Source organism: Pleurodeles waltl, chromosome 4_2, assembly GCF_031143425.1.
Source record: "Pleurodeles waltl isolate 20211129_DDA chromosome 4_2, aPleWal1.hap1.20221129, whole genome shotgun sequence".
In the NCBI taxonomy this organism is placed as follows: Eukaryota; Metazoa; Chordata; class Amphibia; order Caudata; family Salamandridae; genus Pleurodeles; species Pleurodeles waltl.
In genome coordinates this window covers 529,817,248-529,889,336 of record NC_090443.1, presented here as the reverse complement: position 1 = coordinate 529,889,336, position 72,089 = coordinate 529,817,248, and positions in this window count along the sequence as shown.

Sequence of the window (72,089 nt, the reverse complement as noted above, 5' to 3'; positions counted from 1 at the left end):
GGGGTGAGTGGATGCATATCTCCACTGGTTTTGGAGGGTGCCTTGTGCCCAGTTCGCTTCATCATGCCAAAGATTGGGTGAGTGGATGCATATCTCCACTGATTCTGGAGGGGGCCTTGTGCCCAGTCTGCTTCATCCTGCCAAGGATTGGGTGAGTGGATGCATATCTCCACTGGTTCTGGAGGGGGCCTTGTGCCCAGTGTGCTTCATCCTGCCAAGGATTGGGTGAGTAGATGCATATCTCCACTGGTTCTGGAGGGGGCTTTGTGCCCAGTGATGCTGCACGTGGGGTGTGGCAGTTCACATTCCCTCACCTGAGTGTCGAGAATGAGATGTCCAGGGAACAGGTAGCATGATACTCCATGGAGGCACAGCCAGACTCCATCCTGCAGCGACTTAGGCTGCAAACTGCTGGTAGTGCCAGTGCTGGTGGTGGTGTTTCAAGTGATGGGTGCATGGTCCAGGCAGTCTTCTGCAGCCTTGGACGGCTGCCCACTGGGGATGCTGCTGATGTCCAATGTAGTGGCACCGGCTGAGCATGTGGTGGTGCATATGGCGGTGCAGGTAGCGGTGTATGCGGCGGAGATGCTGCCGGTGCTGGCCGTGGTGCAGGTGCTGGTAGTAATGGAGGGAGACACCAGACCCTCTCCTGCAGCCTCGGACGGCTGCCCACTGGGGGTGCTGCTGATGTCCGATGTAGTGGCACCTGCTGGGCATGTGGCGGTGCCTATGGTGGTGCAGGTGGCAGTGCCTGCGGCAGTGTCTGCGGCGGAGATGCTACTGGTGCTGGTTCTGGTAGTAGTGGAGGGAGACACCAGGCCGTCTCCAGCAGCCTTGGACGACTGCCCACTGGGGATGATGCTGCTGACTGTTGTTGTGGCAGCGGTGGTGCAGATGGCGGTGCAGGTGGCAGTGCTTGCAGCGGTGTTCTCCGGGGTACAGGTTGCTGGCCTGTCAGGACTAATGGTGGTCACCAGTCCCTCACCTGGAGGCTCAGAGCCCTGAAGTCCCTTGCCTTTGTTTTTTTTTCCCTTCCCTACCTTGGCAGACGCTGCAGGGCCCTTGGCACAGTCCTCTTGTTTTTTGGATGAGGCCTTGCTGGGTGGGTCGTGCGTCTTGTCCATGCTGCATGCTGGCCCCTTCTTCACTGTGGCGGAATTGGTGGGTCCTTTGCATTGTTCGGTGGCACACTGCCAGCCCTGGCGGGTGACCCCTGTGATCCCCTGGGACTTGCAGGTGCCACAGCGGACGCCGAGTTGCTGGCTGAGGTGCTGGGCTGGGATCTTGACACCCTGGCCCTAGGGGAAGGACGGGGGGTGGAGGCATAGGGAAGAGCTCAATGTTAGCTAGGAAAAGCTTTTTAGACACACTGGGATGGGAAGATGTAGGGGGTTTGGGAGTGGAGGAAGAGGTAGTGGTTGTAGGAGATGTACGTCTGCTGAGTTTGGGTGAAGGTGCATGGGCTGGATGCTGTTGTGAAGTGGATGTCTGTTGAGTGGGTGTGTGCCTGCGTTTGTGTACTTTGGGAGGAGGACTCACAGACACACTCGGAGAGGACACAGGGCACATGTGCATGGTTGTGAGGGTTGTGACTGCTCGTGAGGGGTGTGTTGTGATGGGCGTGCTGGTGATGGAGGCAGTGGCTGATGAGGTAGTGCATGCAGGTGTGAGTGGAGATGCTACTGGGAGGGAGGTGGACGAAGAGGAGGAGGGGTCACAGTAGAGGAAGTGAATGTTGGTATGTTTGCATGGATATGGTGCTTGTGTGAGTGCCTGTGTGATATGTTTTCCTGAGCCACTTTTGCGTGTTGATTTGTGTGCATGCTGGTCTGAAGGTGTTCTTGGGATAGGGTGAGGTAGAGGGGATTGGGTCTGGGTAGTGGAAGTTGGAGGGGGGAGGCTGGACACAGGGACAATGGCTGCCATCAGTGCTGAGACCAGAGCCTGAAATGCTCTCTGTTGGGCTGCCACGCCAGAATGAATGCCTTCCAGGTATGCATTTGTTTGTTGCAAATACCTCTTGACACCCTGGATGGCATTCAGAATGGTTGACTGCCTAACAAAGAGGTATCTCAGGAGGTCAATAGCCTCCTCACTAAGGGCAACAGGGCTGACTGGGGCAGGGCCTGAGGTGCCTGGGGCGAAGGAGATGCCCACCCTCCTGGGTGAGCAGACACGGAAAACACGCTGAGGGGCTGCTGGGAGGGTGGTGCTGGTAGGGGGGGTGGCGGCTGTACCTGTTGTTGGTGTGGGCACCGAGGTGTCCGCCACCGCCAGGGAGCTTCCATCAGAGGAGGAATCGCTGTCACTGGGCTCCCCTCCTGTCACCGTCATGGAGCTCCCCTCGCCCTCCGTCCCACTGGTGCCTTCACCCTCGGTGGATTCAGCCTCCAGGCCCATGTGGGATGCAGCTCCCTCCGTCGCAGGTGCCTCTGCTCCTCTGGCAGATGATGCTAATGCGCACAAGGACAGGGTGACAAAACAAAAAGGGGGGAGAGACAGAGGATACACTGGGTCAATGCCAGCAACACCACTACCGTTGGTGGACACAACACACAGGGAGCCACCCTATGCACTAGGCCATGCCCAACCACTCACTAAGGGAGTCACCAACCCATGGGGTACAATGCCTAACGCCAGAATCTGCACACCTGACACCCACAGGACCCTGCCCAGTAGTATATGGCCACTTGTACCATTGGGGTAGGAGTGCTTCAGAGCCTGCACACAAGGGACCTATCCTGCCATGATCGCCCTGGCATAGGAGCACCCACCACACCGCTCCCATCCCCCACCCTCCGAGCTCCTAAAGCGCGCAGTCAGCTTTCTGAATCTGTACTCACCCCCTTGTGGCTCAAGTGATGCCCTCAAGCGCCCATCCAACTCTTAATAGGCCACCGCCAGGATGCAGAACATCAGGGGGGTCATGGTGCGACGGGCACCCCTTCCACGTTGGGAGGCCAGCCCCAGCAGGGCAGATCCTCCCATCTCTTGTGGCAGTGGGTGCTCCGCCTGTGATAGACGCCCCGGGTCCGCACCTCCTTGGCGATGGATGGCACGCCAAATACCCTTTTTCTGGTGGGCGCTGACCTAAAGGGAAAAGACAGCAGAAAATGTAATTACTCACCCGTCCGGACCATCATACTCATTGGCCACCAGTTCCCACCCATGCCCGGACACACATACACTGACCACCTCTCATGCAGCACTCAGGCCAGGACACCTTAGCACCCCCCAACATGTGGCTTACATCCACACCACTCCAAACAGGCATTGCCCACGCATCATGCTCACAGTGTACTCACCTGTTTGTCTGGAGGACTGTAGAGTAACGTGTACTGGGGAGGACCCCATTCACCAGTTTCTCCAAATCCTCCGCAGTGAAGGCAGGGGCCCTTTCCCCAGACTCTCTAGCCATTGTCGCTTCCAGACTCAGGTCACAGCAGCACTTGCAGTGTAGGTCCTCTCCTGTTGATGGTCAGGTAGCAAGTGAGTGAATAGCTAGAAAATGGCGGTGACGTACGCGGGGGTGCGTACCGTCACCGCCGGTGTACATCGCCATTGGCTCCTGGGACCCATAGGGCCCAATGCTAACCAATGCGGAGTTGCGCGGCGGTCATCGACCGCCTACCGTGACGCAGCACAACGCCAGCGCAGTTACCTCATTTCCCCTTGTCCCTCCTCACAGGTCAGGCAGCTGCGATTTCAGGGGGGTCACATGGCATGGCACCTAGCTGCGTCACAGCACATATTGGCACAGCTACTGACTCTCAAATTCACACACTGCTTCTGTGACAATAATTCAAAAACAGTTGTGCCATCTATGTGGAAAATAACCTTCTGCTCACCGTTCTCCTCCATAGGCTACAACCGCTGAGGCAGATGTTGAGATGGCAGCATCCTCTGGTGTACAGACCCCTGGTGGACCGTTCGACAATGCAGGACAGACACATTATCATCACATACAGACTTGATCATGCCACAGTCCAAGAACTGTGTGCACAATTGGAGCCAGACGTGATGTCAGCTATCCGTCAGCCCACAGGAATACCCCCTCTAGTGCAGGTTCTGTCAGTGCTCCATTTTCTGGCAAGTGGTTCCTTTCAAACTACAGTAGCCATGGCATCAGGGATGTCTCAGCCAATGTTCTCCAACGTGTTGACCAGAGTGTTGTCTGCCCTACTGAAGCACATGCGCAGCTACATCGTTTTCCCCCAGGTGGATGATTTGGCCACAGTGAAAGCTGACTTCTATGCCCTGGGACATATCCCCAGCATCATAGGTGCCATTGATGGTACACATGTGGCATTTGCCCCCCGCAGAAATGAACAGGTCTACAGGAATAGAAAAAGCTATCACTCGGTGAATGTGCAAATGGTATGTTTTGTGGACTAGTACATCTCCCATGTGAATGCCAAATATCCTGGCTCAGTGCATAACACCTATATCTTGAGGATTAGCAGCATCCCTTATGTGATGGGACAACTTCAGAGGCACCGGGTATGGCGAATAGGTGAGCCCAAGGTCCCCATACAGTATAAGTTGGGGTCTGAGTATGGGGTTGTCCCTAAGGGTTAGTGTGTGTCTAACAGTTGTCCCTCGATATTTGTAGGTGACTGGTTACCCCAACCTCTCATGGCTACTGACCCTAGTGAGGAATCCCAGGTCAAGGACAGAGGAACGTTACAATGAGGCACATGGGCGTACGAAGAGGATAACTGAAAGAACCTTTGGCCTCCTAAAGGCCAGGTTCCGGTGCCTCCATCTGAATGGTGGATCCCTGTACTACTCACCCAAGAAGGTGTGCCAGATCATCGTGGCATGCTGTAGGACGCACAATCTGGCCTTGAGACGCCAGGTGCCTTTTCTGCAGGAGGATGAGCCTGGAGATGGTCTTGTGGCAGCAGTGGAGCCTGTGGACAGTGAGGAAGAGAAGGCAGATGAAGAAGATGTGGACAACAGAACAAACATTATACAGCAGTACTTCCAGTGACACACAGGTAAGAGACTGTAACTCTAATTTACATTACAGTAAACCTTTGGACATTGTACATGGCAGCCTCTTACTTTCTGTCTTTGGACACTGACTGTTCCCTTTGGATTCTCTATTTTCACAACTGTGTACCCCATTCTGGCTACTGCTATATGTACTGCTGCCCACCAATGGTCATCCTGTGGTATATTTCACTGAACATAGACGTTGCAATGCTTTGATAATGTTGTAATAATACATCTTTCTAATCATTACACTGACTCCATTATGGTTTCTGTTTAAAGGGTGTTTATTTTCTGTGCAAATTAGTATGGGGGTAAGTGCAAGGGGCTGGGGTGATGGTGGAGGCAAGTCCAGGGTAGAGTCCAGTCTATTGGTATCACAGGTGCATTGTCCAATGGGGCATTGGAAGGAGAGCAATGGCAGTTCAAGGTGAACAGGGTGAAATAGTGGGACACAAGGGTGACAATCAGGAGAGTCTTATTACCTGGCGGGGGTCTTGGCAATGTTCTCTGCCTTCTGCCTGGATCTCAGGGACCGTTTGTGGGTGGTTCTCCTTCTGCAGGGGGTGAGATGCTGGTGGGCTGTAGGTCCTGTGGCTGTGCCTCCTGTCCACTAGCGCCGGCGGAGGTGGAAGGCTGTTCCTCGGTTTGGCTTGTGTCAGGGGCCCTTTGTTGTGCCACTGCCTCCCTCATGGTCTTGCCCATGTCAACCAGCACCCCTGCAATGGTGACCAGGATGGTGTATATTTTTTAGTTAGGTCCTCCCTGATCCCCAGGTACTGTCCCTCCTGCAGCCGCTGGGTCTCCCGTAACTTGCCCAGTACCCGGCCCATGGTCTCCTGGGAATGGTGGTATGCTCCCATGATGTTTGAGAGTGCCTCGTGGAGGGTCGGTTCCCTGGGCTTGTCATCCCCCTGTCGGACAGCAGTCCTCCCTGTTTCCCTGTTGTCCTGTGCGTCTGTCCCCTGAACCGTGTGCCCACTGCCACTGACCCCAGGTCCCTAATCGTGCTGTGTTTGTGGGGATGCCTGGGGTCCCTGTAGTGGTGCACACACTGCTGATTGACGTGTACTGGGAACAGAGGTATGGGACCGCTGGGTGGGTGCTGTGCTGGTGTTTCCTGAGGGGGGAGGCTCTGTGGTTGTCTGGTACTGTGGCAGGGGAACCGACTGTCCAGAGGTCCCTGATGGGCCGAGTTGGTCATCCAGATACAGGCGTTCAGAGCTGCTGCCATTACTGTGGGCCTCTTCTGGGGGGGGGGAGGGGGCTGGATGTAGCTGGCACCTCCTCTCCGGTGACGTTGGGTAGGGGTCCTGTTGGGATGCAAATGAATTGTTAATGTATCTGTGTGTGCCATCTTGTGCAATGGGTGTGTTTCCCTGTACTATTGTGCTTTCCCTGTCGGCTTGGCCTTGTGTGAGTGGTGATTTTGTGGGCTGGGTGAGTCTCTCTGTTGGGCATGGTGGGGTGATGGGTGTCCATGCAGGTCTGTGATGGGGGTCCATGGATTGGTGTAGCATGCAGGGCTTGGTATTGGGATGGGTGAGTTGTGATAGTGTGGTATATTTGAGGTGATGGAGTGATGGGGGTGAGGGTAGGGGTAGGGGTAGGAGTTTGTGATAGCATGCAGGTAGGGTGGGGGATATGATAGTAAAGATTTGACTTACCAGATTCCAGTCCTCCTGCTACTCAAGCGAAGCCCTCAGGATGCATTATTGCCAAGACTTGCTCCTTCCATGTTGTTAGTTGTGGGGGTCCACCGCCAGTCCTCTGTACAGCAATCTGGTGTCTTGAAACCACGGAACGTACCATCCCCCGTAGGCCGTTCCACCTCTTCCTGATGTCATCCCTTGTTCTTGGGTGTTGTCCCACGGCGTTGACCCTGTCCACGATTCTCCGCCATAGCTCCATCTTCCTTGCAATGGAGGTCTGCTGTACCTGTGATCCAAATAGCTGTGGCCCTACCCGGATGATTTCCTCCACCATGACCCTTAGCTCTTCCTCTGAAAACCTGGGGTGTCCTTGGGGTGCCATGGTGTGGTGTGAGTGATATGTGTGAGGTGATGTGTTGGGGTGTATACTGTGATGTGCGTGGATGGTGTATGGCTGATGGTGTTCTGTGCCTCTGATTGAGTGGGTGCTCTTTGCTTGTCTCTCTGAGCTTGGACTCTTTTTTTGTTGTTGTAAGGGGTTGTGGGTAATGTGGGTGTGTATTTTATAGTGGTATGGGTGTGAGGGTGAGGTGTGTGTATATGTGTCAGGTGTGTGTATTTTGAATTGTCCAATATGGTGTGGTTTTGTAAGTGTGTGTGTATTTTGAGCGCAGCAGTGTGTACTGCCAATGGATTACTGCGGTTGAATGACCGCCGCGTTGATTCGTGGGTCGTGATACTGTGTGCGTATTCCTGTTGGCGTAACGGTGTGGGTTTTGCTATCGGCAGTTTATCACTGACCTTTGGGCTGCAGATTTGTGTGGGTGTCTGTACTGTGGCGGGATTCTCTGTGTGGGTCATAATACCCATGGCGGATTACCGCTGCGGTCACGGTATGTTGGCGGCCGTCGGCACGGCAGTAGGCGGCATTTACCACCAGGATTGTAATGAGGGCCTAAGACCACTGGGCTAAGCCAGGAACTGTCAGAGGGCTCAATAACCGCTAAATCCAGCATGTTCTTTTTGACTTGGTCAGACTGTCCACAGATGTTTATTTTGACAGATAAACTGTCTCCTGTGACCATGTCATGGGTACACAGGTGAGTCTGTCCAGCGGTCAAAGAGAAGAGCCCAGCAAACTGCTGTAGAACTTGCCTGCTGTCAGTTTGCTGTTGGGCAGTGAGAGTGTCTGAGTAGACAACTTCATCAACTGACCCATTTTTAGGGTCATTTGAGAGGAGGCCAGGGAAAGGGTCACTCTCTACTTCCTGTTCCTCATAAGTAACCGTCAGCATGGGTTCATCTCCCCTGTCATAATAGAGCTTTACAGTTTACGGTTTATATGGATCAACCTTTTGGGTGTCCTGCTGGTGCCCAGATCTACCAAGTAGGTGACCGCACTCTTTTTCTCTAGGATAGGGTAAGGGTCACTCCATCTGTCCTGGATTGCCCTGTGAGCCACAGGCTCCAGAACACATGCCTTCTGTCCTGGTTTGGCAACCTTTTGGTCATACCACTGCTTCTGGAGCTGTTGGCTGGCCCCAAGGTTTTTGGATGCTGTTCCCATGTACCTAGCCATCCTTGAGCAGAATCCAAGCACATAGTCCACCACATCTTGTTTAGGCTCATGGAGGGGTCTCTCCCAGCCTTCTTTTACAAAGTGCAAGTGGTTCCCTTACAGGATGGCCAAACAGAAGTTCAAAGCAGGGAAATCCTACTCCCTTCTGAGGCACCTCTCTGTAAGCGAAAAGCAAGCATGGCAGGAGGTCAGCCCATCTCCTTTTGATTTTTTCAGGGAGCCCCATGATCATGCCCTTCAATGTCTTGTTGAATCTCTCAACAAGTCCATTGGTTTTTGGATGGAATGTTATGGCAAACTTATAAGTCACCCTACACGCATTCCACATGTGTTTTAGTTATGTTGACATGAAGTTGATACCTTGGTCGGAAACCACCTCCTGAGGAAACCCTACTCTGGTAAAAATACCAGTCAGGGCCTTGGCTACTGCAGGAGCTGTAGTAGACCTGATGGGAATTGCTTCAGGGTATCTGGTAGCATGATCCACTACTACCAGTATGTACTGATTCCCTGAGGCTATGGGTAGCTCAAGTGGACCCACAATGTCCACAGATACCCTTTTAAAGAGATCCCCCACCACAGGAATTGGAATGAGGGGGACCTTTGGGTGGCCACCCGTATTACCACTGGCTTGGCAGGTGCCATAGGAGTTACCAAATTCCTTCACCTTCTGTGATATATTGGGCCAATAGGAATGGCAGACAAGCCTACCCCATGTTTTTGTTTACTCAGCTAGGGGGATGTCATGGGCCAAAGATAGGATAAACTCCCTAAACGTCTGAGGCACTACCACTCTGCTGGTTGCACCAGGTTTGGAATCTCTGGCCTCAGGGTAAAGAAGTCCATCTTCCCAATGGACCCTGTGAGAGCCACTGACATCTCCCTTTTCCTGTGCAGCTGCTTGTTTCCTCAGGCCTTCAAGAGTGAAATGAAATGAAATGAAATGAATGAAATGAAATGAAAGGGGATTTATAAAGCGCGACTGCTGCCCTAAGGCGTCCAAGCGCTAAGTAGAAAAAACCGGTTCACTGAGGGAGTCAATGGGGAATTAGCTCCTGAACATGAAAGTTTTTAATTCCTTGCGGAAGGAAGGGAGGATGGGATTGGATCTAAGGGATAGGGGAAGTGAATTCCATAATTTGGCGGCGTTGAGGGTGAATGCCCTGCCTCCTGCTCTTGACCTCTTAATTCTAGGTACGGTGGCTAGAAATGCGTTGGATGAGCGCAGCATTTTCCCGGGGAGATAGGGAGTGAGAAGAGAATGATTGATCTCTGGGTTTGCTCTGTGAAATGCTTGATGGGATATGCATAGGGCTTTGTATTTTATTCTATCCCTCACCGGGAGCCAATGGAGTGATCGAATTCCCGTATTGGCAGATTCTCTTCTCGGTATCTTAAGTAGCGTACGTGCAGCACAGTTTTGGATTCGCTGTAGTTTTTGCAGCACGAATTCAGGGGATCCCAGATAGAGAGCGTTGTTGAAGTCTATCCGGGACTGGATGAGGCCCTGAATAACCACCTGTTGGGCTTCGAAAGGTAGGAGAGGCAAAATTTTCTTCAGCATCCGGATGATGCCGAAACTAGTTGCTGAAGTTTTAGTGGCCTGGGTGTTCAGAGTGAGTGAGTTGTCAAGCCACACTCCCAGGCTTTTAATATTCTCCTTCGGAGTAGGTGGTGGGCCTAAACTAGGGGGCCATAGCCGGTCGAAGTCAGTGAGGGTGGAGGGGCCGAGGAGCATGACCTCGGTTTTATCCCCGTTTAATTTTAATGAAGATGCTGTCATCCATTTCCTCACCTCTTCCATGCAGGCCGCCAGATTGTCCCGAGGGGACCCGCTGTTCTTCTGTGCCAGGGAGACCACCAGCTGGGTGTCGTCCGCATAAGAAATGATTTTAATACCATATTGGCGGACAACCCCAGCCAGCGGTCTCATGTACACATTGAACAGTGTGGGGCTTAGGGAGGAGCCCTGGGGCACCCCACAATCCAGGGATCTACTGGTGGAGCAGGAGTCGCCATCGAAGACGTGAAAAGTCCTTCTGCTCAAAAAGGAGCTCAGCCAGTCAAGGGCGGCCCCGGCAAGTCCCAGATGAGATAGCCGGCAAAGAAGAGTTTTGTGGCAGACAGTGTCGAACGCGGCGCTTAAGTCCAGGAGGACCACTGCCACTGATCCCCCCTGATCCAGGATCCTCCTGTATGCCCCCGTCACGGCTAGGAGGGCTGTTTCTGTGCCGTGTTTGGGACGGAATCCGGTCTGGGTGGAATCCAGAAGCTGGTTCTCTTCAAGGAATTTAGTGAGGTGAATGTTAATATGTTTCTCCAAAATTTTGGCTATCCAGGGTAGCAGGGAGATGGGACGATAGTTATTTGGGTCATTCGGGTTGAGGGTAGGTTTTTTGAGTAGTGCTCTCACCATCGCCTGTTTCCAGGTTGGGGGCACTACGCCCTTTAATATAGAGCCGTTGAGGAATTCCAAGATAGTGGGGAAAATGACTTGGCTAACCATGTTCATCATACGGGGGGGTACAGGGTCACGGGGGGAGCCAGACTTTATTTGTGAGGCCAGGGATTGAAGTGAGTCTGAGTCCATTAGTGGGAATTTGTTTAGCATTGCTTGCGCGGGGGATTCATTCAGCGTAGGAGAACAAGGTTCAGTGGCTATGGGTTCAGGTACAGGGGTTGAGAATGACGAATAGATTTTATTTATTTTTTGGTAAAAAAATTCAGCTAACTCGTTGCATCTATCTGTGGGGTTTTCGGCTGGAGCGGCCGGAGCGGAGATCTTGGAAAGGCTCTTAACTATTTGATAGATTTCTTTTGGTTTGGACTTGGCGGACATAATCTTCTCTCTAAAGTAGATGGATTGGGCTATATTGATTTCCAGTTTATAGGTCCTAATGGCTTCTCTATACCTGATTTTTTCGACGGGGTCGTATCCCATGCGCCATTTTCTTTCAGATTGTCTACACTGCTGTTTTTTCTTCCTAAGCTTGTCTGAATACCACGGAGCGGTTGCTTGTGCTCTTTTTAGAATGGTTCTCCTCATGGGGAGAATGGAATCGATGGAGTCCTCGATCCATTTGTGGACTTTGCTATTGTCAAGTATGGGGTCTTGGGATAGAGACGGCTTTGTGTCAGATAATAGATTTGACCATTGTACCAGTGGAAGCTTAGACCATTTCCTCATTTTACGTGGTGTAGGAATGGGAGGAGTGAATTTGTGGATCTTCCAGTCAAGGGGGATAAGAAAGTGGTCGGTCCAGGGAAGATGTTTGATGGTGCCGACCGAAAGGTTGGGGCAATTAGTGAAGACAGGGTCAAGCAGGTGGCCCTTGTCGTGGGTAGGAGACTGGATTAGTTGCTCCAGTTGAATCGCAGCCAGGCTTCCGACTAGCTCCCTAGTGGTGCCGTCATTGATATTATCAAAGTGCATGTTGAAATCTCCAAGAATCGTAAAGTTGGAGGATGACATTACGTATTCTGCTGCTAGCGGAGGGAGTAGGGAGTGAAAGTCGTAAAGTGAGCCTGGGGGACGATACACGAGAACTCCTGTTAGACTGTCATTGGGGGTAAATTTCAGGCAGAAAGCCATGCTTTCGCAGTCCTGAAGTGGGTCTGGGGTACAGTAACAATGATACTGGGATTTATGAATAATTGCAATACCTCCTCCCTTACCTTGCGTGCGATCTCTGCGTGAGATCTTGTAGCTAGAGGGTAGTGCTTGGATCACGTCGGGGTCATAATCCGGAGTCAGCCAAGTCTCTGTCAGAAAGATGGCATCAGGTGCCCGGTCTTCTATTAATAGGGAGATATCTGCACTATGTTTTGGCAGAGATCTACAGTTTAAAAGTAATAAGGAATAATTTTGCTGGTCCGATGTCTGCTGAGTGCTGTTTAGTCTGGTATTGCAGGATTGGCAGACGGATGGAAGGCTTAGGGGGTGGTAGCGGTGGAGGCAGCGAGCTTCCCTGGGAGGATTATGTTTGAGAAGGTCAGCTGGGTTATATTGAATCATGGGGCGAGGGACAGGGGGGGTGGCCCCTGTCCCCGTCCGGCCGCGGACGGGCGCAGACGGGCTTGCCTTTAGCGCGCCTTCGGCGAGTTTTAGATCCTCCAACTTTACGATTCTTGGAGATTTCAACATGCACTTTGATAATATCAATGACGGCACCACTAGGGAGCTAGTCGGAAGCCTGGCTGCGATTCAACTGGAGCAACTAATCCAGTCTCCTACCCACGACAAGGGCCACCTGCTTGACCCTGTCTTCACTAATTGCCCCAACCTTTCGGTCGGCACCATCAAACATCTTCCCTGGACCGACCACTTTCTTATCCCCCTTGACTGGAAGATCCACAAATTCATTCCTCCCATTCCTACACCACGTAAAATGAGGAAATGGTCTAAGCTTCCACTGGTACAATGGTCAAATCTATTATCTGACACAAAGCTGTCTCTATCCCAAGACCCCATACTTGACAATAGCAAAGTCCACAAATGGATCGAGGACTCCATCGATTCCATTCTCCCCATGAGGAGAACCATTCTAAAAAGAGCACGAGCAACCGCTCCGTGGTATTCAGACAAGCTTAGGAAGAAAAAACAGCAGTGTAGACAATCTGAAAGAAAATGGCGCATGGGATACGACCCCGTCGAAAAAATCAGGTATAGAGAAGCCATTAGGACCTATAAACTGGAAATCAATATAGCCCAATCCATCTACTTTAGAGAGAAGATTATGTCCGCCAAGTCCAAACCAAAAGAAATCTATCAAATAGTTAAGAGCCTTTCCAAGATCTCCGCTCCGGCCACTCCAGCCGAAAACCCCACAGATAGATGCAACGAGTTAGCTGAATTTTTTTACCAAAAAATAAATAAAATCTATTTGTCATTCTCAACCCCTGTACCTGAACCCATAGCCACTGAACCTTGTTCTCCTACGCTGAATGAATCCCCCGCACAAGCAATGCTAAACAAATTCCCACTAATGGACTCAGACTCACTTCAATCCCTGGCCTCACAAATAAAGTCTGGCTCCCCCCGTGACCCTGTACCCCCCGTATGATGAACATGGTTAGCCAAGTCATTTTCCCCACTATCTTGGAATTCCTCAACGGCTCTATATTAAAGGGCGTAGTGCCCCCAACCTGGAAACAGGCGATGGTGAGAGCACTACTCAAAAAACCTACCCTCAACCCGAATGACCCAAATAACTATCGTCCCATCTCCCTGCTACCCTGGATAGCCAAAATTTTGGAGAAACATATTAACATTCACCTCACTAAAGGTGACAAAAGTCTTTTGTCCCTGGCACAGCTGTTCCCTTGAGGGTCTCCCTGGGTCCAAGAACTCTACCTGGTAAGGATCCAGCTCCATGGACTCAATTCGCTCACAGGGTTGGACCCTGTTTTATTCTTTTTCAGCCTAATGAGGGACCTTAACTCTCCCATCCCTAGATGGAGGTAAGGGGTGAGGTTGAGTTCCACATTCATTTCCTCTGAGCTGCTCATTATGTTACTAAAGTTGGGGATTACTTTCAAGAACTAAAAACTACTTATAGTTACTAACCCCTAACTTAAAATAACTTTTAAATCTAAAAAAAATGAATTGCTAAAGGGGACTTGACCAAGGCCCTAGCAAGACTTTTAAAAGGTTAGAAACATTTCTCAAATTAAAAAATCAGTTACTGAAGGCAATTTTGGAATTTAGTCGTGTGATCAGGTATTGGCTGAATAGTCCAGCAAATGCAAAGTCATAGATCCCACAGCTGCCACCAATGTAGGAAGCTGACTCTGTATATACTGTATCAAAATGAGATATAGGCCCTCATTATGAGATCGGCAGCAAATACTGCCTGCTGCCACGGCGAAGGCCGCCAACATACCGTCACCGTGGCTACCTACCGTCCATGCCATTATGACCATAGCCGGAATTCCGCCAGAAGGCTGGCGGAATTCCGGCGACAGTCATGGCGGCGGACAGCTGTAAGGTGGCGCTGCTGCCAGCAGCAGCTCCACGCCAGCAAAACACCGCCTACTGTATCATGTTCCATGATACGGCCTGGCGTTTTTTTGCTGGCGGATGCTGCTGCTGGCAGCAGCGCCACGTCCCGTCTCCTGCCAGAGGACCCCCTGCAAGCAGGTAAGTCGGGTTCTCCGAAAGAAGAGGGGGGTGGGGGTGTTGTGTGTGTGTGTGGGGGTGTGTCTGACTGTGTTTGAATGTATGCATGTGTGTGTAGTGCGTGTGTGCATGAGTGTTTGTGTACATGCATGTTGTATTGTATGCTTGCATGTGTGCCTGGATGTATGTTTGTGAGTTTTGGAGTGAGTGTGTATGTATGTATGCATGCGTGGGTGAATGTGTGTATAGGTGTGTATGTATGTGCATGTATGTGTGTATATGTGGGGGAGGTTGGGAGGGCTCTGGGGAGGGGAGCGGGGTAGACCACTATCAGTGCCAGGGAAGGAATTCCCTGGCACTGATAGTGCCTACTGCCATGGTTTCCGTGTCGGTACAGAAACCACGGAAACCATGGCGGTGGGCGGGGTCAAAATGCCATGGGCGGCCTAGCCGTGGTGGTCGATGTGTTGACTTGGCGGTTTGGCTTTGGCCAAACCGCCAATGTCATAATAGTGGAGGTAGGTACCACCAGCCTGTTGGCAGTAATACCTCCACTATAATACCATCCGCAGGGGTTGTAATGCCCCCCATAGTGTGCACGGAGTCCAGGGAATCCCAAGAGGCTTTACAGAGGCTAAGTAGATAATACTAATGCTGTCTTTTGTGGTAGTGTGGTCAAACATTTAGGCTTATCAGAGGGTAGTGCAAAGCATTTGTTATACACACACAGGCAATAAATGAAGAACACACTCAACGACTAACTCCAGGCCAATGGTTTTTATACAGCAAAAATATATATTTTGTTACTTTATTTCTAGAACCAGAAGATTCAAGTTGCAGGTAAGTACATTTGCAAGTAAGTATCCAACATATGTATCAATACTACTTTGTTTCAGTTTGGCAAGTTATACGTTTTTTGAAAAAATAGCAATAATCTGTTTTAAAAGTTGACAGTGCAATTATCAGAACAGTTCTGTGGGAAAGAAATATTAGCACAGTTTCAAGGTAAGTACAAGACTTACATTTCCAGTCTCTGAGGGTTAGGATATTCATAGGTTGGGGTTCAAGTTAACCCCAAACACCCACCACCAGCAACATGGGGCCAGCCAGGTGCAAAGGTCAAAGTTGAGGTAAATTTAACATGCACTCCTGTAGAGACTAGGGTACTCTGAATCAGGCCTGCTTGCAGGTAAGTACCTGTGTCTTTGGAGGGCAGACCTAGGGGGTTTAGAGGAGCACTGGGGGGGCCATAGGTTAGCACCAAACACACACCCTCAGTGGCACAGGGGCAGCCAGGTGCAGGGTGCAAACACAGCATCCCTCTGCCAATGCTTTCCTATAGGGGGACCCCGGTGGTCACAAAGATGCTGCAGGTGAAGCACATGGGGTTGTTTCTGGGAAACCAAAGGCTGGACAAGGAGGAGGGCCATCTGCTGGATGTTGCTGCACTGAAGGTCAGATTCCCAAAGGCCAGGGGGCTGCGGGTGCAGGAGGACCTTTTGGCATCCAGAATATTCAGTTCTGTTGTGGTCAGGGGGGTCCTACGGATATAGGGTGCAGACTTTGTCATGTTGGAGAGGAGGGGTCAACCTAGGGTGGACACTAGGTCAGAATCACCTAGGGACTAGCTCTGGTTGGTTGGGCCACATGGACACGGGCCATGGGCATCAGGTGCAGAGTGGGCAGAACTTGCAGATCCGGGGTGGTTCTGGAGTTCTTTGCTGGTATTTCCTTCTGGACAGGTCCGCTGTCCATGGGAGATCTTGTGCCTCTGGGGTGCAGGACGTCCTCTTGAGGCTTTTAAGAGGTCACTGGTCCTGCAGGATGTGTCACCTTTTGGTTGCAGGGATTCAGAAGCTGGAGTCAGACCTGTAGGGCCTGGGCCATGTCAGTTGGTGTCTTCAGTCTTCTATGCTGGGAGTTGGCTTAGCAGTCCTTCTTTTCTTCTTTCTTCTTCTTGAGGTCTCTAGGAATCTGACGAGCTAGGTTCAGGGGAGCCCTTACATCCCATATTTAGAGGCGATACAGGGGGTCAGAGGGGTCAGTAGCCAATGTCTACTGTCCCTGAGGGTGACTACACACTTCTGGTGTCCACTCCCTTTGGGAAGGGAGACACAGACCTAATCCTATTGGTTCCTGGCCTACAAACCAAGAGGGAGGATTCTACAGGGAGGGGGTCACCTCAGCTCTGGACACCTTAGGGGATGGTCCTAGCTGGGGGTGTCACGCCTCCCTGTTTTCCCTAATTTTCCTGCCGGGCTTGCCGCCAACAGTGGGGCTTTGTCCACGGGGCGGGCAACTTCACTAGAGGAACTTTACAACCTCGACAGTGAACTGCTGAGGCTGATAAAGAATCTCCACGAGGGAACTTACGCACGGGTCCATTGGACCCAAGGTGGTGATTTGACACCTGCCATCCCCATTGAAAGAGGGGTCAGACAGGTGTGTGTTTTGGCCCCCACCCTACTTAGCCTCTACATCAATGGGGCAGTAGAACAGCTGATGTGTAACCATGATGCCCCCAAGCTAGCAGGAGCATCTGTCCCGATCCTTATGTTTGCAGATGACACTCAATGGATGTCAAGAACTCCATTGGGTCTCCAAAATGAATTAGATGCTTTTGCTATGTTTTGTGAGAAGAGGGGCCTTGAATCGAACACAGACAAAACCAAGTTTATGGCTTTAAACCCATATAAGACCTTTAGAGGGAAAATTACTATTGGTGGCCAATCTATAGAACAGGTTAGCAAATTCGACTACCTGCGGATCAGACTATCAGAGGACCACCGATGGTCTGCACAAATTGAGAAGAGTGTCACTGTCCTTCAACAGCAGTCAGTGGTGATCTGAAGGAAAATCAAAAACTCCATGGGAGGGCAAATCTCGCCAGCTATCACCGTATATAAGGCTGCGGCATTAACGACTGCAACTTATGGCGCTGAGCTCTGGGGCCATTGTAACTCCAAGAATTTGACCCTGGTCGAAAACAGATTCATACGCTTTTTGTTACATTTACCAACGAGTTCACCTCTTATTCCTCTTAGATTTGACTTAGCGCTTAATCAGATCCACAATGAAATTGCCTTGAGACCGCTCATAGATTGGGTGCGCCTTTGGTCTTCTGATCATCTGGCCTTTTACCAAGCAGCTGCAGCAGAGTTATTAGCCGTTGATGGCGTGGTGTCAATTCCTTGCTTCAAATACATCAGAGACGTGTTATTATGTCAAAATGGAGGAGATGTGGAGAGCTCCTTGCGACTTAACAAAGCAAGTGACACCACGCATAAAGCGATGCTACTGGGAGATGGTCCTGATGCAGACATGGTCTAGCCAGGGACAAGGTAGCAGGACAGTCTAATTTTTAAATCACAAATGTTCAAAAAAGTTTGAAACCTACATGGATAACGTACAACCAGCTTACATTAAAAGCCTCTTCATCAAGTTCAGATTGGGGGTCCTACCTCTGAAGTCCGTTTCCTCGGGGTGGAACAAGGCCAATTGCACTTCGGGTTTCTAGCATTTCTGCCCAACGCAACTTGAGACCTTGGCCCACTTTGTCTTTTTTTGCCCTAGATATTTGATTCCTAGGAGGAAGTGGATTATTCCCCTATGCAGATTGCTTGGAATAAGGAACCATGGGGAATCCCTCCATATATTGACAAGCGACACAAATGATAAGGTAGTGTTCGCAGTAGTGAGGTATCTTCAATGTGCTTGGGCAGTAAGATCCAGAGAGTCTACATCTGATTGACTTGTAACCCTGTAAAGATGTCTGGTTGACTATTGATTTGTTAAGATGCCATAGACCAACAGGTTATTAACCGCGTGACATTTCAGATTGATTTTAACCAGTTTTATCTCTTAAGATTTAATGCACATATGTACTTATTAACCTGCAAATGGGGGCTCTGGACAGCTATTAACTGAGTGATATTTTAGATTTCTTTTTTTTTAAGCCAGTCTTATTCTTTAAGACTAACGATCACATGTATCTATTTTTCTCTGAATGCTTTTATGGTTTGTAGCCAAAATAAAGATTTATTACAGTTAAACCTCCACTAGTTGGAGGGCCCTGGGGCACTGTAACCTGAGGCTTGAGCTGAAAGTGGCAGTCTGGCACAGACCAGTCAATCCTACACTAGCAGTTTAGATAAATACAGGGCGCTTCTCTAAGATGCCCTCTGTGTGCATTTTTCAATAAATCCCACACTGGCATCAGTGGGGGTTTATTGTGCTGAGACGTTTGATATCAAACCTCACAGTATTCAGTGAAGCCATTATGGAGCTGTGGAGTTCTTAATGACAAACTCCCAGACCATATACTCAATATGGCTACACTACACTTACAATGTCTAAGAATGGACTTAGACACTGTAGCTGCATATTGCTCAGGTAGCTATGCCCTCACCTGTGGTTTAGTGCACCCTACCTTAGGGCTGTAAGGCCTCCCAGAGGGGTGTCTTACCTATGCCACAGGCATTGGTTTGTTGGCATGGCACTCTTAGAGGGGTGCCACGTCGACTTTGCCTTTTTCTCCCCACCAGCACACATAGGCTGCAAAGGCAGTGTACATGCGTGTGGTGAGGGGTCCCCTAGGGTAGCCATAATACATGCTGCAGCCCTTGGGGACCTTCCCTGGTGAACAGGGTCCTTGGTACCATTTTACAAGGGACTTAACTGTGTGCCATGGGCGTGCCAATTTTGGAAACAAAGGTACAGATTATGGGAAAGAATGCTGGTGCTGGGGCCTGGTTAGCAGGATCCCAGCACACTTTTAATCAAAGTTGGCATCAACACTACACAAAAAGTGGGGGCTGTAGGAAAGTATCCTCTTTCTAGCATGGTTACCCCACTTTTGGCCTGTTTGTGAGTGTGTGTCGGTGTATTTTTACTGTGTCACTGGGATCCTGCAAGCCAGGACCCCAGTGCTCATAGATAAAAACCTATATGTCAGTGTGTTTTGCCTGTCTCACTGGGATCCTGCTGGCCAGGACCCCAATACTCATAGTTTGTGGCCTAATGTGTATGCCTGTGTAGTGCCTAACTGTGTCACTGAGGCTCTGCTAATCAGAACCTCAGTGCTTATGCTCTCTCTGCTTTTAAATTTGTCAGTGTAGGCCAGTGACTTCATTTAACAATTTCAATTGGTATACTGGACCACCCTTATAAGTCCCTAGTATATGGTACCTAGGTACCCAGGGCATTGGGGTTCCAGGAGATCCATATCGGCTGCAGCATTACTTTTGCCACCCTTAGTGAGCTCAGACAACCCCTTACACAGCACTGCCATCGCAGCCTGCGTGAAATAGTGCACACACTATTTCACAGCCATTTTCACTGCACTTAAGCAACTTATAAGTCACCTATATGTCTAACCTTCACTTGCTGAAGGTTAGGTGCAAAGTTACTAAGTGTGAGGTGCCCCCACATAGTTCAGGGCCATTTCCCCGGAATTTGTGAGTGCGGGGACACCATTACATTTGTGCACTACATATAGGTTAATACCTACATGTAGCTTCACAATGGTAACTCCGAATATGGCCATGTAGCATGTCTAAGATCATGGAATTGTCCCCCCATTCCAAATCTGGTATTGGGGAGCCAATTCCATGCATCCTGGGGACTCCACTATGGACCTCCAGTACTGCCAAACCAGCTATCTGAGGCTTGCACTGCAGCTACAGCTGCTGCCACCTCACAGACAGGGTTCTGCCCTCCTGGGGTCTGGGCAGCCCAGTCCCAGGAAGGCAGAACAAAGCATTTCCTCTGAGAGCAGGGTGTTACACCCTCTCCCTTTGGAAATAGGTGTTACAGGCTGGGGAGAGGTAGCCTCCCCCAGCCTCTGGAAATGCTTTGAAGGGCACAGATGGTCCCCTCCTTGCATAAACCAGTCTACACCAGTTCAGGGACCCCTTCTCCCCTGCTCTGGTGGGAAACTGGACAAAGGAAAGGGGAGTGACCACTCCCCTGTCCATCACCTCCCCAGGGGTGGTGCCCAGAGCTCCTCCATTGTGTCCCAGACTTCAGCCATCTTGTTTTGCAAGGTGTGGGGGCACGCGGGAGGCCTCTGAGTGGCTAGTGCCAACAGGTGACGTCAGAGACCCCTCCTGATAGGTCCTTAGCTGATAAGGTAGCCAATCCCCCTCTCAGGGCTATTTAGGGTCTCTCCTGTGGGTTCTCTTCAGATTCTGCTTGCAAGTTTCTTTCAGGAATCCTCTGCAACAACTTCAGACTCTTCTGACCTCGGATCAACTGCAGCCTGCTCCAAGAAAAGTTGTAACTGCAACAAAGTTTCTACAAGAGACACTTTTCTTCAGCAACCTCAGCTCCGAGTCAGCAACTGCAACAGTTTCCATGGTGTGCACGCTCTGGGGACTCCCTGTCTTCATCCTGCACCAGAAGGACAGAAGAAAACTCCCGTGGAGTGAGGCGTCACTCCCCTGCTCCAAGCAGGCACCTTCCAAGGTGACGACCGGTACCCTGGGACTCCTCTCACAGCGACGAGCGTGCTCCTAAGGACAGAGAGGGTGGACATCATCGACATAGACTGCCCTTAGGTCCTGCTGACACAATTTGGAGGAGGTAAGACCTTGCCTTCCCCGAAAGCGATGGTACTCCTGTGTACTGCATCTTCCTCGCCTCCTGAGGCCTCTGTGCACTCTTTGCAAAAATTCCTTTGTGACAGCCTGGCCGAGGTCCCCAGCACTTCATCCTGCAACACTCAACTTGCTGAGTTGTTCTCCGGCGGCGTGGGACCTTCGTTTTGCACCTTCTTTGAACCCGGATCCTGCGGCTTCTGGGGGTGCTGGCTGGCATTCTGAGGCTCTCTAAAGTGCTGAGAGCCCCCTCCTCCTCCTCAAGCAGAGTTGAGGCCCCCAGGTCCCTCCTGGGTCCATCCAGCGCAATTTTGACACAAAACATACTTTTGTCGTAGCCAAAGCTTGTTGGCGCCTTCCAACACGAAATCTCATCTGCAATGATCTGCACGCCGTGTGACATCTTTTGCATAATGCAGTAACCCGCTGGCATCTTCCTTGGGTGCATTTCTGTTGTCTTCGACTAACCGGGGACTCTTCTTTTGCACCCTCTTCTGGGTTGGCAGGGGCTCCTGTCCTTCCTGGAACGTCTTTTGACTTCTGGACTTGGTTCCCTTCCTTTGCAGGTCTTCAGGTCCAACTATCCAGAAGTTGTTCTTTGCAGACTTGGTTGGCTGCTGCAAAATCCCAAAAACAAGGTGATATTGTGTCCTAAGGAAACCTTCAGTGCTTTACTCCTGCTTTTCTGGGCTCTAGGGTGGGGTAATTTACTTACCTTTACTGTATTCTTACTCTTCCAGCGATTCTGCACACACTACACTTGTCTAGGGGGGAATTTGTGATTCACATTCCACTTTCTTAGTATGCGGTTTGTGTTGCCCCTAGACCTATTTTCTCCCATTGCATTGTTCTGTGACTATTTACTTGTCTAATTTTGGTGTCTAGTGTATATATTGTGTATAATACTTACCTCCAGAAGGAGTATTGTCTCCAAGATATTTTTGGTACTGTGTCACCCAAATAAATACTTTTATGTTTGGTAACACTGAGTATTGTCTTTACTTGTGTATAAGTACTGTGTAACTATAAGTGGTATTGCATGAGCTTTGCATGTCTCCTAGTTCAGCCTAAGCTGCTCTGCTATAGCTACCTCTATCAGCCTAAGCTGCTTGAACACTACTACATTTCACTAGTAAGGGATAACTGGACCTGGTATAAGGTGTAAGTACCCAAGGTGCCCACTACAAACCACTCCAGCCTCCTACAGGGGGTAACCATGCCAACAGTGGCACTTTCCTACATACATCTACTAAGTAAATTGGATGATCAGTTTCAGATCTCAAACCCATACCAAATATTCCCTGGTCCTTCCTTCCAGAATATTATAACCTCCTATGGCAAGATAAACCTTAGAGTGAATTTTCCTTTCTCTGTAAATAAAGCCATCATAAAAGTATTACACCATGTCAATTTCCTCTCCCCCAAAAGCTACAATTAAAGCCATCATAAAAGTATTACACCATGTCAATTTCCTCTCCCCCAAAAGCTACAATATGAATCACTTAACATGTGCCCAATGCTGTGTGTACCATTTATCTGTAATAATGGTAATGGCTGATCCAGAATCAACTGTAGCCTCTAGGGTTACTCTCCCAATTGTTATTTCACACACAGGATAACCTTTATTACCCTTTTTATCGGAGCCTGAAATCATATTGATTAAGAGTATCACTCTACTTTCCTTCTGTATGTCTTCCTGCCCTTCTGTTAAATATAATTCTATGTAAGGATCAGAGATGTTTTAGGATGGGCGGGCATTTCTAGGAGCTATGCACACAGATATGCCACAGGCAAGCTGTTCTGTGACACACAGATTATGTGGCAAGAGTCATGCCAACAGAACTGAAGATAAGTGTTGGTTATACTGTTGCCTAAGAGCTCAGTGTGCACTATGTGCTTCTGATATTGCTCTCTCAGTGCTTCCTGTAACTTGAACCATGCTTGAACTATGATCCGTGCTTCATGCTGTATGTCTAATATCAATAGTAGTGCATTTGCCAGTGCTTATTTGTTTCCTGAGACGTTGTCAGTGCTTATTTGTTTACAGAGACCCAGCTGAGTCTCCAATTCCAGTTAGGACTCCATGTCCACGTTTTCCTTCGAGCCGTGGCCATGGTGAGAGGGGCACTGCTATAAAAGCGGCCCCACCCAACACCACATGCTTGTTATTCCAGATGCTTCAACTGAGGTTGGTACTCCATGGGTGCACAGAGAACAGCTGATTCCCCCTTTGGCGCATCGATTGAACAGCTGCTGCTGTTCACTGTGACCCGAGACTGCGGCAGTGATTGAGAGGAGTAAGCGGAGTCTTCAGTTGCCCCACATGCCTGAATCCAGCCAGAGTGTAATGTGAGACCTGATGGGTCTGTGTAAAGATCACCCTTCCACGGTCCTGTTTGTCTTCCACTTTATTTCAAGTACATTTGTATAATGACATCTTCAGCACAGCTCCACACTTCAGCTCTCCATTTCTTCCTCTCACTTCAACCCCCACTGTTCCATCCTACCTCACCGCTTACCTCATCGCATTCCAGACTCTACTCCTGCCACATCTCCACAGGTTCTCTCCACAGTCTGTTAGTAAGGGCACTGTGCTTGTTGCTGTTTTATGTGCACGACTTGACGTTTTCCCTTATTTGACTCACAAGGCTGGTCTTGCAAGTAGCAAACTTTTGTTGAGAAAGTTGAGAAAAAGGTGACTGAACATTGTTCCCCCGTATCATATAAAACAGCAAGGAACATTTGGCCGAACTGTTTAAAAGAATCATCATTAAGCCTTGTCTATAAACCACAAAAGAACAGCTTGTGACTGAATCATATTTTTCATCTGCTTGCAGAGAAGTTTGAAAATAAGACAAGACCTGCACAGCATGGTTTTATGGGTTTTGCCATTACTGAATATGTATTTAGAATACTCATTTGTCCTTACTAAGTGGTGATTACATGAAAATCTAACAGAGAAAGTAAGCCAATTGTGCTTTAGTTGTTTTTAAGGTTCTCATGTTGTCAAGCCATTCACACACAAGAGAGTTGTAGCAGGATTACAGCCACAGGCAATATTACATTAAGATCCTGTGCATACATTGTTAGATAAGGACAGTCACTATTAAGTGTCATACCAGTATTGTTATTCTTTAGCAGATCTCCTTCCCTGCTGCTCCTTCCCCAATACCCTTTCCCCTATCTGGCCACTCCAAAATTGACTGGAGTTGGAATTCTGGAATTCATTGTACAAGTCCTGAGGAATAAAGGCACCTGCAACAGAATAATGAGCCCACAAATGTTGTTCCTCCTGGCCTGTATGATTTCAGAATGGCCACTCAGTGATGTCATGAAAGCCCTAGTACAGGTGCAGAGAGGACTAACAGATTCTAAAATCCACTACTGCATCCTTAGGTGGTAAGGTTGCGCCATTGCAACACAATGTAGATCGCCAGGTGGGTCCCTTGGTAGAAATCCATATAACATTCCTTTGGGTAAATTTCCAAGTGTAATCCTACATCCTGTCAATCCTGGTAGCAGTGAATCCCTGATTACTCGTTCACTAATATCTCCATCCTTGTCCTGCCTCAGATCCCATTAGCTGCCCTGGAGCGATTTAAGGGCAATCCTGCCAAAGTACAAATATTGCTAATGCAAATTGAATTACATTTGACATGTAGACCTGCAGCTTTTTCTGACCCATAATCACGAATACCCTTCCTTATATCATACTTAGCAAGTGATGTTGCCTCACGTGCGGTGCCCATTGTTAGGAGTAGCAACCCTATTCTCTATAATTGAAGGATTTTGTGAAGGAATTTGAAAAAGTTTTCAATAACAAAGCAGCCACTCTTTCCTCTAACCAATAATTATTAGAAATAGGATCTAATGTCCTATTTAATGCAATTCCACTGCCTGAATGCAGAGACAACATGGCCAGAAGAGAGTAGGGCAGCAATTTACTATCAGGGAAGCCCTCAAAGGTGTGTTTGCTCAAATTGACCCTAAACCACAACCATGTGCCGAGCTCATAAACCTGACTTTGAGACGGGATCACAGTCTATCGGAAAAGAAAGGAGATAAGTGACAGGGTGAAAGGTTCCATATCTGATTTGAGAAACTCAGAAATCCTAGCTAGTTCATATCTGGTGACAGGCCAGGAGATCCCATGGAAATAAGTTTGGTACAATCCTTACTGAGCAAGGAAGAAACAGACCTACACCGCAAAAACAGCCAATGTCTCTACTGTGGCAAAAAGAGGCATTTTGTTAAAGAATGCCCATCCAAGCCCAAAAATAAAGGAGTCTCATTAACACCAACCCAGACAAAGACAGCAAACATAGTAGAAAGTGGTAATACAGGAAACTGGTATGCTCAGAGAGATAGGAAGGGACCGTTTTGAGCAATTGGAAAATCCCTTCCCTTAAGATACAGGACTCAGTCCTGTACATTTTAAAATAGACATGTAGCTCATTCTTGAAGACAACTTATCATATCAAATAGTTGTGTTTTTGGACTTAGGAGTATTAGCAAAACAACCATCATTGCCTTGTCTCTCTAAGGAAAAAGGGGATCTGGTTGAGACAGTAGATGAGCGTCTCCTAACTTACAGACCAATGACAATGCATACTGCTAAGATGAATCTTGAGTGCCAGGTAACATCCCAAATACATGTAAAAAAATCCAATTCAATCTCATCAGTGCCCCGCAAAATGGCTTTATCCTATGAATGGCCTGCCTTGTGTTACACAATCCCAGCTTTTACTGGCATAACAGGTCCATACAAGCCTTGTCTTTGCATTGCATACAACACTGTGGGGGTCATTCCGACAGGGCCGCGGATGACGGAAGCACAGCCAACAGGCTGGCGGTGCTTCCCTGCCCATTCTGACCGCGGCGGTAAAGCCGCGGTCAGAAAACCGGGTCCGGCGGTTTCCCGCCGGATTTCCCCCGGCTGGGCGAATCCGCCATGGCGGCGCTGCAAGCAGCGCCGCCATGGGGATTCTGACCCCCTTACCGTCAGCCTGTTTCTGGCGGTTTACACCTCCAGGAAGAGGCTGGCAGTAACGGGTGTCTAGGGGCCCCCTAAGAGGGCCCCAGCCTGCTTTTCACTGTCTGCCTAGCAGACAGTGAAAAGCGCGACGGGTGCAACTGCACCCGTCGCACACCTGCAACACCGCCGGCTCCATTCGGAGCCGGCTTCAGTGTTGCAGGCCCCCTTCCCGCTGGGCCGGCGGGCGCTAACAATGTTAGCGCCCGCCGGCCCAGCGGGAAGGTTGGAATGGCTGCAGCGGTCTTTTGACCGGGGAGCGGCCAAATGGCGGTTCCTGCCAGGCGGGCGGTGACCGCCACCCGCGGGGGTCAGAATGACCCCCTGTGTGTCTACAGAGTCACCGCCACCATCAGCATGGAATCACTCCATAGTAACAGCTGCAGAAAAAAGACGTGACACTCCCTAGAGTCTATCAAGAGTTCATTAGGAAAAAGTTGAGGTGCTGCTACCTCACCATCCGTACGGCTACCAAATAGACCTCGTTCTAGGAGCTATAGTGCCTAGTTGTCGTATTTGTGCGTCGTTCGAAAAGGAAAATGTGCATATGAGAGAGTATTTGGATAAATACCTGGTTAATGGTTTCAATTGTCCTTCTTGTTCTCTAGCAGCCTCATCCTTGCTCTTTGAGGCAAAAGCTGATGGAGAACTTCTTGCATGCACTGATTACCGTGCTTTAAATAAAATCACGGTGAAGACCAAGTACCCGTTACCACTGATCCAGGTGCTCCTAGATCAAGTTAAAGCAGCCATTATCTACTCCAAACTTAACCTTAACGGAGCGTATCACCTTGTCCGAATGAAAAACGGCAATGAGTGGAAAGTGGCTTTTAAAACCATATATGGTTTATTCGAGTACATTGTGAAGTAGTTTCACTTATGCAACATGCCGGACGCATTTCTGTTTTTTTAATGATGTACTTCATGAATACCTTGATCGCTTCATGATTGTCTTCATAGTTGATATCTATGGGGGTGATTCTGACCCCGGCGGTACTAGACCGCCGGGGCCAGGGTCGGCGGGAGCACCGCCAACAGGCTGGCGGTGCCCCGCAGGGCATTCTGACCGCGGCGGTTCAGCCGCGGTCAGAAGAGGAAAACCGGCGGTCTCCCGCCGGTTTTCCGCTGCCCTTCGGAATCCTCCATGGCGGCGCAGCTCGCTGCGCCGACATGGGGATTCAGACACCCCATACCGCCATCCTGTTCCTGGCGGTTCGCCCGCCAGGAACAGGATGGCGGTATGGGGTGTCGTGGGGCCCCTGGGGGCCCCTGCAGTGCCCATGCCAATGGCATGGGCACTGCAGGGGCCCCCGTAAGCGGCCCCACTTTGAATTTCACTGTCTGCATTGCACACAGTGAAATTCGCGACGGGTGCAACTGCACCCGTCGCACCTTCCCACTCCGCCGGCTCAATTCTGAGCCGGCGTCCTCGTGGGAAGGGTTTTTGCACTGGGCTGGCGGGCGGCCTTTTGGCGGTCGCCCGCCAGCCCAGTGCAAAAGCCAAAATACCCTCAGCGGTCTTGCGACCGCGGAGCGATATTTTGGAGGGGGGAAGTTTGGCGGGCGGCCTCCGCCGCCCGCCAGACTTAGAATGACCCCCTATATCTACTCCAACTCTGAAGCAGAACATGTTCAACACGTTACAGCCATCTTAAAGATGTTACAACAACATCATTTACTCTGTAAGCTTGCTAAAAGCGACTTCTGTGTTACAGAAGTTTAATTTTTGCAAGTCTTATTATATCTGAGTGGATTACAGATGATGGAACAAAAGATACAGGCCATCCGATATTGGCCCATACCAAAAAACATCAGAGATGTGCAATATTTCCTTGATTTTTCTATTATTTACAGGCACTTCATAATCATTTCTCCGAAGTAGTCACTCCTGTCACAAAGCCTTCACGTAAAAACCATGTATTCAAGTGGGATCAGGAAGCAAAACAGGCTTTTGAACATCTGAAGAAAACCTTCATGTAAGCACCTATTCTGGCCTATCCAAATCCACAATTGCTATATGTTGTCGAAACAGGTGCCCTAGATGCGGCCCTAGGAGCCATTTTGTCTCAACGAAATAACAACACCATGCAACTGCATCCAGTGGCAAATATGCCTAAAAAATTAACAAGAGAAGAAAGTAACTACATCATTTCTGAAAAAGAATTGTTAGCCATCTAAGAAGCATCAAAGAGTGGCAACACTATCTTTTGGGTGCTCATCTTACGGTGACAGTATACATCGGTCACAGAAACTTACAGTTAATGAAAGCAGCAAGAAAACTGACTCCAATACAGTGAAAATGGATGACTTTCGTTGCTGAAGGTGATTTCCTTGAATCTTTCAGACCAGCCGCAGAAAACTGTAAGGTTGATGCGCTAACGGGGCAAGAACGTCCCACTAGTAACAAGGGTAGGATGCTGGCCTGGTATTTGGTGGACACCTATGGTGTTATCACCTTAAACCAGGTCCAGCTATCCCCTATTAGTGAAGTGTAGACAGTGGCCCTCATTATGAACATGGCGGTAAACACCGCACCGCTGGCGGCGGGGGTAAAAACCGCTCACAGAGGAGCGGTCCAAACCGCCAAATAATAAACCAACTGAAACACAGGCATTCTAAAAACCACTCACCGCCAACAGAGGAGTGCCAACAAAAACGGCAGAGCCCACCCACAGGCCGACGGAAAGGCCCAACCTGCCCATCAAATAATGAACCACTAGACCGCCGTCAGTTCCGGGGCGGGCACCACCGCCATGCAAAGCCAGGGGGAAACAAACCAAATATAAGGAAACACTCACCGGAGGCTCACACAACACGCCGAAGCAGACGTGGACAGAGAGCTGCAGATCATGCCAGCCCTTCTCCTTGCCATATACCTCCACGACCGAGACTGCCGACGAAGAAGACAATGGTAAGTACCGCAACCTACGAAACAAGGCAAGAAAGGGCACAGTTATAGACCCACCCATTCCACTCACCCCGCAACGCACCCACAACCCTTCACAACAGCACAAGCCATACACCCCACAGCAAGAGGAACTTACCCGACACAAGGCAAATCCAACCTGTACAAGGTATATACATGTGCCCCACACCAATAAACAATGAAACAAGCGACCATGGATCCAGAATGTGCTGCCAAAACACAGGGCACACATAAACTTTTAATGTAGCTCTATGAGCAAACGAATAGTTAATACGGCCTATGGCCAGTCCACAGTGCTACAAGTCCCATGGGTCACAATGGCCCCAACCTGACTCCCACAAGTGCTACGGTGCTCCACCTCATAGGGGCAACAATGGGGCATCCAGGCACCTCAGGGAACGGGCAGGGGGTGGTGGGGATTTACGACGGTGTGGGGCTTGGATTTGCTGTCGGAAGGTGGAGGGGGTTTGGGTTTGGCCTTGGAAGGTGGGGGAGTGTGCTTGGATCGGGTGGAGGCAGATGGAACTGCCCCAGCACGGGGCTTCTTTCTCTCTGGTGAGGGGGCACAGGATTGTGAAGGGCAGACAGGGGCAGGATGTGACATGGAAGGAGTGGACAGGGCAAGTAGGTGTGCCCGTTTAGGGACGAGACGGGGAGGGCCAGTGGGTTGGAATAGGTCAGCATGGGAGAGGAAACGTTTTTTTGGTGCAATTGGGTTCGGCCTGGAGGAAGCCGTGGGAGTGGAGGGTGTTGTTGTAAGTTGTGTAGGTGTGCGTGTTGTGGATGCAGGTGACTGGACAGTATGCTGAGGTGTGGTGGATGTGTGATGGGTGGGTGTTTTGGTGCGTTTGTGTGTTTTTGGAGGAGGGGGTAGACACAGTGGGACAAGACAGGCTGCCCGTGTGTATGTATGTATGTTGTTTGGGTGTCTGCAAGACTGGTGAGTGTGCTGCATGTGTCAACTAAAGTAGTTGTGTTGAGTGCAGGTGTGGTGTCTGGGGTACATGTATGGATGTGTGCTATTGTGGTGACTGCAGGAATAGTGTCAGCAACAGTGAATGAAGGTGCAGTTCCTGGGGGTGTGTATGTGGAGGGGACAGACAGGGAGGCAGAAGGGGTGAGCACACTGGGGGAAGTGGATGTTGCTGTGTCTACCTGTGTCTGTTGGCTGTGTGAATGCTTGTGGTGGGAGGTGTGGTGCTTGTGTTTGGAAGTGTGCTTCTTGTGTGTTGAGGTGTGTGCCTGCTTGTCAGAATGTGTGCTTTGTACAGGTGAAGGGAGTGGGGTGCTGGAATGGGTAGTGGAGGTTGAAGGGGGGACGGAATGACCAGGGACACAGGCTGCCGTCCAAGAGGAGGCCAGAGCCTGCAAAGATCTCTGTAGGCCAGACACGGCACTGTGAATGCCATCCAGATAGGCATTGGTCTGCTGCATCACTGATGCTAGCCCCTGGATGGCATTAACAATGGTTGTCTGCCCTACAGAGATGGTTCTCAGGAGGTCAATAGCCTCCTCCGTGAGGGCAGCAGGGCTGACTGGGGCAGGAGAAGAGGTGCCTGGGGCAAAGGAGACGCCCACCCTTCTGGGGCAATGGGCACGGGCAACTCGGTGGGGAGCAAATGGGAGGGCGTGATGCAATGGGGGTGGCGGAAGATGTCACAGTAGGTGTGGGCCCACTAGGGTCCACCACCGCCAGGGAGCCCCCATCGGAGGAGGTATCGGAGTCACTACCTCCAGTGGTAGTTGCCTCCCCTGTGGTACTCCCCTCGCCCTCCAACCCACTGGTCCCCTTGCGTCGGACGACTCTGCTTCCCAGGATCTGTGAGCCGCTGCATCACCACTCACTGATGCCTTAGCTCCCTCACCAGATGATGCTGATGTACACAGACAACACAAGAGAACAGGGATGGGGAGACAAAAAAGCAGGGACATTTGTAAATAGCTGAATGGAGTGAACAAAGTAGTTCATACATACACCCACCCAGAAGACCCACAAACAGGCAGCACCTACCGCTATACCCATGGCGATGCCCCTGACTATTGCCCAGAACACTGCTCTACAGCCATTCCCCAAACAGCTTAAGTAACCAACGAGTAGGAGACCTGACCAAAACATCCCCTACTCCCCATGGGGGCCCTAATGTAGATGGGCATCAGTCAGAGTCGCTGCAGCTAAGCAGCATAAACCCGGATGCACACACAGACAGCCATCAAGGGTCAAATATATGTAATATGTCCTCACCCCCTTGTGACTGCTGTGCAGCCTTCAAGTGCCCATCCAGGTCTGGGTACGCCACCGCCAGGATGCATAGCATAAGGGGGGTGAATGCCCGACGGGCACCCCTTACCCATTGGGAGGACTTCCCCAGCTGGGCCTCGCAGATTTTTCGCGCCCAGCGCCGCAGGTCCTCCCACCTCTTCCTGCAGTGGGTGCTCTACCCGTTGTAGACCCCCCGGGTCCGCACGTCTTTGGCGATGGCATGCCAAAGTGCCCTCTTCTGGTGGACGCTTACCTAAAAGGGACACACAGAAAGGTAACACAGAGGTCAGGCACTGGCCAAACATATACAGCTGGCTATACATCCACTATAGGACGGACAGTACAAACGGACTAACAGCACATACACACGCAGCATGTCAGGAATACTGGCCCATCCAGGGTCAGAGGTGCACACATGTATGCTGCCAACACCAACCATTACACACATCCATGGCCCCCAATCCTCCTACTCACTTGTACCTCTTGCCGTCCATAGAGCTTGGTGTACAGGGGCAGGACCCCGTCCACGAGCCTCTCCAATTCTTCTTGGGTGAAGGCAGAGGCCCTCTCCCCTGCAGGACGTGCCACTTCCATGACCAGAGGCAGGACAAAGCAGTACAATCAGTGGAGTACCTGCTTGCACGAGATCAGGGAGTCAAGTGAAGTTGGGGTGATGAGTTCTTGTACGCACCGCAGTGGTGTGCACCGTCATCGCTAGCGGTGATCATGATACGCTAAGATTCCCCATTGACATCCATGTTAACCAGTGATTTTGCGGATGGCAGTAAACACTGCCTTACGCTGTTACGTCAATTGCTAGCGGTATGAGGTCACTTCCACAACGACAGTTCAGGATTACAGGGGGCAGACATTTTTGCATAAACTACGCAGTTATAAAAGTCCCATCAGCACAATGCAGGCCCTACTGTTCCCCAAACACACATAGGCATGTGACAATTAACATTGCCTCACCTGACAAGCCCTGATCTATCATTGTGGCCAAGTTGATGTTATGGCATACACATTATGCCTTTGTGTTGCGACAATCAAGGGAGCAATGCTCAATGACTGACAGTGTGTGCCCATGTAAGTGTGTTCCTCACACATGTTTCCAAATCCTCCTAGGAACAGACACCTGTAGCGAGGAAGAGCCCCATCGGTGTACAGACCACTTGTGGATTTGCAGACCATGGTGGAGCGTAACATCATTATCAATTACAGACTCACCCGTGCAACTATTCTTGAACTTTGTGCATTACTGGATCCTGCACTGACTCCGGCAAATCGTAATCAGCATGCCATCCCTACTGAAGTGCAGGTGCTTTCTGCACTCCTTTTCCTGGCCACGGGCTCATTCCAAGTGACAGTGGGCATGGGTGCTGGTTTTTCACAGCCTATGTTTAGCATTATACTGACAAGATTCCTGAATGCATTTGTACGACACCTGCAGTCCTATGTGAGGTTTCCCCAAACTACTGACCTCCCTGGCATCAAGTCGGACTTCTATGCCTTTGCCTATCCCATTAGATAGGTGCCATCGATGGCACCCACATACCTATAATCCCCCCAAGAGTGAGTGAACAGGTGTCCAGAAACAGGAAGAACTTTCACTCCATGAACATTCAATTGGTGTGTACTGCAGACCAGTACATCACACATGTGAATGCCATGTTCCCTGGTTCAGTCCATGATTCATTTGAGCTGAGGAACAGTAGTGTGCCACAGAAGATGGAACAACTACAAGAGGACAGAGGGTGGATCATAGGTGGGTGTTTCTGTCACTTATTGCCACCTTGCAGACAGACAGCCTGGCTGCCTCTGAGGATTGTCATTTTAAGTTGTGTGGTTAACCTTTTTCTTGGTGATTCCGACTATCTCAACTTGCGTTGGCTCCTGACACCAGTGAGGAATCATGGGACAGATGCAGAAAGGAATCACAATGATGTACTAGAAGGGTGATAGAGCGCACAATAGGTCTCATGAAGGCTAGATTTCGTTGTCTACATATCTCTGGTGGTTCCCTGGCTTATGGGGCTGATAAGGTATGTCAAATAATGGTGGCCTTCTGCATGCTGCATAACTTGGCAGTGAGAAATTCTATCCCTCTCTTGGAGGAGGAGGGTGCTGTATATGTCCCAGAGAGGGGACGAGAGTGATGGTGATGATGAGGAAGGAGAAGATGTCAATTCCAGGACCCAACTGATACAACTATACTTCCAGTAACTATGTGGGACAATTGGATGTGATTGGTGTTTGTGCATCATACTGTCACTGTGCCTTGTCATCTGGGGGGGTGGAATATACAACTTGCCACTGTGTCCAGGTCTGCATAGGATAGAATAAAATGTTGTGAATTTGTTTGAAAACAGTTTAGGCAGAACACCATGTAAGGCAAGTGGTGCAATCATTGCTACTCAGGTACAAATAAAGGATTTATCAACCAGTTGCATCCATCATTCACTTTGTTCACACATAATGACAGGGGACATTGTAACAGGTGTGATATGTGTTTTATTTGGTGCAGGGATAAAATTGTACAAATTACAGTGAGTGCAGTGGGTCAATGGTGGTTATCAGACATGGCAACATGGTGACAGCATTGTTGTCAGTATTGGTAGGTCCATCCATGCTTACATGTGTTTTTCATTCTTGGTAGCACTGTTTGGTGGTTGATTGTGTGTGATAGTTGGTGGACAATTGTTTCCAAAGTCACGTCTTAGAGGGGGCCTTGTTCTTGGCAGGTGTTCCTGTCCCATATCTTGGCCTGAGTGTCTGTCTGGGTGCCTGTTGTTGGCCTGTAGGGGATGAGATAGATGTCCCCTGTGTTTCCTCAGCAGGTGGTACATGTGAGGTTGCTGCTGGTGCTCTTATTGTCTGGCCTGTCTCCTGTGCTGTAGTGGGGGCTTCCTGTTCTGTGTGGGCCTCAGGCTGTGTTTGGACAAGCTGCTACAGCGCACCTGCTATGCTGGCCATTGTGGCATTATTGCAGTTTCCACTGCTCCATGGCCTCTTGGTTGTGTGCTTGCTGCATCCTCAGACTCTGCTCCAGGGTGGATACTATTTGGGCCAATCTGTCTTGGGTATGGTGGTAGGCTCCCAGGACCTCAGAAATCACGCCCTGGACTGCAGCATCCATCCTGTGGCCTCCCCCCTGGGCCAGTGATGCCCTCCCACTAGCCTCCTTTGCCTGTGTCCCCTGCACAAGTCTGGCGGTGCCACTTGTACTGGGTCCATCGTTTTCCTGCCTGTTGGTAGGGGGTGACTGTGGCCTCTGTCCTTGTGTTCCACCAGTCTGTGGCCTGGATACACAGGTGTGTGGACGGTTGCCCTGGCATGATGTTATTGGCTGGGTGGTAGAGGTCTATAAACAAAAATGGTGCATGCGACTAGGGGTAGGTTTTCAGCAGGATCAGAGGATGACAAAATAATATTCCCTTTGACCTGTGGCTTGCGCGTTCCTATGATGCCTTCTCTCTACTATGGGATGGGCGACCTACTGACTAATTGACGGTGACAAGTAGTCCTCGTTCAGTAAGTGACTTTCCAGCACTAACATTTTTTTTTTTACATGTAAATGTAAATATGAGAAGTAATTGTTACGGTCCTGATGAAGCGCCAAGGGATCATTTCTTGACCGCAGAGGCGTGAAACATGTTGACCACACTATGTTAGGACTAGGTACAACACCTTTTTCCTCTCTATTAGGAGTGTAGTGGGACATTATTCCCGCATTAACTCCTCTTGGTTTCTTTTTTAATCTTGGCCTGATCCTTCTTTCTGAGTTATTAAATGATAATGCCTATGGCTCAGAGCCAATTTTAACTCACTAGTCTCTCTTTATTTCTATTATCGTCAGTATTTTCTGAAGACCTGATTACATTTGCTAGATTACCTTCGGTTGAGTACCACCACCTTGTGTGGGGTGGTCCGCCAGACATTGCAGTGCCGGTCTGACGAGGAGATTGCCCAATGATGACGCTTGACATCCTAGTGGATGCTTGAGGGCCCTCCTGAAAATACTGACAATTCTCCCAGCATGTATTTGTATTGGAACAGTGTACCATTTTTGTTTATAGACTTAGGTTTTGGGAGACTGTACACTGGACCAGAATTCTCCCAGTCCCTCTCGCTTTTTCTGATGGGTAGTAGGGGTGTCAGTGATATCCTGGGTGGGGCAGCTGGATGGTGACAGCCATGACTGTGTGAGGGGCCAGCCTGCTCATCAGTGTCCAGGGTTCCATCCCCAGTGTCCTGTGAGATGCCTCTGTCTCCCTGTGGCCCACTGGCACTCATTGTCCTGTCCATCAGGGTGGCATGGGTGGTGGTGCCTGTTGGGGGAAATGGACATGTCTGTTACATTTGCATGGTCGGATGGGTGCAGGTGCCTGGGCGGATTTGTGCAGCTTACACACTTTGGGGCCATGCAGTATGCTTTGGTGGGGTTAGCGTTGCTTTTAGCTTGGGATGTGGAGGTACATTGTGGGTGTTATAGGCCATTGTGTTTCCCTGCAGGGGTGGGTGGCTGTGTACAGGGGAAGGGATGTGGGCCTGTTAGTGGGTTTGTGGGCATGCAGGGTGACAGGATGTAATGATTGTGGCCTGGGTGTGGTAGGGGTCCTGGTGGGTGTTGGAGGGGTGGGGTGGTGCATGCATTCCGGGCGTGATGTATATGGGGTAAGTGTAGACGACTTACCCGAGTCCATTCCTCCAGTGAGTCCCTCACGGTGCAGGATGGCCAGTACCTTTTCCTCCCAGTCAGTGAATTAGGGTGGTGTTGGTAGTTGTCCTCCCCCAGTCTTCTGGACTGCAATGTGATGCCTGGATGCCATGGCCCTGACCTTCCCCCGCAGATGTCGTCCCTGGTGCGTGGATGGTGTCCCAATGCATTGACCCTGTTGACAATGGTCTGCCATAGTTCCATCTTCCTGGCGATGGGTGTGTGCTGCACCTGAGCCCCAAATAGTTGTGGCTCGACCTTCAGGATCTAATCCACCATGGTCCTTAGCTCCCTTTCTGTGAAGCGTGGGTGTTTGGGGGGTGCCATGGTGAGTTTCGTGACTGGTGTGTGTTGTGGATCTCGGTGAGGGTGCGCTTGTGTCGTTGGATGTGAGTATCGTGGCTTGTGGCGTTCGGTGTCTGCTTCTGGTGCTCTCTGTCCTCGCTGGCCTGCTTTTTTTGCAAGGGATTGTGGGGTGCGTCTACGATTGTTTTATGGTGTTGTGGATGTGTGTCAGGTGTGTGGGTTTCTAATTTATCCAATGTGTGCACTTCTTACTGTTGGGTCCACTTGCCGCCTGTGGCGGGCTGCACCGCCAATGGTCGTTCGGCCTCCACTGATCGCCAAGGTGATTTGTGCATCATTATTAGGAGGGCGGGGTGTGGGTGTGCTCGGCGGTGGCGGGATGGGAGGTCCAGTATTTCCATTGACAAGGTCCTGGCGGAGACTGGTGGGCTGGTGATTTTTGTCAGAATCAGAATTTTGGTTCATTATATGGCGAGTTTCTGTTCACCGCCAATGGTGGTCTTCTATTCACCGTCGCAACAGCGGTCAGCGGTGTTTACCGCCGTGTTCATAATGACCGCCAGTGTCTGGGAAACCAGGGCTCTGTAGAGGTAGCTGTGGATGAGCAGCCAAGACTTATCTAGGAGACATGCAAAGCTTATGCAGTACCAATGTAGTCACACAGCAACTTATCACACATCAATGAGCCACACATTGTTACAAAAATAAAGGTACTTTATTACGGTAACACAACCCTAGAATACTTATAGGCAGGTCCCCCCAAATGGAGGTAAGTACACACTAATTATATACACAGTATAGACTCCAAACGCTGTAGGAGACTCAGACCCAAGTGATTAAGCACTTGGACAAAGGAAAAAGGCAGTACAGAACCATCCTGGACAGACATAGATGCGTCAAACCTACCTACGCCTTTTCTTCCTAAATTAATCTGACCATATTCTGTCTGTGGCAAGGTCAATCCTGTGACTTATCATTTACAGTTGCCACCCACCATCCGTCCTTACCCTGTGTTCCACACATCTTTACTGAAACTAGAACCTCTGGATTGCACGGTATGCCCTGTGCCATCACTGGCGCAAGGGCAGGTGGAATATGAATTCTACAAGATCCTTAATTCTCGTTGCCGAAGCTCTCACCTCTGGTATCTCATCTCCTGGAAAATATGTTGCAGAGGCCACCCCATAGGGGGCATCAAGGGCAAGGGCCAGCACCATAACGGGCGCCGTGGACCCGCAAGGACCGGTTTGACCTGTTGGTGGCCGGATGGCATCCACTTCAAAGGCAGAGCCCCCTCACCCCTCTTGTAACCTGGCCCAAAAGGGGGGGGGAGAAGTGCCCGCCAGGTGAGGCGGGAAAAGACAAGGCTAATGGGGACCCAGAGTTGTTTGAAATCCCCAATAGAGTCAGGGGGCGCACTAGAAGTAGAGTGTGAGGAGCATTGGTATAAAGTGCGCTGTCCCCCCAAGGACGTGTATTTCTCAATCGAGGACAGCGCATGCTTGTTTCAACACTCACCTTGCTGGAGGACAGCTGCGGGCTGCAGCGACGTGACTCCAGGCGAAGAGGAGCTCGGTTGTGACAGGACACCACTACACTGCGCGAGGAACTGACCCAAGCACTGGGGGACAGCTGCGGGCTGCAATGATGCAAATCCAGCCGAAGAGGAGGCCAGTTGCAACGGGACAGTGCTACACCATTGCGAGGAAGTGACCCGGGCATTGAAAGACAACTGTGTGACTGCAGTGACGCAACTCCATCCCCAGGTCAGTCGTTGGCTTCAGTTGCGGTGCAGCAAAGAGATCGCCGGAGGACGGTGGATTGGCTTAATTTAATGGAGGGGCAGCAGAGGACCGCCCATACTGGGTGACGCGACTCTGCCCGAGTGGGACATCGCAGCAATGCGTTTATCCCCAAGGTGGATCCCCATAGGAGAGGGGTCTGCTTGCAGTCCTGGGGGACGCAGAGGCAGCGCGTTTGGTCTGCAGAGGACCGCCCGAGCCGGGAGAAGCAACTCTGCAGTGATCCAGCCACAGGAGGTGGGCCTCTCGGGTGGCAGCACACTAGGGAAAAAAAGTTACTTGCTCTGGCAACACGGGCGGCTCCACGTCATTTCGCTACCTGTGAGGCGGGGCTGCAGGGTTCTTCTGTTTCATAAAGGGAAATCGCTCGTAAACGAGCACACAAGCCTTTCCCCAGCGATACAGCAACGCATTAAAGTAGCGTCGGTAGCAAAAATTGGAAAGAATGGGCGGCCGCTTGCTTTCTCCTTATCAGCATAGTGCAGTTCGGCAAAATCGTCGCAGCGAACAGCCAGAAACAGACATAGGGTACAGCATGCGCCAACGGAAGAAGAATCAGCTGTATTGAAATAATTTATTGACTTAAGTGGCCCCTCAAAGGACAGCCAGCAATTTAAAAAATATATATTATGGAAAGCCAGAGGCATGAGGAACAACAGGACGAAGTGGAACAGTTGTTGGCAAAAATGAGGGAGGAAGCAGCAAAAGAAGGGAAGGACTGGCTAAGGCAGAAGGTGGCTGAAGAAGTGGAGGAAGGGCAAGGTGAGTGGCAGAATAGTGAAGGCTCGAGGTCATGTGCACTGGAGCAGAACAGGACAGGATACAGATACCTCGCAAGTGGCAAAAGGTCAAGAATAAACCGACAAAGAAGACTGCCAATAAGAGACGAGGGGCAAGCCCCCCAGCGGCCAGCGCGTATACACTGGTGCCCAGCAGCTGTACCGTGAGCATATCAACGCAATAGCGAAATAATTTCTTAAGTCTTTTGCACCACTGCTATTTAGTTCAAATAGAGCAGCCTTGATTCAGGGGAATGTAGGTGCAAGGTCAGAGGTGGCGAGACCCAACAGAGGGGATAGTGCAGAGGGGCGAAAAGACAAGTACTACCATGAGGGGACTGGGACACCCACAGCAGCATGGAGTCAGTGGCCATGGGTTAGAGAGCCGACCAGGACAAATGATGAGGGGCAGGTGCCTGAGATGTACACAAGGCCTTCATTGGGCCCCCCGCAATGACCACAAGGGCAGTGGGTTTGGGGAACGCTATCCCACTAACAGTTAAAGAGAGAATATGGAGAAAGGAGTTCATAGACATTTTCACGCTTCTGGAAATAGAGCTAGAAGGCCTAGATTCAACAGTGTGCAATAAGAAGTAAGAGGATAGATGGGAAAGGAAGCAAGTCAGGAAGGAAAGAAATGTTGACAACTGGCTAGATGCATTTAGAATTATGGCATGCGTTATAGTAGAGAAGATCCCCAGCTGCACAGCTGACCTCCGGCTACATGAGTCTAAGATTCATGATGCACACCGCCAATTCCTAGGTGATGCGTGGCTGGAATATGACAAAAGCATCAGGTTTAAAATGCAAGCACAGGCTGAGATGGAGTGGAAGGAAAAAGATGCTTCCTGTTACATACGAAGATGTTGGTGGCCAAGGAGGTCAGGTCCTGTGCGGGAAAGGGGGATCACCCCTTTCGGAGCACATTTTACAGGGAAAACCAGAGAAGTATAAGACAACACATAGGTTCAAAGCGGGAACTGGTGGGAAAGGTCCCTGGGATAGGGGGACCACCTGCGATATGCTGGAAATGCGACACAAATGAATGCACATGGGGTGCGAGTTGCAAATTTAGACACATCTGCTCCACCTGAGGCGGAGATCACCCAGCGTCAGGTTGCAAGCGAAGTAAACACTGGTCAGACAAAAAAGAAAGAAATTAAAAAGATTAAGAAGGACGGGCCACCGCAGGGGAAGGCTAACACCTGGGCGGCTTTTCAACTGGCAAGATCCCCTATCAACACACAATTGCTCAGGAAGTTAGCCAATGGGTACTACAATAAAGAGGATGCAGAATTGTTGATAAAAGGCTTTGAGGAGGGTTTTGTTGTACCATGTACAGGCCAGGTTCGGGGAGTGGAGGCAGGAACCTGCAATCTGTAGAAGAACCGCTTTCAGTCCCCCCACACAAAGATTTAATCATTTCGCCCTTGGGGATGGTCCCCAAAAAGGAGGCAGGCAAGTACAGACTTATACAGTACCTATCATGGGGCACCAGTTAATGACGGAATTCCCCCTGACGCTTGTTCCGTTGGCTATGCAAATGTGGAGGACGATATTGACATGGTAAAAGCGGCTGCAGGGGAGCACTGATGGCAAAGGCAGACATTGAGTCGGCTTTTCGCCTCATGCCAGTACATCCAGGTAGCTTCCACTTACTTGGTTATCAACACAAGGGTGAAATATACTTTGATAAAGCCATGCCAATGGGCTGTTCCATATCTTGGCATATTTTGAACATTTCAGCATGTTCCTGGAGTGGGCAGTGCACAAGCGGCACCCGCTCGGGGGAAAAATACACTACCTGTATGATTTCTTGTTTGTGGGACAAGCAAGGTCAGGCAAACATGCAGGCGTCCTGAGGGCTTTCCGAGAGCTAACAAAAGAGTTAGGGGTCCCACTGGCTGAGGAAAAGACAGTGGGGCCAGCTGTAGGAAAGTAGTCTCTTTCTAGCATGGTTACCCTCATTTTTGGCCTGTTTCTCAGTGTGATAAACTGTGTCTACTGGGATCCTGCTAACCAGGACCCCAGTAGTTATGCTCTCTCCCTCTAAATTTGATTGTTGGATACTGTTAACACAGTATTCCACTCATAATTGGCATACTCATGCCCCTTTATGAGTCCCTAGTATATGGTACCTAGGTACCCAGGGCATTGATGTTCCAGGGGATCTCTATGGGCTGCAGCACTTTTTTTTACACCCATAGAAAGCCCATGCAAAGTCTTGTACAGGGCTTCCATTGCAACCACCTGTGTGAAAAGGTACATGCACCCTTTCACTGCCATTTACACTGCACCAGGTCCCTTATAATTCACCCCTATTGCAGGCCTTCCAGCCCTGAAGGCAGGGTGCAGAGTGCCTGTGTGTGAGGGCACCCCTGCACCAGCAGAGGTGCCCCCATGACCTCCAGGACTATTTTCCCGGACCTCATTAGTGCGAGGATGGCATTTTACGCATGCACTGGACATAGGTCACTACCTATGTCCAGCTTCACAATGGTAACTCCAAATATGGCCATGTTTGGTATCAAACATGTGGGAATCATACTCCAAGGCTTTTGCAAGCATTGGTTGTATGATTCCGTGCACTCTGGAGGCTCCTTAGAGGACCCCCAGTAGTGCCATTACAGCCTTCTGAGGTTTTCCAGGCAGCCCCACCTGCCTCCACCTCACAGACAGGTTTCTGCCCTCCTTTTGCTCAAGCAGATTGAGCCCAGGAAGGCAGAACAAAGCATTTCCTTTAGGAGAGGAGTGTTACACCCTCTCCCTTTGGAAATGGGCGTTACAGGCATTGGAGGGGTAGCCTCCCAGAGCTTCTGGAAATGCTTTGAAGGGCATAGATGGTGCCCTCCTTGCAGTCTACACAGGATCAGGGACCCCCAGTCCCTGCAGTGGCGCAAAACTGGACAAAGGAAAGGGGAGTAACCACTCCCCTGTCCATCACCACTCCAGGGAGGGTCCCTGGGTTTTACCATCTTGGATTCCAAGTTGGCAGGGAACTCTGGGAGCATCTGAGTGGCCAGTGCCAGCAGGTGACGTCAGAGCCCTCCCCTGATAGGTGCTTACCTGTGTAGCTGACCAATCGCCCTTTCAGGGCTACTTAGGGTCTCTCTCTTGGGTGGTTCTTCAGATTCGGATTGCAAGACTCCAGCAGGAATCCTCTGCAGTAAAGGTGGCAAGGTCAGTTCCACCATCTGGGACTAAAACAGCCTCAGTGGTTTCCCTAACTGAACCAATCCCCACTACATTACCCAAAGTGAGCCCAGTTACACCCTTGGGCTGGTTATTTGTAGTATTTTTCCCACCATCACTGCTATTACTAGGGGCACTAGTGGAAGACGTGGGGGTTGTGGTGGTGGGAGCTTTGGTGTTTTTCTTGGGACAAGTGGGATCACTTGCCCAATGGCCTTTGTGTTTACACATGTAACACCAAGGCTTTTTCTGTTGGTTGGAATAGGATTTGTGCCCACCCCCAGAGGATTTTTGTGGGCCTGATGAAGTTTCTGACTTTTTATCTTTGTCCCCACCCTTATCATGTGACTTACCATCATTCTTCGTATCCTTGTCCCCCCTGTATGAGCATTTCTGCTCACCCTTGTTCTGACCCATTTGTCTGCCGTCTTTCCCATTTCTTGGGGAGAAGTCAAATCTGAGTCTAGCAATTACTGGTGCAACAAGGTAGACACACAATTGTTAAGAATATACTCTCTCAAAATTAGATAATATAGACCCTCAATGTCAGACACTTTGCTGCCATGTAACCAACCTTCTAAAGCCTTCACTGAACAGTCCACAAAGTCCATCCAATCTTGTGAAGACTCTTTTCATCCAAGTCCATCCAATCTTGTGAAGACTCTTTTCTGGTCTCTCTGAACTTAATTCTGTATTGTTCAGTGGTTAAGCCAAATCCATGCAAGAGTGCTGTCTTCAAAACATTGTAGTTATCTGAATCTTCCTCCCTGACAGTGAGAAGTCTATCTGTCTGTTTGCCAGAAAAGGAGAACCACAGAATAGCAGCCCACTGCATCTGAGGACCCTCTGTACATTACAGGCCCTCTCAAGTGCAGCAAACCACTTATAGATGTCACCCTCCTCCTTGTAAGGGGAAACAATTTTTTGCAAGTTCCTAGAATTAAAGGTATTCTCCCTAACACCATAACTCCAGAAACTGCTGTTGCCACCATGGGGAACTAACCTCAACCCCTGCCTTTCCCTTTCGACAGCTAAGGCTTCCCTATCTAGGACCAAATGTTGCTGTTGCAGCCTCAGTCTAGCCTCCTCTAATCTCAGCTTTCTGAGCTCCCTGTCTAGGGAGTCATCCCCTGGATTGGATGTGTGGGACTTCTCAGAGACTGAGGTGACATGGGAATGTGCAGAGGCAGATCTTTCCCTAGCTTTGTTAACTCTAGTGATCTGGCCTCTGGGTGTCAAGGGAGCCCTACCTGTCTGTAAACCCCTCCCACTGCCAGCTACACTAGTGTAGGAAAGTACCATGTTTCTTGGCATGTTACCCCCAATTTCTGCCTGTTTTTATGTGTGTTTTTATTGTCTCACTGGAATCCTGCTAGTCAGGACCCTAGTGCTCATAATTTGTGGCCTGTATGTGTTGTGAGTTTGCTTGACTGTCTCACTGGAGTTCTGCTAACCAGAACTCCAGTGCTTATGTTCCCTCTGTGTACCAAATTTGTCACTATAGTTTAGTGACTCCAAATACCAATTCCACACTGGTCCCCCCTTATAAAGTCCCTGGGATATGGGACCTAGGTACCCAGGGCATTGGGGTTCCAGGAGATCCTTATGGGCTGCCGCCTTTCTTTTGCCACTCATAAGGAGTTCATACAAACCTTTCTTCAGGACTGCCATTGCAGTCTGAGTGAAATAGTGCACACACTATTTCACAGCCATTTTTCACTGCACCAGGAAACGTATAAGTCACCTATATGCCTAACCTTCATTTACTGAAGGCTAGGTGCAAAGATACTCTGTGTGAGGGCACCCTTGCACTAGCAAAGGTGCCCCCACATTGTCCAGGGCCAATTCCCAGGACTTCGTGAGTGCGGGGATTCCATTATAAGCATGCACTACAAAAATGTCAATATATATATGTAGCTTCACAATTGTAACTCCGAATATGGCCATGTGAGGTGTCTAAGATTGTGAAATTGAACCCCCAATCCAAATCTGGTATTTGGGGGGCCAATTCCATGCACCTTGGGGGCTCCACCATGGACCCCCAGTACTGCAAATCCAGCTCTCTGAGGTTTCCACTGCAGCCCCAGCTGCTGCCACCTCACAGACAGGTTTTTGCCCTCCTGGGGATTGAGCAGCTCAATCCAGGAAGACAGAACAATGCATTTCCTTTAGGAGATGGGTGTTACACCCTCTCCCATTGGAAATAGGTGTTCCAGGCATGGGAGGGGTATCCTCCCAGAGCCTCTGGAAATGCTTTGAATGGCACAAATGGTGCCCTCCTTGCATAATCCAGTCTACACTGGCTCAGGGACCCCCAGTCCCTGCTCTGGCATGAAACTGGACAAAGGAAAGGGGACTGGCCACTCCCCTGTCCATCACCACCCAAGGGGTTGTGCTCAGAGCTCCTCCAGAGTGTCCCTGGCGTTAGCCATCTTGGATTCCAAGGTATGGGGACCCTCTGGGAGCATCTTAGTGGCCAGTGCCTGTAGGTGATGTCAGAAACCCCTCCTGATAGGTGAATACCTGGGTAGGTAGCCAATCCACCTCTCTGGGCTATTTAGGGTTTCTCCTCTGGGTGTTTCCTCAGATTCGGTTTGCAAGATTCCTCCAGGACTCCTCTGCATCCTCTGCTTCAGCTTCTTACTGTCGGATCTACTGCAGACTGCTCCAGGAACTGCTGTAACTGCAACAAAGTATCCAGGAAGGCGTCTGTGACCTGCAACTTCAGCTCCAGCCAGCAACTTCAACAGTTTCCAAGGTTTGCACCCTCTGAGGACTGCCTGTCTTCACCCTACACCAGAAGAACCAAAGGAATCTCCTGTGGAGTGATGGAGTCACTACCCTGCTTCAGCAGGCACTTCTGTGCAATGACTCTGGGACTCCTCTCCTGTCGACGAGTGTGATCCCTGGAACATAGGTGGTGGACCGAAGTGACCCTGACTGTCCACAGGTCCATCTGTCCAAATTTGGTGGAGATAAGAGCTTGCCTCCCCATGCAGCGACAGTATCCCTGTGCATGGCATCTTCTGCAGCTCCTTGGGCTTTTGTGCACTTATTCCAAAAGTTCTTCATGCACAGTGTAGCCCAGATCCACAGCACTCCATCCTGCAATGCACAGCTTGCTGAGCTGCTCTCCGGTGGCGTGGGATCCTCCTGTGTAGTGCTGCCACGACCGCACTTTGCAACTCCGTTGTCCCCATGTCCTGGCACTCCGGTGGGTGCTGCCTGGTGTTCTGAGGGCTCTTTGAAGTGCTGAGCACCCTCTCTGTCTCCTCAGTCTGAGTTGAGACCCCAGGTCCCGCCTGGGTCTGGGCAGCTCCTCTTTGACGCAAACCACGTACTTGCGTGAACCAAGGCTTGTTGGCGTAATCAAGCGACGCAAACAGCCTGCATCGAACAACTCGACGTTAGACATCTCTTGCACCAAGCAGGAACCCACAGCTATCTTCTTTGGTGCATTTCTGTACTTTTGTTCCAACCGGAGAATCTACTTTTGCACATTCTTCCAGGTAAGCAGAGGCACCTGTTCTTCCCGGACTTTTCTTCGATTTCTGGACTTGGTCTCCTCTCTCCACAGTTCTTCAGGTATCCATCATTGGTTGCTTGCAGTCTTGCTTGGTTCTTGCATAATTCTTTATCATGACTTGTAGTGTGTTCTGAGGAAACTTGTACTTTACTCCTGCTTTCCTGGGCTCTGTGGTGGGGGGCTTTACTTACCTTTTGTGTTCTCTTATACTCCCAGCACCCCTCTACACACTACACTTGGCTAGGGGGGAATTCGACACTCGCATTCCACTATTTTAGTATATTGTTTGTGTTGCCCCTAGGCCTACTGCAATCTATTGTATTTTCTACTGTTTGCACTATTCTATGACTGTTTACTTACCTGATTTTGGTTACTAGTGTATATATATAGCCTTGGCAGACGCAAAGCTCGCGGTTAATGGAAAATGGTGCTGCCCTGGACCAGGAGGGAGCTGGTGACCTCTACCCAGGAGGTGGAGACAAAGGGGTCTCTCAGCGACTCAGAGAGCCCTCAGAAGACCAGGCAGCGCGCACAGTAGTCCCACAGCACGGGGACAAAGTAGATGCAAATGGAGGCCCATGCAGCATGACACAAAGGGATCCCCAGCTGCCGGAGAGCCACTCAGGAAGCTGTGTGTTGTAGGATAGAGTGCTGGGGGCCTAAGATGTGCTTTGCATGAAGAACTTCTTGGAAGGTCGCACACAAGCCTTAGCAACTGCAAGTCACGCGGGGCAAGGAGGTACTGTCTTGTGTGGGGAGGCAAGCCCTTACCTCCACCAAAGTTGGAAAGCTGGACCTTGGGACTGTCGGGTTCACTTTAGTCCACCACCCGTGTTGCTGGAAGCATGCTCAGTTCTGGGACCCCCAGTCCCTGCTCGGGTGTGAAACTGTACAAAGGAAATGGGTGTGACCACTTCCCTGTCCATCACCACTCCAGGGGTGGTGCCCAGAGCTCCTCCAGAGTGTCCCTGGGTTTTGCCATCTTGGAATCCAAGGTGATGGGGCACTCTGGGAGCATCTGAGTGGCAAGTGCCAGCAGGTGACATCAGAGCCCTCCCCTGATAGGTGTTTACCTGGTTAGGTGAGCAATCCCCCTTTCAAGGCTATTTAGGGTCTCTCCTCAGGGTGCTTCTTCAGATTCGGATTGCAAGACTCCAGCAGGAATCCTCTGCATCCTTTACTTCATCTTCTGCCGATGGAACCGCAGCTGAACCCTCCAGGAACTCTACAAACTACAACAAAGAAGCAAAGACGACTTCTGCAACATTGTATCTTCAGCTCCTGCCAGCAACTGCAACTGTTTCCAGGTCACACATCCTGCAAGGACTGCCTGTCTTCATCCTGCACCAGGAGAGCCTATGGAATCTCTTGTGGAGTGACAGAGTCACTTCCCTGCTTCAGCAGGCACCTCTCTGCAGCGACAGCCGGTGGCATGGGTCCCCTCTCCTGACAACGAGCATGGATCCAGCATCACAGGTGGTGGACTGAAGTGGTCCCGACGGTCCTGATTTTCCACTCTCCAACTTTGGTGGAGGTAACATAAGACAGTACCTCTGTGCACTGCATGTTTTGCAGTTTCCAAGGCTTGTTGGCATCCTTCCATGAAGTTATTCATGCACCGTGCAGCTCTAGCCCTCAGCACTCTATCCTGCGATGCACAGCTTCCTGCATGGTTCTCCGGCGGCGTGGGATACCTTTGTGTAGTGCTGCGTGGGCCTCCTTTTGCACCTTCTTTGTCCCCGGTCTGTGGGACTCCTGTGCGCACTGCCTGGTCTTCTGAGGGCTCTCTGAGTTGCTGAGAGCCCTCTCTGACTCCCCCTCCTGGGCAGAGTCCACCGGGCCCCTCCTGGTCCCGGACAGCGCCATTTTCCACTAATTGTTAGGTTTGTGTGTGCCATGGCTTGTTGGAGGAATCCAATGACGCAAACCAGACTGAAATCATACATCCAGCGTGGGACATCATCTGCACCAACCAGGAACCTGCACCTGTCTTCTTGGGTGCAGTAGTGATTGTTGTTCTTCACTGGTGCCGAGCGCATAACATAATTGATTTCTCAGGGAAATGGTGGTCACTCAGGTCTCATCCGTTTCTCTCGATTACATTGGTCTCACATACACAATGACAAACAGAGGCAGTCTATGTTTCAATAATGTTTTAATGAAGTACTGCATCTTAAATAGCAAAGCATGGGCTGCAATAACCAGGACGATACAGCATGACAAAATTAAAATTGTGACAAGGACAGTAAAGCACAGAAATATCGCTACCATACTGTAACAGAGTCAATAGACTAATTCCTACCTAGGCTATAAATAGAGCACAGCGTGTTAAGCTCTAATTCTGCCCTTCAGGTTCCCCTGGAAAGACATCTTCCCTGATAGCTGAGCAAAGGCCTGAAGTCTGCATAAGCAGTTGTAGCAAAGCGTCCAGCAATCAGCATACAGTCGTAGTTCTCTGCCTGGAATCTCTCTCTAACGTGTAAGGGACAGGGAAGTGTTTCTATAATAAAACAGCTGATGTTCTGAGAAAATGTCCCTACGTAAGGATGTGTGTTTTCTATGAATGTCAGAGACAAAACTCTATACCATGTTCACCGGCAACCTATCTTACTGCAGCCTTGGAAGAAGCACAGAGTGAGCAAGAATGTCTTGTTTGAGAACAGAGTGCTGGCCTAGGCAAAAACAGTTAGACAGAGAGAAATAAAACAAGACCGTAAAAGTGGCTATTGTAACAATAATAAAGCGAAGCCAAATAAAATATATCTAGGTTAAAGGTCACAGCGGCAGATCTAGTATGTTGAAATAACGTGCATGGAGCTATAACTAAAAAGCCTACACAACACCCCCCCTTGCCGGTTGAAGGTGCTTAAAAGTCTAAATATACTTAAAAGCTACTAAAACTCAACGTAAGATATATATGTAAAAAATGTCAATAATGACAAGTTAAAGGGACACATGAGCATATATAAAAGGACAATTTAAAATGGTTACATGTGGCATAAAAAGGACTGAATTTCAAGAGTCAGAGTTATTTTTAGTATTTCCAATTGATTCTGGGACAATGGAGGACAGGAAATCTTCCACTTCGGCAGGTGTTAAAGTTGGAAAGGCATCGCCGAGAAGGACCAAGGAGCAGTAGTGTTCCATAGCCTGAGCCTCATTGAAGGCGGCATTCCGTGGTGTGCCCAATAATGAGTTAAGAGCCACATCCTCCAGGAAGGGCAACTCATAAGCAGCTTCCTGTAGCTAACGCATCCTCAACGTGCATGACTGGTAATGAGCCCTCAGCGAGAACATCAACATATCAGCGTCCAACGAAAGCAAGCGCTGCGTAGAAAGTCAAACTTCTAGTGCACTTTTGAAAGGGCACCAGAGGCACCGAAACACAGGCTGCACACAATGCAAGACCAGTCTGAATGAGAGGTACCAGTCACACTCCAATTGCTCCAGGAGTGTTGCTCCAAAATACTGCATCATGCGTTCACAACACAGCTGCACTGATGGGAACGCTTTCTTTTCTACTTGTTTTTGACGCGTGACAGCCATTGGCATAAATATTAGCAACATGCAAAATGCCAACTATTATAGCCAAAGTTACTGGAAATCCCCCGAAAATACTGGAGAATATTGAGTGGATGGCTGATGATATTAAACCGAATATGGAGGAGACGGTGTGAATGAAACTAGAACCAACAGCCTTAAAGAAATTTGCGATTCCAGTAGTACTGGACACATTAAATATTCGTCCCACGAGTTCACCAAAGTGTCTCGGAAAGTTGATACTTAAAAGGGACTGTATCTCCACTGACGAACTTGCCACCTGAAGTGCGTAGGTCTCGCATGCAGATGTGAGAACCACATGTTTTTGAAACAATAAAGCCTTGAGTCTGCTCGTCTGCTCAACTTGTCAAAATTCACATTAGAAGTAGCAATATGAGGCCAAATGTCAGCTACTTCTTTTATTCTAGTGGGAGGAAAAAGTACGTTCCCGCAGCATGTAACAATCTTAGAAACCGAAACAACATAGACTATTCGGGCTTGCATCCCACAAAGTCCTGGGAATTTCCCCTGAACAATGTGGGGGCACCTTGGCTAGTGCCAGGGTGCCCACACACTAAGTAACTTTGCACCTAACCTTCACCAAGAGAGGGTTAGACATATAGGTGACTTATAAGTTACTTATGTGCAGTGCAAAATGGCTGTGAAATAACTTGGACGTTATTTCACTCAGGCTGCAGTGGCAGTCCCGTGTAAGAATTGTCTGAGCTCCCCATGGCTGGCAAAGGAAATGCTGCAGCCCATAAGGATCTCCTGGAACGCCAATACCCTGGGTACCTAGGTACCATATACAAGGGAATTATAAGGGTGTTCCAGTGTGCCAATGAGAATTGATAAAATTAGTCACTAGCCTGCAGTGACAATTTTAAAAGCAGAGAGAGCATAAACACCGAGGTTCTGGTTATCAGAGCCTCAGTGATACAGTTAGGCACCACACAGGGAACACATACAGGGCATACTTTATGAGCACTGGGGCCCTGACTAGCAGGATCCCAGTGACACATAGGCAAAAACAAACATACATACAGTAAAAATGGGTGTAACATGCCAGGCAAGATGGTACTTTCCTACAGGTGCACATCGAGCTAGAGGGGCGATTGCCTCAGGAGGGTTTTTGGACGATACAGCCAGGGCAGCAGATTGATCATCAGAATCTAGGTTTAAGACCTTCTATTTTAAGCTGATATCTGGAATGGCCTCACTGGTAGTCAACCAGCTTTAGGCTTGCATAATCTGAACCTCTGGTCCTACCATAGGATATAATATTTACTAGCTATCGTAAAGGAAAGTTTCACTTCTATTAAGGACATGGAGGCAAGGATTATCCCTCCCAGTCATTCATTTTCGTTCTGTGACCCTCCCTTATTGGTGCGGATTTACAGATGTGAGGATGAGTATATTTCTTTGATTTCATGTTATACCATGGTAGTGAATTTTATTTGCAGTGCCTATTATGGTTTAAAGCGCTATTATAAACATTAGGAAGACAGTTGTGTTCCACATATTATTCCTTTCTTTCTATGGTAGGAGCGGATCAGAAATAAGATGTGTGATTCATAACAGTGGAAGGAATTCTATCACATGAAGAAAGAGGAAGTGCTTTTACTTGATGAATGCTTTATATGGTGAACTGTATAGTAGAACTGTTGAAAGCAGAAAATCAAAGACTCATGGGATTTGTAGTCTTTTAATGTTGTTGGGTATAATGTTGTTGGGCTGCTGAGCAGTAAAATGGAGAACGTTATTGCATAATCCTTGCCTCCGTGCCCTTAATAGAATCGAAGCCTTCCTTCACAATAGCTAGGAAATTTTATATTCATATTGATTAGACACATGAACAACTCTCTATGTGTTTGTACAAACTTATCAAAATGTCAATTTTTTTTTAAATCGTAAGGAAGTTTTCCCTTTTGCAGTACAATCTGGGAAATTTGCCAAATGCTTTTTGCTCCAAATCGGTAACATCCCCTACAGACCAAACTAGAGCTCTACTATTCAACCACTATATAGAACCACACTCTAATGTTTGAAATGTTTAAAAGTATACTCAGTATAGGCCATAGATCTGGTCATAAGTTGACAGTCTGGAGGGAAAACTATCCAATTAGCGCTGCAGTGGCTTAACATTAGCCAATCCAGATGAATCAAAAGCTCCAATAGCGAGAGGTGTTACATTACAGTGAGGAAAACGAGCGGGGAACTAGAAGACGATAGCACAAGTAAGATTAAGATCAGTTGAATATCAATTAAATTAATTACAATGTCAGTGGCAGTCTTTGTGCAGTGTTATATTAAGTCTCTTGTGTGGGAGCAGCTGAAACAGAGCCATTCTTGACAGAGATCTGTGGGAACTGGCATGTGCAACCACGCAGATGCAATCACAGCAACAACTGCGGAACTGTCCTGACATTCCTCACAAGACTAGCACAGGCTTAATGAAAAAAATGAGGAAAAATATGTTCTCCAATGATTTAACCATGTAAGTTACAAGCACTGTGGCTCACCTGGAGTAATTTACAAGGAAATCAGGCTTGACTGTGGATTAAAATGCAGTATAGCATAGTAGAGGGTTTGTGGAGGTGGAGTCTGTATGCTGCTCATCACCAAAATGTGTGTTGTCCATAAAGACAAGCAGACAGAGGCAAGATTGAGGAGAAAGTTGTCCTTTTCTTGAACAAACAGGTGGCACATGCAGTGGCTGCTCCTCCATTATGACAGAGAAGCCCCACCCTCTGCCAGCAGCAGCAGCTGCAAGTTGAAAAATAAAACAATAATAAACAATGTTTATTATTGTTTTATTTTTCAAGGGGCAGGGCCATGGGAGATGACAGTCAGGGAGGGGGAGTGGTGTGCACTCCCCTCAGTACGCATGTGTGTTTGGCTGGCCATCTTAGGACATCCAAACCGACATGCGCACTGAGCTGTCTCCAACCCGAGCTGTGTTGCTGAGTTGGGGAGAGCAGGCCAATCCTAATGCTGCTTTCATGCTGCTAGCATGAGAGCAGGGTTAGGATTGCCCGCAGAGCAGGCTGGGAACCTGTGCCTGCAGTGAGTGGAGCCACAAGAGCGGCAATGCAGCGGCGCAGGTAATGTTTTTATTTTTTTATTTCTAATTTTGTTGTCTTTGTTTTATGCCCTGATGCTTTGCCCCGACAGGAGCTGCCCCTGGGCACATGTCTCTCTCATTGACGGCTTCCAGGCAGAATCAGCAACTGATACAGACTCAAATCTTCCCCAAAAATGTATGCCAGCACTCAAACCAACATTCTGTAACTAAAACACCAACCCCATAAGAGAGCACACAGCAAAAATGCAAAGCGGGAAAAGAAGTAGGAAGAGGAAGACGGAAAAAATGTTGCAAAGGGAGAAAGCAAGAACCTGCAAGAGTGCGAGAAAGGGGCAGAGAGTGTCTCATAATGAATTAAAGAAGCATGAGGTAGATTCAAGATTACGCATCCTTGGTATTTGCCATGCCAACTGTAGGAAGTTGGCTCTGTATATACTATTTCAAAGTCCAAAGGTTCCCCTTAGAGGTAAGATAGTGGCAAAAAGAGATAATTCTAATGCTCTATTTTGTGGTAGTGTGGTGGAGCAGTAGGCTTATCAGAGGATAGTGTTAAGCATTTGTTGTACACATACAGGCAATAAAAGAGGAACACACACTCAAAGACAATTCCAGGCCAATATTTTTTTATAGAAAAATATATTTTCTTAGTTTATTTTAAGAACCACAGGTTCAAGATTTACAAACAATACTTTGAATGAAAGGTATTTCACTCAGGTATATTAGGAACTTTGAATTATCACAATAGCATGTACAGTTTTGGCAAAAATGGCAATAAGCTATTTTAAAAGTGTACACAGTGCAAAAATCAACAGTTCCTGGGGGAGGTAAGTAAATGTTAAGTTCACAGGTAAGTAAAACACTTACAGGGTTCAAAGTTGGGTCCAAGGTAGCCCACCGTTGGGGGTTCAAGGCAACCCCAAAGTTACCACACCAGTAGCTCAGGGCCGGTCAGGTGCAGAGGGCAAAGTGGTGCCCAAAACACATAGGCTTCAACGGAAATAGGGGTGCCCCGGTTCCAGTCTGCCAGCAGGTAAGTCCCCGCGACTTCGGAGGGCAGACCAGGGGGGTTTTGTAGGGCACCGTGGGGGATACGAGCAGGCACAGAAAGTACACCCTCAGCGGCACAGGGGCGGCCGGGTGCAGAGTGCAAACAGGCGTCGGTTTTTCAATAGGAAGCAATGGGGAGACCCGGGGGTCTCTTCAAAGATGCAGGCAGGCAAGGGGGGCTCGTCGGGGTAGCCACAACCTGGGATAGGCAGAGGGTCGTCTGGGGGTCGCTCCTGCACTGGAGTTCGGTTCGTTCAGGTCCTGGGGGCTGCGGGTGCAGAGTGTTTTCCAGGCGTCGGGTTCCTTGAAGCAGGCAGTTAGGGTCAGGGGGAGCCCCTGGATTTCCTCTGCAGGCGTCGCTGTGGGGGCTCAGGGCGGTCAACTCTGGCTACTCACGGGCTCGCAGTCACCAGGGAGTCCTCCCTGTAGTGTTAGTTTTCCGCAGGTTGAGCTGGGGGCGTCGGGTGCAGAGTGGAAAGTCTCACGCTTCCGGCGGGAAATGTGTGGTCTTTAAAAGTTGCTTCTTTGTTGCAAGGTTGCAGTTTTGTTGAACAGGGCCGCTGTTCTCTGGAGCTTCTTGGTCCTTTTAGATGCAGGGTAGTCCTCTGAGGCTTCAGAGGCCACTGGTCCCTGTTGGATGCGTCGCTGTTGGAGTTTTTCCTGAAATGGGGAGACAGGCCGGTAGGGCTGGGGCCAAAGCAGTTGTCGTCTCCGTCTTCTCTGCAGGGCTTCAGGTCAGCATTCCTTCTTCGTCTTCAGGTTGCAGGAATCTTGGTTCTAGGAGCCCCTAAATACTCAATTTAGGGGTGTGTTTAGGTCTGGGAGGGCAGTAGCCAATGGCTACTAGCCCTGAGGGTGGCTACACCCTCTTTGTGCCTCCTCCCTGTGGGGAGGGGGGCACATGCCTAATCCTGTTGGGGGAATCCTCCATCTGCAAGATGGAGGAATTCTAAAAGTCAGAGTCACCTCAGCTCAGGACACCTTAGGGGTTGTCCTGACTGGGCAGTGACTCCTTCTTGTTTTCCTCATAATCTCCTCCAGCCTTGCCGCCAAAAGTGGGGGCAGTGGCCGGAGGGGCGGGCATCTCCACTAGCTGGGATGACCTGTGGCGCTGTAACAAAGGGGCTGAGCCCTTGAGGCTCACCGCCAGGTGTTACAGTTCCTGCAGGGGGAGGTGAGAAGCACCTCCACCCAGTACAGGCTTTGTTCCTGGACACAGAGTGACAAAGGCACTCTCCCCATGTGGCCAGCAACATGCTTGGTGTGTGGCAGGCTGGCAAAAACTAGTCAGCCCACACTGGTAGTCAGGTATGTTTTCAGTGGGCATCTCTAAGATGCCCTCTGGGTGTATTTTTACAATAAAGTGCACACTGGCATCAGTGTGCATTTATTGTGCTGAAAAGTTTGATACCTAACTTCACAGTTTTCAGTGTAGCCATTATGGTGCTGTGGAGTTCGTGTTTGACAGACTCCCAGACCATATACTCTTATGGCTACCCTGCACTTACAATGTCTAAGGTTTTGCTTAGACACTGTAAGGGCATAGTGCTCCTGTACCTATGCCCTCACCTGTGGTATAGTGCACCCTGCCTTAGGGCTGTAAGGCCTGCTAGAGGGGTGACTTATCTATGCCATAGGCAGTGTGAGGTTGGCATGGCACTCTGAGGGGAGTGCCATGTCGACTTAGTCATTTTCTCCCCACCAGCAGACACAAGTTGGCAAGCAGTGTGCATGTGCTGAATGAGGGGTCCCCAAGGTGGCATAAGACATGCTGCAGCCTTTAGAGACCTTCCCTGGCATCAGGGCACTTGGTACCAGGGGTACCAGTTACAAGGGACTTACCTGGATGCCAGGGTTGTGCCAATTGTGGAGACAAAGGTACAGTTTAGGGAAAGGTGGGGCCTGGTTAGCAGGCCTCAGCACACTTTCAAATCATAACTTGGCATCAGCAAAGGCAAAAAGTCAGGGGGTAACCATGCCAAGGAGGCATTTCCTCACACCAACATTTCATAGTGCTGTCCGAGCAGAGCTTTGAACACCAGCACTCATTCTTTTTACAAATTAAGCACTGATCCTTGTCCCCCAGTATTTTAAGTGATAACTACTGCACAGTTATGAGTGCTGAGAAAGAAGCCTTGTGTGCTGTGCCTTTGGAAGCTTCCCTCTAGAAATGCTTTAACATTCTAGCTCTTCTTACTCATAGTTCGTGTTAGAGAGATTGTCTGAACAGCTAGAGTTTGATGAAACGGAATTGTGAATTTCTGTTGCACCCAGTTAAACATTCCTTTGATTGCTTTAACTTTTATCCTATTGGCAAGCCTTCATCCTTCAGCAAAGCAAGACAAATCAATATTCTTTCTTTATGGGTCTGTAGTATCCCCCATCTATGCACTGTCTGAGCAAGTGGTTGTCACAAGCTTATACTAGAGGTAAGGGACTTAAGACTACGTGTGATGGCTTGTGATCTAGTGTACTTTAGCAGCTCAAGCTGGAGTTTGGCTATGCTACTGGGTAGCGTGTGTAACATAAAACCTTTGATATGTTGTTAATTCCTCTTGTCACTTTGATCAGAGATTCTGTATGTCAAACAAAAACCCATGAATAGCAATGGAAGATAACAACATGATGGTGGAGTGGGGGAACTAATGCAACAAGAGAGCACAAAAGGAAAGAAGGGAGGGAGAAAGGAAGGGAGGTGTCAGATGTGTCCGCCTTAGTGTGGTCTTCCCCCAAACCTTTTGCTTTCACCTCTCCTATTTTTCTGAATTTGTTTTTGTTAGCCTCAGGATTCTCAGCACTATATGACTGCCAGTCAGTGCTAAAGTGCTTTCCTCTCTTCCTAAAACATGGTAAAATTGTCCTGCCCTGATTGGCATATTTAATTTATTTATAAGTCCCTATTAAAGTGGTATATCTTCTACCCAGGGGCTAGTAAACTAAAGGGTACTGGTGTACCTGTAGCACTTATCGTGCCACCCACTTAAGTAGCTCCTAAACATGTCTCGGATCTGCCATTGTAGTCTCTTGGCAGTTTTAAACTGCCAAATAGAATTGGCAAAATAGTCCCCTTAAGAGGCCTAAAACTCGCTTCTTAATACATATATGTCACCCCTAAAGTAGACCCTAGACAGCCCATATTGCAGGGTGCATTGTAAATAAAAAGTAGCGCATGTATGTAGGAAAGTGTCACCTTTCTAGCACAGTTACCCCCACTTTTCCTGATGTCAATGTGTTTAGACTATAGTTTACTGGGATCCTGATAATCAGGACCCCATTGACTGTGCTCTCTCCGTAAATGTGGTTGCTGGTAAACTTATTACACCCACAATTGGCATACTGGTGCACCCATGTATGTCCCTATTATATGGTACTTAGGTACCCAGGGCATAGAGGATCCCCCAGTTCTGCCTGTGCAGCCTTATGGGGTCTAGTTGCCAGCTCACACTGCTGCTGACCCCAGACACTGTTCTGAGAAGTCTCAGGCCAGAGAGGCAGAACAAGGGATTTCCTGCAAGGGAGAGCTGTGACCACCTCTCCCTGTGTATTAGGTGTCTAAGGGCTGAGGTGAGGGCCTCTGAGCACCACCAGACTGCTTTGAAGGGCACATTAGTGCCCTCCTTGCATAATCTGGTTTGCAACAGTTCAGGAAACATGGTTCCCGCTCTGCTGCAAAACAACACAAAGGACAGGGGAGTGACCACCCCCCTGTCCAGCCCTTCCCCTAGGGAGGTGCACAGAGCTCTGCCAGGTGGCCACATGATTCTGCCATCTTGGAAACAAGATGGGCAGAGTCCCCTGGGAGCATCTGACTGGTTAGGCCAGGTAGATGTTGTCCTTCTCCCCCTGTGATAGGTGGGTCATTTCATAGAGTGACCAACCACCTTTTAGTGTTACTTAAGGGCTCCCCAATGGGTGGATCCTCAGATTCATCAAGCAAGACTCTCCAAGGAGCTCTGTGCAAGACATCTTCTGCTCCTGACCTCTGGAATCGGTGCTGGTCTGTTTTGGAGCCGAAACACGGCTCCCATTGCAACACACCTCCTGCAGGGTCACAAGGACTCTGTTTGCACTTGGAAGCATGAAGGACTCTCCCTTGGAGTGAAGGAGTCAATCCCCTGCATCCACAGGCACCTCAAGACAACTTCGACCAGCAGGTGGGGTCTACTGTCCCTCGGACATCTGAAGACTCTGCTTCACAGATGGTGAGTCTGTGGTTTCCTCTGGGTCCTGTTTGTCTTCCGACCAGCTTGGGAAACTGTGGGCCTCTGCCCCTGCCACTGGACAGGAATCCCTGTGGACTGTGACGTTTGCACTCGGCAAGGCTTGTTGACTCTTCCTCCAGGAGATCTTTATGCGCCAAAAAGCCTCAGGTTCAGGCACTCTGCAACTCAAAGATCAGCCCCTGTCTTGCAGCTCCTTCATTGTGGGACTTCAGTTCTTTTGTGCCGGTCAGGCCTCCTTGTGACTCCCTGTGTCCATCAGCTTTAGGTCACTCGTAGGGGCTCTATAGACTTCTGCTGGCCTTCCTGCATGCTGAGGGACTGCCCTGACTCCCCTTCAAGGGTAGACTCTCCTGGACCTTGCTGGACCCAAACATTTGCAAATACTTCTTCAGCTCCTGCTTGCATTGCCAGTGCTTGTTGGTGATCTGGCTGGTCACTGACCCTCCTGAAATCCGGTGACTGTCGAGGGACAGCTCATAAGTGACTCCTGCGATCTTCTGTAGCTCCTGGACCCCGCAGCTGGACTTCTTATTCTCAGTGCAGGAACTTCACCTTCAGGAGGGTGGGCATTGCCACCAGCACTGCTTGGGCACCTCCAAAAGTGCTGGACTCTGTCCCCTTCCTTTACAGGTCCTCTGTGTCCAGAATCCTTCCTTGGGTGCCACTATCCTGTTCCACGGGTCGTGACAGCTGCTGGACAATCCGAGGTATCCACTGACTTCAGAGAGAGTCCCTTCTCCGCTCTGCAGCTGGGTCCCTGGTGTAGGTACTCTTGACTCCTGGGTATCCTGGGGTGGGGGCACTCTCCAACCTTCCTCTTCTCTGCTGGTTTCCCCGGGGTCCACTGGTAAGGGTCCTTAATCCCACGAACTCCAACCACAACTCTCTGTCTCAGCCTATGGGACAACTAGGTAGGTAACTATCTTGCACCTGGTCGCCTGGGACACTTACCATACTTACCTCTGGTGTTTTTATCTACCCCCAGCCCCTAGCTAACTACACCAGTTACCTTGGTTGGGTTCACTATTTCACATTCAACTTTTTTAGTATATGGTTTGTGTTAGACCTGGCAGCTTTTTGACGTGTCCCCCCTGTCTTTTTGTCTTCTGACCTCTGGGTTTTATGGTGTACTGGACTCTGCTTTTGCTGGTTTATTGTCTCTGCACACTTTACCACTGCTAATGAGTGCTAAAGTGCAAATGCTCCCTATTGAAATTGTACTGTTGATTGGTTTAGCGATTATTGGCATATTTGATTTACTGGTAAGTCCCTAGTAAAGTGCACTAGAGGTGCCCAGGGCCTGTCAATCAAATGCTACTAGTGGGCCTGCAGCCCTGGTTGTGCCACCCATATTAGTAGCCCTGTAACCATGGCTCAGACCTGCCACTGCAGTGTCTGTGTTGCAGTTTTAAACTGCCAATTCGACTTGGCAAGTATACCCACTTGCCAGGCCTAAACCTCCCCCTTTACTACATGTCAGGTACCCCTAAAGTAGGCCCTAGGTAGCCTCAGGGGCAGAGTGCAGTGTATGTTTAAGGTAGGACATACACTAGTGTGTTTTATATGTTCTAACAGTGAAATACTGCCAAATTCGGTTTTCACTGTGCAAGGCCTATCCCTCTCATACGTTAACATGGGGGATGCCTTTAAATATCCTTAACAGATTCCCTTTGAGAAAAGATACAAATATGGAGTTTAGGGTCTCTAAAGTCACAATTTAAAAATACATTTTTTAGTGAAGTTGGTTTTTAAATTGTCTGTTTGAAAATGCCACTTTTAGAGAGTAGGCATTTTCTTGCTTAAACCATTCTGTGACTCTGCCTGTTTGTGGATTGGCTGTCTGGGTCAGTTTGACAGTTGGGCTGTTTTGCACCTCTCTAGGCAGTGACACAAAAGGGGGTGGGGGTGTAGCCTGTATATGCTGATGAACCATCTGAGCTAGAGGGGAGGGAGGAGTGGTCTTTTACACCTGAAAGGACTGTGTCTGCCCTCACACAATGCAGTCTCCGACCCCCTGGTGGGTGTCTGGGGCCAGGCCTGGACAAGGAAGGATCTGGCAAACACTTGAGACTTTGCTTTGAACTTTGCCAACTTCAAAGGTAGAAAGGGGTGTAAGAAGAAGATCCAAACCACCAGACTTTTAGAATCTTTCTGCAATCAAGAGGAACTCTGCCAAGGAGAAGAGCTGAAGAGCTGGAGGAGGAGTTCTGTCCCTTTGCTGTGCTGCTTTGCTGGACTGGCCTGCAGTTGCTGCTTCTGCCTGAAAAGAGTGCAAAGGGTGAACTTTGCTGTGAGACCTGCTTGAGAAAGTTTTCCTAGGGCTTGGAGTAGATTTTGCCTCCTGGTGGAAGTCTCAGGGACATCAAAGACTTCAGTTTCCTCGACCTGCAGCACTGGGAACTGTGTGTTTTGTGCTGTTCAAGAGGAGAAACCACGAAACGCCGCCAACTATGCCGCTGGCCTGTACCATGACCTGCCGACGCCGCACGGAGTTGCATTGCCCTGCTTCGCACCGTGACCCTGGTCTCACTGACGCCATCATCAGACGACTTCACCGAGCTGCTGCTTGCACCGTGACCTGTGGGCCCGCACTCCGGCATCGCCTGCTCACACCACAGCCTGCACCGTGGCCTGTGGACACCGGTTGTGAGGAGCACAAAGCACCGTTCCGTGCCGCACCGCAGCCCCGGTCCACCGACGCCAGCACCATCGACTCCAATGTCGTCACCAATCATCCCTGCCTGCACCGTGGCCTGTGGACACCGCCCGTGAGGGTCACGAAGCACCATCCCATCCCGCTGGCTTGGGCCTACCCACGACAGCGCTTCCGCAATGATGACGCTGCTGCCTGCACCGTGACCAGTGGACACCACACGCTGCACCACCCTGCTTCACACCGCAGCCCTGGTCTCACTGACGCCGCTGGACCCCGTCACCAAGCCACTGCCTGCACCGTGACCTGTGGGCACACCGCATCGCCCCGATTCGCACCGCAGCCCCGACGCCGTCCAAGCCAGCACTCCTAACTTCATCAGCCCGGAGGTCGATCTTCAATGCCTGTGACTTCAAGGGCCCGACGATTCCTGCACTGACTCTGGAACCGATACCGCAACATCAGCGAAGCCGCCCTCCGGAGCTCACTGCGAGGATCAGGAAACCCAACAAATCCAAGGTACTGTTTGTGGGTCTTCCTGACACCGTAGCTGGCCCGCGACACTACAGCCGGCCTGAACTGTTGGTTTTGTTGATCATGATGCCGGGATAACCCCAGGTGGAGCTATCGGCTTTAAGAAACTGTATTTCTAAGATAAATCTTACAAAATTCATATCTTTAGCATTGTATGTAGGATTTTTCTTGTTTTGGTCTTGTTTTACACAGATAAATATTGCCTATTTTTCTAAAACTGGTGTGGTGTCCTTTTGTAGTGTTTTTACTTATTACTGTGTGCTATGTTCAAATGTTTTACACATTGATTCTGAGATAAGCCTGACTGCTCATGCCAAGCTGCCAAGGGGGTGAGCAGGGGTTATATGAGCGGGTATTTCCCTCATCCTGACTAGAGTGAGGGTCCCTACTTGGACAGTGTGCAAAGCGACTGCCAACTAGAGACCCCATTTCTAACACTGGTTGTCAGCAGTGAGGATAGGACTTGCGTTTGCACTTGACTTACAGTGACTGGTGTACACTACTACCATATCACAGTCCATTAAGTGCCACCTACAGATTTTTGTTTTTAATTTTTTTCTCTTTGACCTATTTTTGATCTTGAGCTCGAGTGAACTCCAACGTCAGCATATCTCAATAAAGAGCATCTTCAGTTGCATCTCAGAATTTGGTTTTTGAAGAGGATAGGTTGGAAACTTACACCATAAAGAAAATGAAGGCAGTTTGTAAAAAAAAAAACTACAAAAAAGGAGGAGCTACAAAATGCGCTGAGGGCCTGGGTAGCCCCCAGAGCAGCCAGTGGGCAGTCTCAGGATCCAAATGGAGAGTCTGCTGACACCAATTCTAGGGAAGATGTACTGAGGGTGCAGAAGCTGCCAGGGGGGAGGTACACCCTGTGCCAAGCAGCAGTGGTGGATCAAAAGGCCTGACTCCAGAGGAGCTGGAGGACAGGAGAGAAGCCAGGAGGCACCAGATTGAGTCGGAGAGATTAAAAATGGAGGCTCTGAGGGAGCAGCGAGCCATGGAGGAAAGAAAGATGCTTTTGGACCATGAGCTCAAAGTGAAAGAGCTGGATGTGAGGAGCAGTTCCAGCCAGGATGGTGGCAGCAATTCATCAGTGCAGTCAGACAGAATTGTGCACATTCCTAATAACGTAGGGAGAGAGTACAAGAAGGGAGATGACATTCAGAGGTGGTTTCAGAGATATGAGGCATCCATCCACATGAATGGGGTCCCTGAGAAGAATTGGGGGGCAGGATTGTGGAACCACTTCACAGAGGAGGGGAGGTATACTTTGCTAGCTTTGAGTAAGGGGTACAACCTCACCTATGCTGACATGAAGGAGGCCCTTCTGACTCGGTATGGTCTCACTCCTGACAAGTACAGGGATCAGTTTAGGCAGAGTAAGAAAACTGAGTCCCAGACCTGGTTAGAATGATCTCCTGGTTTTATAGTGTACTGGACTCTGTTTTTGCTGGTTTACTGTCTCTGCACACTTTACCACTGCTAATCAGTGCTGAGGCAGGAAGGGGTATAACAAGAAGACCCAAACTCCCAGACTTTTAGAATCTTTCTGGAATCAAGAGGAACCTCTGCCAAGGAGAAGAGCTGAAGAGTTGGAGGAGGAGTGTTCTCCCTTTGCTGTCCTGCTTTGCTGGACTGGCCTGCAGTTGCTGCTTCTGCCTGAAAAGAGTGCAAAGGGTGAACTTTGCTGTGTGTCCTGCTTGAGAAAGTTCTCCAAGGACTTGGAGTAGAGCTTCCCTTCTGTTGAAAGTCTCAGGGACACCAAAGACTTCAGTTTCCTCGACCTGCAGCACCGGGAACTGTGTGTTTTGTGCTGTTCAAGAGGAGAAACCACTGCGACACCACCAATGACGCCACTTGCCTGCACAGTGATCTGCTGACGCCGCACTGAGTCGTATTGCTCCACTTATCATGTGACCCTGGTCTCACCGACGCCGTCATCAGACGACTTCACCGAGCCGCTGCTCACACCGCGACCTGTGGGCCCCGCACTCCAGCATTGCCTGCTCACACAGCACCCTGGGCCTCCCCGAAGACGACGCTCCTGCTGACGCCGGCGCCTCTGCCTGCACCATGGCTTGTGGACACCACTCGTGAGGAGCACAAAGCACCCTTCCCGTCCCGCACTGCAGCCCCAGTCCACCAACTCCAGCACCATGGACTCCAATGTCATCACCAGGCATCCCGGCCTGCACCATGGCCTGTGGACACTACTCGTGAGGGTCACGAAGCATCGTCCCACACCATTGTCTTGGGCCTACCGACGACATCGCTTCCACAACGCCGCCGCCACTGCCTGCACCGTGACCTGTGGACACCGCACATTGCACCGCCCAGCTTTGCACTGCAGCCCTGGTCTCACCGACACCGCTGGACGCTGTCACCGAGCCGCTGCCTGCACCGTGACCTTTGGGTACTGCACGTCGCATCGTCCTGCTTTGCACCACAGCCCCAATGCCTTCGAAGACAGTGCTCCCAACTTCATCAGCCCGGATTTCGATCTGCAATGCGTATGACTTCAAGGGCCCGGCGACTCCTGCTCTGACTCTGGAACCAACACTGCGACGTCAGGGCCGCCGCTCTCCAGAGCTCACCGCGAGGATCACGACACCCTACGGACATATGAATTGGTTTGTTATAGACGGCCATTTTTTCAAATCTATGCTGTTACAGCAACCTTAAGAAATTATTCTGTTTTTACTGATGCTCATTGTATCTCTTGATTTCACCAATTGCACTGCACAAGCACGTTTTTTTAAACTTTTTATCATAAGCAGCCTTTTCTGTTTGTTCATATTGTAAGCAACCTTTTCTGTTTGTTTAATGTAAGCATGATACAGTTGTACTGAATACTCCAAAGGAATGTAAAACAAGACCCATATGTGTTTGGAGTCATTTAATAGAATTGTATTGAATACACCATAGCAATGTGACCCGAGTCCCGTATGTATTCGTAACCCATTATTTATGTAAAGAAACTTAAAGAGAGATGCACTTCCTCTAGTAGTAATGACAAAAGTGATTATATGAAATTCATGCTTTTCTCCCCAACTGAACCATTATTCTTATATACTGATCTATACCTGGGTATAGATTAACCATGCTCATAATAATGTGTGGGAGCAGAGACAAGGAGATTCCATCCTTTGCATGGGGCCATGCCCCCATGCAAATGAGGAAAAACCTCTTGAGATTGCGCTGGTCCATATGAAGCACTAGGGCTATCAGTATTACAGAAGGAGCCACACAAATGTTGTCGTGGTCCCTTCTGCAATACCAAAGTGACCCGGGGTGCACAAAGTGGGCCTACATGCCTGTTGCGCCCCAGGGCACTTTGTGTAATAAGGCCCCTGATGTCTTCACTGGTCTATCTGCAATCCCAATGTTTCTTTGTATTAATGGACTGCTTCCCCAATAATGTCACTCATGACACCATAGCCAACAAATCAAACTGGTTCTGCTTCATCTTCAGTGAAATAATTCACAGATGCGGTTCAACATGGATCCACTGTATCTACCCTTTTATTTAACATATCTATAAGCCCACTTCTTGAGTTCATCTTACAATACCAAATTCAGTTCCAAATACACGCTGAAGACATCTACCTGTGCACCTGAGTGAGCAGACACAAGGAACACTGATAGATCACCAACTGCCTTAAAATGTGTACTAATGGATGAAGGAGAGATACCTCTATCTGAGCAGATCAAAAATTGAAATCCTGAGAGTTGGAGCTCTCTCTGATGAGAGCCTATATTTTGACTATCTGGAGGAGGGAGGTATCACATTGGCTCCTAATAAAGCAGTAAAAAAACAAAAGGTCACAATATAAAATTCTCATGTTGCAGAATAGATTTTTCGTAGTCTCCACTTCAGATAAATTAACAAATGACTTGGTGCTGTCAAGACTGATTTACTTCTATGGTGTCTATGGGGGAGTGCCAAAATCAGAAATTCAGGAACTCCAGACAGTATTAAGGCCCTCATTATGACATTGGCGGTAAATCCCACTTACCGCCATGCTGACTGCTGCCAACATACCGCGGCGGCGGCGGCAGATATCCGCTTACCATATTATGACACACACACCAATCCGTCACTGTTCAGCCACATACACAAATCCCCCAGCCCAAAGGTCAGTGATAGACTTGCAGTAGCAAGACCCACACCGTTACGCCAACAGAACAACGCCCACAACATTATGACCCACGAATCACCACAGTGGATATTCGATTGAGGTAACCCATTGGCGGTACATACCGCCACGCTCAAAATACACACACACATACAAAACAACACCACATTGGACAATTCAAAGTACACCTGACACCCATACACACACCACACCCACACCACTTTAAAACACACACCCACATTACCCACAACCCTTTACGACTACAAACAATTGCCACCAGAGTGAGACAGCAAGACCACAGACAAGACCAGTGACACACACCACCATCACCTATACATCACCCACGCACCTTACATCACACACCCCAACACATCACCCTATACACCCTCACCCACACCACTCACACTACACCCATAGCACCACAACAACAACACAGATTCTCTGAGGAAGAGCTATGGGTCATGGTGGAGGAAATCATCCGGGTAGAGCCACAGCTAATTGGAGCACAGGTGCTGCAGATATCCATTGCTAGGAAGATGGAGCTATGGCGGAGGATCGTGGACAGGGTCAATGCTGTGGGACAGCACCCCAGAACAAGGGATGACATCAGGAAGAGGTGGAACTACCTACGGGGGAAGGTACGTTCCATTGCACCAAGACACCAACTCGCTGTACAGAGGACTGGCGGTGGACCCCCACCTCCTCCCCCACAACTATTAACATGGGAGGAGCAAGTCTTGGCAATCATGCATCCTGAGGGCCTGGCAGGAGTAGCAGGAGACTGGACTCTGGTAAGTCAACTCTATACTATTAATCCTCCAAAGATCCTCTGCAGAAACCAATCCAGACTATGATATATCCGTTAACGGATTAAAGGAATTGATTTAGAATCTCTGAGGATTTGGAATGGAGTTAATGCAGCAAACAGAAAAGAACCAACCAACTGTTTTGAATGTTTTTTGTATAGGTTTTTGATTCATTGGAATATGTATTCTTCTTTCTATCTATCACGAGCACTTTTTCTCACACTATCTGTCCTTTGGTGTGTTGTTTTACTAGATGGGTTGTCCATATAGGATGAATATATTAAATTGATATTTATGTATAAGTAAATAAATGAATATATATAAATGTATATATATATATATATATACGAATAAATAGTTTTTTTGTTTTCACCTATGTTTTATTATGATATATAATACATTTGTCAATCTTTCCCCGTTAGAGCATTGTTGTATGTAATGATTAACAGTATGAGGGAGGCAGTGGCACACCAGCGGGCCCCTGCCACTAGCAAGACTACTGAACAGCCCTCCACCTCCGCTGCCGCTAGTGGACAGGAGGCCTCGCCACAGGCCACCAGCACCTCCTTCCCTGCAGAAGAAGAACCACCCCGCAAACGTTCCCTGTGATCTAGGCAGAAGCCAGAGACTATTGCCAAGACCCTCACCAGGAAATAAAACTCTCCTGATTGTCACCCTTGTGTCCCACTCAGTCACCATGTCCACCTTGAACTGCCATTGCTCCCCTTCTTATGCCCCCTTGGACAATGCACCTGTGCTACAAATAGACTGGACTCTAACCTGGACTTTCCTCCATCATCACCCCAGCCCATTGCACTTCCCCCTTTTTGTCAGAGCACTGCAATAAACACACTTTGAAAAAATACAAGTGTGGAGTATGTCAAATGATTTAAGTATGTATTCATTTAACAAGGTTTAAACATTGCAATTCAACTGTACAGTAATGTTTACATAGGAAAGACCTGTAGTTGGCTGCAGTGAACACACCAGGAGCAATAGTGGGGCACCAACATCTGCAAAAAGACATGCCAAAGGGTACAGTGAGTGGGCATAGAAGTAGGAATTCACAGCCTGCCAGTGACAATGTCAAACATTAAACTGTCAATGAAATGTGAAATAACACTGTCTTACCTGTGTGTCATTGGAAGTATTGACGAATCACTGCAATTCTGTTGTCCTCATCTTCATCCTCTGCCTCTGCCTTTTCCTCTTCACTGTCCACAGGGTCCACTGCTGCCACACAGCCATCTCCAGCCTCCTCCTCCTGCAGAAAAGGCACATGGCGTCTCAAGGCAAGGCTGTGCAACATACAGCATGCCACGATGATCTGGCAGACCTTCTTGGGTGAGTAGCACAGGGATCCACCTATTGGATGGAGGCACCAAAACCTGGCCTTCAGGAGGTCAAATGTACGTTCAATAATCCTTCTTGTTCGCCCATGTACCTCATTGTAACGTTCCTCTGCCCTTGTCCTGGGATTCCTCACAGGGGTCAGTAGCCATGATAGGTTTGGGTAATCTGAATCACCTGCAAATATCGAGGGACAACTGTTGGCCACATACTAACCCTTATGGCCCACACCATACCCATACACCAGCATCCAGTGAGTGGGAACCAGGGCTTACCTATTAGCCACACCCTGTGCCTGTGTAGTAGGGCCATCACATTTGGGATGCTGCTATTCCTCAGGATAAAAGCATCATGCTACGAGCCTGGATACTTAGCATTGACATGGGAGATGTACTGGTCCACCAAACACACCATCTGCACATTCATTGAGTGAAAACTTTTTCAATTTCTGAACACCTGTTCATTTTCCCAAGGGGGGGAGGGACAAATGCAATATGTGTTCCATCAATCGCCCCATTGATGTTGGGGACATGTCCCATTGCATAGAAGTCAGCCTTCACTGTGGCCAAATCCTCCACGTGGGGAAAAACGATGTAGCTGCACGTGTTTAATCAGAGCTGACAACACTCTGGTCAGCACTATTAAGAACATTGGCTGTGACATTCCTGCTGCCAGGCCCACTGTCACTTGGAAAGAACCAGTTGCCAAGAAATGGAGCACTGATAGCACTTGCAGAAGAGGGGGGATCCCAGTGGGGTGATGGATAGCAGATATCAGGTCAGGCTCCAATTGGGCACACAGCTCTGTGATTGTGGCCCTGTCATGTCTATAGGTGAGGATGATGTGCCTGTCCTCCATTGTTGCCAAGTCCACCAGGGCTCTGTACACGGGGGGATGTCTCAATCTCCTATTCATCTTCAGCTGTTGCAATCTATGGGGCAAAAGAGTGAGCAGCTGGTCATAATCTAGACATTGTAACCACTAAAGTTCAATGCATATTGTGACTTTTACAATTTATTGTTGGCAAATGTCCAGAATGTGAAATTGTGAACTGTGGCGCAGTTAGGATCCATGGCTTGCCCCCGCTGAAATGGCGTCTGCCTTTCCTGTATGGAGGGACAGGTGGAAGTGAGGTAATTCCGCTGATGTTGTGCGCCGTAGCGGAAGGTGGTCGGGAACCACCGTGCAACTCCTCATTGGTTATAATTGGGCCCTATGGGGTACAGTGTCCAATGGTGATGTATGCCATGGGTGATGGTATGCACCGCTCTGGACGTCACCGCCATTTTGTATCTGTTCATTCTCTTGCTACCTGACCTTCAACAGGAGAGGACTTACACTGTACGTGCTGCTGTGATCTGTGTCTGGAACCTACCATGGCTCTTGTGACTGGGGAAAGGGCCTCTGCCTTCACCTCGTCGGAGTTGGAGAGACTGGTGGATGGGGTCCTATCCCAGTACCGACTACTGTATGGACCTCCAGACCAACAGGTGAGTACACTGTGAGTACTATGCATGGGGCATGAATGCATGGAGTGGTGTATGTGAAGGCCTCGTGTGGGGGGTTGGTGGATGGGACCTGGGCAGCGTGTAGCATGTATGCTGAGCCATGTCTGTGCAAATGGGGATGGTAAGGGGTATGGTGGGCCATGAGTGTAACAGGCAGGACTGTCTGACTAATACCTTTCCCTGTGTATATTTCCTCTGCAGGTCAGCACCCATCAAAAGAAAAGTATGTGGCGTGCCATCACCAAGGACGTGCAGACCCTGGGGGTCTATGGCAGGTGGAGCACCCACTGTTGGAAACAGTGGGAGGACCTGAGATGCTGGGCACGGAAGACGGCAGAGGCCCAGCTGGAGATGGCCTCCCAACGAGGAAGGGGTGCCCGTCGAACCCTGACCACCCTGATGGCCCGCACACTGGCGGTGGCCTATCTGGAGCTAGATGGGCGCTTGGGGCATCACAGCAGCAACAAGGGGGTGAGTACAGTGCCCTTCATTACTACATAAGCCTAGTGGGGTGGTATCCGACTGGGGGATGTGTGCCTGTGGGAGCCCCTAGGCCAGGCCTGACATTACAGAGTAGGTCCCATTTTGGGCACGGTTCTGATGTGGAATTTCTCCAACCTAGCTAGTAGGCATTTAGTACTGGCCGGGGGAGTGTGGGTCCCAGGTATGCTGCAGTTGGCAGTATGTGTCCCTCCCAATGCCCTGGTGACTAGCATTGTAACTGGTAGTGCATTGTCTAGTGTATAGGGCTGTTCCCCGTGTGTGTGTGTGTTGTATACGCCAGCTGTGGTGTTGTTGCCGCCATTGACCAAGTGTATTCTTTGTCTCCCGCCCCCACTTTCTTGTTTTGTCACCCTGTCCTTATGTGCATTAGCATCATCTGGCAGCGGAGCAGAGGCACTGGTGATGGAGGGAGCTGCATCCCACAGGACCCAGGAGGCAGAGTCTACCGACGGTGAGGGCACCAGTGGGACAGAGGGCGAGGGGAGCACCACGGCGGGGGCTGGAGGGGACGGTTCCGACACGGATACCTCCTCCGATGAGAACTCCTTGGTGGAGGCGGACACCTCTGTGCCCACCCCAGCTACAGGTACAGCCGCCACTCCCCGTACCAGCATCGCCCTCCCAGCATCCCCTCAGCGAGTTTCCTGTGCCCGCTCAACCAGGAGAGTGGGCATCTCTTTCGCCCCAGGCACCTCAGGCCCTGCCCCAATTAACCCTGCTGCCCTGAGTGAGGAGGCTATTCACCTGCGATCCATCTCGGTTGGGCAGTCAACCATTGTGAATGTCATCCAGGGGCTGGCAGCCCAAATGCAACAGACCAATGCATTTCTGGAGGGCATTTACAGTGGCTTGGTGGCCCAACAGAGATCAATCCAGGCTCTGGCCTCCTCTCTGATGGCAGCCACTGTCCCTGTTTCCACCCTCCCCCCCTCCAACTTCCTCTACCGCACCCCATTCCCCTCTACCCCAACCTATCCCAAGCACACAGGCAGACGAGCATGCACACAGGACAATACACAAGAGTGGCACACGCAAACACAAGCACCACGCTTCATCCCACAGGCACTCACACAAACACCATCCAGATGCAGACATACCAACATCCCCTGTCTCCACTGTGGCCCCCTCCTCCTCATCCTCCACCTCCCTCCCAGTTGCGTCGACACTCACACCTGCATGCACCACATCCTCATCCTCATCCACCTCTACCAGCATCACCACCACACCTATCAGAACACACACCTCACTGACAGTCACCACCCTAACAGCTATGCACAAGTCCCCTGTGTCTTCTCCCACTGTGTCTGTGCCTCCTCCTCCCAAAGTACACAAATGCAAGCACTCAGACACCCAACAGCCATCCACCTCACAACAGCATCCAGCCCATGCACCTGCACCCAAAATCAGCAGACAGACACCTCCTACAACCACTCCCTCTTCCTCCATTCCCGAACCTTCTCCCTCTTCCCACCCCAATGTCACTAAGAAGCTTTTCCTCTCCACCATTGACCTCTTCCCTCCCCCTCCTCCCCTCCGTCCTTCACGTTAGGCCAGGGTGGTCAAAACCCAGGCAAGCACCTCAGCCACCCAGTCCACGGGCCCAGTAGTGTCCCCAGAAACTCAAGGTGGGAAAGGATCCCGGGCACCAGGCAGCCAGACGGAAAGGGTGCCTGACCCAAATGCTGCAAGGAAGGGCAAGGAGCCACCCCAGCTGCTGCAAGGAAGGACAAGGAGCCACCCCCAGCTGCTGCCAAAAGGAGTAAGGAGCCTTCCCCAGCTGCTGCCAAAAGGAGCAAGGAGCCATGCCCAGCTACTGCAAGGAAGGCCAAGGGGCCTGCACCAGCAGGCAGTAAGGACAAGAGGCCTGGTGCTGGGACTCTGTTGGAGCCCACACCACTAACCATGGTGGTGCAGCTGTCCAAGGCTGCAGGGGATGGGCAGGAGCTCCCCCCCGACACCACCGCCAGCTCCACCACCAGCACCAGCACCACCACCACCAGCAGCAGCACCAGTGGGCAGCCGTCCGAGGCTGCAGGGGATGGGCAGGAGCTCCCCCCCCCACCACCACCAGCTCCGCCAGCAGCACCGCCACCAGCACCACCACCAGCAGCAGCAGCACCAGTGGGCAGCCGTCCGAGGCTGCAGGGGGTGGGCTGGAGCCTCCCCCAACAACTGCCAGCAGCAGCAGCACCAGTGGGCAGCCGTCTGAGGCTGCAGGGGATGGTCTGGAGCCTCCCCCCATAGCTACCACCAGCAGCAGCACCACCACCAGAACCACTACTGAACAGCCATCACCGCCGGCAGACATTGTGTAGTCCTGCCTCCATGGGCTGTTGTCTGGCCTGCCCCCTGCAAGTCCTGTGGGATTGACACTCAGCTGAGAGTCTGTGACCCTGCACTCCCCAAGATCTGCATCACAGGGCACGATGCCCCCTCCAGGACCAGTGGAGATGCCATCCACTCACCCCATCCTCCCCAGGATGAAGTTCACAGTGCACGATGCCCCCTCCAGAACCAGTGGAGAAGCCATCCACTCACCCCATCCTCCCCAGGATGAAGAGCACAGGGCACGATGCCCCCTCCAGAACCAGTGGAGAAGCCATCCACTTGAGAGACTGTGGCCCTGCACTCCCCAGGAGAGAGTAATGGGCATGTTGCCCCCTCCAGAGCATGTGGGCAAGTCACCCACTTGAGAGACTGTGGCCTTGCACTCCCCAGGACAGAGTAATGGGCATGTTGCCCCCTCCAGAGCATGTGGGCAAGTCACCCACCCGAGAGACTGTGGCCTTGCACTCCCCAGGACCAAGCACAGGGCATTTTGCCCCCTCCAGAGCATGTGGGCAAGTCACCCACTTTAAAGACTGTGGCCTTGCACTCCCCTGGACCAAGTGCAGGGCATGTTGCCCCCTCCAGAGCATGTGGGCAAGTCACCCACTTGAGAGACTGTGGCCTTGCACTCCCCAGGACAGAGTAATGGGCATGTTCCCCCTCCAGGACCAGTGGTGTTGTTCCACCTGATGTCTGAGGTGCCCCCCCCGTTCTCCGTCCCCTTGAGGTGCCTGCCTATTTTCTGACTGATGCCCCTGCAGTGTTCTCTCTGTGTTGTTGCAGAAGTAAAGTGGGCCTTGGTCTTTGTAATGTGGCCCTGTGGCCCACGAACATTGAGGACTGGGCTGTGTCCCTTCATTTGTAAATATGTATATACTTTTTGATTTGGATG